Source organism: Diabrotica undecimpunctata, chromosome 11, assembly GCF_040954645.1.
Source record: "Diabrotica undecimpunctata isolate CICGRU chromosome 11, icDiaUnde3, whole genome shotgun sequence".
NCBI classification, from domain to species: domain Eukaryota; kingdom Metazoa; phylum Arthropoda; class Insecta; order Coleoptera; family Chrysomelidae; genus Diabrotica; species Diabrotica undecimpunctata.
In genome coordinates this window covers 2,826,177-2,898,265 of record NC_092813.1, presented here as the reverse complement: position 1 = coordinate 2,898,265, position 72,089 = coordinate 2,826,177, and the positions used below count along the sequence as shown (strand labels likewise).

General features: G+C 31.9%; 2 protein-coding genes across 2 annotated transcripts; one reads left to right on the top strand and one right to left on the bottom strand.

The window, feature by feature from the left end:
* The first annotated feature begins 55,507 nt into the window (after positions 1-55,507).
* On the top strand, positions 55,508-57,498 carry LOC140452899 (uncharacterized). The gene is made up of 3 exons (XM_072547233.1): positions 55,508-55,747; positions 55,914-56,110; positions 56,516-57,498. The coding sequence occupies exons 1-3, from the start codon at positions 55,617-55,619 to the stop codon at positions 57,496-57,498; spliced, it is 1,311 nt and encodes a 436-aa protein (XP_072403334.1). The 5' UTR covers positions 55,508-55,616.
* Positions 57,499-59,373: 1,875 nt separating this feature from the next.
* LOC140452961 (uncharacterized) lies at positions 59,374-60,606 on the bottom strand. The gene has a single exon (XM_072547281.1). The coding sequence runs from the start codon at positions 60,604-60,606 to the stop codon at positions 59,374-59,376; it is 1,233 nt and encodes a 410-aa protein (XP_072403382.1).
* Between the last annotated feature and the right edge of the window lie 11,483 nt (positions 60,607-72,089).

The following is a 72,089-nucleotide window of genomic DNA, read 5'->3' as shown; positions in this document are numbered from 1 at the left end:
ATGTACCTGAGAAGTGCTATACTGCGTTGAAGTTTTCAAAAAGGATGTTATACCTATAGGTATCCCGACTGACAATAACTTTTGTTCAAGGAAATCCAAATTTATATTATCAAAAGCAGATGATACGTCCAGAAATGCAGCTGCAGTAGATGAGTTTTCCGTGAAATTGACTTAAACTGTTGTTACGAGAGCAGTTATGGCATCTTGCGTGGATTTAAACTTGCGAAAACCAAATTGTGAGTGTGGGAGAATGTCATTAACTTCTAACCAATGCTCTAATCTATTTTTAATTAGTCTTTCCAGGGTTTTAAGAAGACAAGAAGCTAGAGATATTGGGCAATATGAATTGTAATCGTCATCACGTTTGCCAGGTTTTCTTATAGGTATTATAATATACTCCTTCCAGCTTTCTGGAATTGGTGCTTGTTTCTGCCAAATATTATTTAGGATATGAAGTAAATGGATTTTATGTTCATTTGTCAGGTTAGAAATCATAGAATAAGATATATTGTCTTTACTAGGAGCAGTATTGTTATTTTGTTTGAGGACCCTTCTTAGTTCCCATAGATAGAACGGACGATCTAAGCAAAGGTTATCTCTAGAAACAGTGGCTATGGAGTTGGTAATATCATTCGGAACCCAATCTGGTGAAATTTTTTTGGTAAAACTCTGTTTGTTATCCATGGTTCGTCCGGGTCAATAGGTAAATTATTGGATTGTTTGCGATTTTTGAAGCAATTTAATTTCTTCCATACCTTCTTAATAAAAGTATTTTGATTCAAACTTTCACAATACTCCTTCCAGTTTTTCCTTTTCTTCTCCTTAAAGGTTTTCTTCGCTAATGCGTCCATCTTTTTGTATTCTATTAGGTTCCTTATTGTGGGATTTTGCTTATATTTAATATAAGTTAATTTTCTGCGTCGGGCTGTTTCCTGGCACGTTTTGTCCCATCAAGGTTTTGGAATGTGATGTTTGTTGGTAATATTCGTGTATTGTTTTGACAGATTCTTAATTTTAATTCTTTGTCAGCAAAAATATAAGAAAATATCTCTAGGATAGGTAGTTCGATACTATTTTCGACACAATATATTTTTGATTTATCGAACTGATCTTTATTTGCAAAAATTACAAGAAACAGATGTGATATTACCCGTTCGGAATCAATCGGTAATGGTATAATAATATATTTTCGATCTTTTACAGTTTTGGCGTGTACAATATTAATTCTTCGGTTACTATATTCCATGTTTTCTTTAAATATGTCATTCATTATTTTCTCGTGGAGTTCTTTAATTTTATTTTGTTAAAAAAATTTTTGACAAACGTTGAAGTTGTGGAGTAAAAATTATGGTTTTATTGACAGCTACCAATAATTACACTAAAGATGATGGTTAGGTAATTTTCTACGATAGACTGCTCTCGAATAAGCTCAAATCCCCAATTTATTATCTCACAAATAATGTATAACTCAGCACAGAGGTTATTGCTTCTATCATACCAACAAACTTTGAACTATGAGCTTACAATACAATTTATTCTAGGTCGTAATTGCAACACTTGGAAGTTTAAGTGGAAAATATATTATTATAGTCTTCCTTATGTATTTGGGGATATCTATAGGATTTAGTGAAGATAGGATTAGCGTTGTTTGTTTCAATTTTGTGCTTGATTTCGTTTGTGAAGGTCAGTTTGTCGCCTTCGACATAAAATATATCTACATATTCAGTATATAATCTAGAATTAGTTCTTGTTCTTCGTAATTTAGATGATCAATTCTTAGTTGTTCTTTAATTATCCGTGTTCTATCTACTACGGGTTCTTTAGAATCGTTTTTGTTGTAGAATAAGATTGTTTCCGAATTTTTGAAAGGTGCGATTGAAATGTCTGAAAATTCGATTGTCTTCGGAATAGCATTAGCATTTAGGACGGAAGTTAGGAATTCTCCATTTTCGTCTACGGACTAATGCATGAGGTAATCTAACTTTTTCTATTTCTTGAGCTGATAATATGGCACCTGTATTTGATAAGTTGCATTTTAGTCTGCATATTTTTTCGGTCCTGCTGTGAATGGCAATTCTGTTTGGCAAAAATGTATCAATATAAAAATATATAATATATCAATAAAAATGTATCAAATATATCAAATAAAAATATATCAAGAGAAAATATACCAAAAATATAGGAAAATAAAAAAATATGTCAATATAATATCAGTATAAAATAGTATGAAAGAAATATGTTAATATCAATAATTTTAAATATTAGATAATCAACTTGTAATTTTTTTATGTATCTTGATTAATTGACTTGCAGTATAGTCAATTTTGTAAATTATTATAACAAAATTATTAACGAGATGATTCAAAATCTACTTACATAAAGAAGAACATCGGGACGCCTTGTTCTCTTTCCTCAGCTACCAGGGGCTTTACTACGTGTTCTTTCCGTAGATTGCAGGAGTGAGGTTGTTCGGAGATGCTTTCTTATTTAAGGGTCGACTTGTTCTTTCTGCTCAGCCACCAGGGTCTTCACTAGGCGTTCCTTCCGTAGATCATAGGAGTAAGGACTTCCGTAGATTCTTTGTTCTGTTAAGGGATGAGAATCTGCCGCTGTCAGTCAGTATACACGTGTTCTAGCAACGTTAACCGGATCCTACTGACTGCGCCAATTGTTAGATCACTAATCAGATATTTGACTTTAAAAAAAAATATTTATTTGTTACACATTAAATAATAAATAATAGTAGAAAATTAAATTAATTTAAAATGACTACAATAACTGGACTAGTCGAAGTTGCAGCTAAGTGTGTTTCCGGCATCTGAAAATGGTAATTTATAGGTTTGGTATCAAGTACTGAATCGCTGTTCCCATAAATATTGACCAATAATTCGTACAAAGTTCTTCTACTGCGTGCTCAGCGGTTTCTATTGGAATGGAATGATGAAATCTGAAGTCGGCGAACTTAAGCTAGTTCAAGGTTAATATTTTTTCATATAACAGCTCCCCTTATTATTGAAAAGTCAATGTAATTACTTTGACTTTTACAGAGTAATTGGTGTTCTCTCAGAGTATATATATATATATATATATATATATATATATATATATATATATATATATATATATATATATGTACTTGTGACTCGTTTGGAAAAAATATATAAATGTTTTGGATGGGTTGAAGTCAATAAAAGAAGCTATTGGTTAACTATTTATTATCTCGAGCTTTCAATTGTGTGAAAAAATTTTTGGTTAACCCACCAAATAAAATTAGTTTGGTTAATAAAATTGCTGCTAATATATTTCAAAAGGAATTAATAGAAAAATGTCCTTAACTAATAAATGCTCCTCTAAAATTTTAATATAATTTTGAAAACATTTTCTTAACACAATAACAATTGAATTAATAAATAAGTTAAAATAGCGACCAATTATAAATAAGCCTCAATGTCATAAATGACAAATTAAAATTTTTATTTTTGACAATTATATTGCCAAAAATAAAATTTTGTATGAAAATTGAAAAAGGTATGTGAAAAGGTATCTTTTCTTTACACGTTATTATAAGTTCATCCAAACCAAAGTTACATAGTATGAAGGATATTTTGCTGCCCATTGGAGTGCCAAAGATTTGTTTAAAGAAATTACCATTGAACAAAACGATGTTAGAGTCAAATATAAATGTTAAAATTCTTATGAAATCATCTAATTTTAACATTTATATTTGAGCCGAGTCGTGAATAAGGTTTCTTTATTTGAGGAACTGGGAAACTAACTACACCAAAAATAAATAAAAAAATACTTATGAGATTTTCTGGGCAACAAACACAAGATGATTTCGAAACTATTTTATTTGGACGCCGTTTAAGAAAATCCTCTTGCTGGGTAGAAACAAGGCTTATTTCACATAACCAGTTATTACAAATAAAATTATCCAAATTTATCAATCAAAATATTCTAATTTTGATCAACATTCCTTACATTGAGTTTAACCTTTAAACAAAACAGAATTCAAAATTGTAGTTGTGTACCAAATGACAGAAAGGAATAATACTGACTCTCATATAATATGTGGGAATGAAATATCAAACTTTTTTGAAATACACAATAATTATTAAAGTTAACTTTATTTAAAAGGAGACTTTATTTATCATTTTTCAGTTTATCATGAAAGCAAATCTTTGTATATTAATGAAAAATGCTTATTTTACTTAAAAAAATTTCAACAAAAAGTACCTTGTTTCACGGGCTGTGTATTTCCTTTAAGAAAGTTTATTACCTTGGAATTGAATACAAATCAAACACCCTATCCCACACAAACTGCAAATGATCTAGATGGACCCATGAAAACACAAAATGGACTTGCGGAGGTCAAACATTTAATTGGGCTTCAGATTATCCTGGATGATAACAAAATGTATTCTTCAAAACTAGGCTGCTTAATTCTTACTTAAAACCATGTGGACCTCTTAAGACGTTGGACACGCTGTTTTTCACGTTTCTTACATAGTATACAGTACAACAAATCGGTGATGAACTAATTCACTGAAAAAATACTGTCAAATAGCATTTTGAGTTTAAATTCATCTCTTAACTCATGAAATTAAGCAAAAAATTGCCGGTTTTGAAAACTACATACCGAGATCTTATCTCTTCTGAACCGAATCTGCTTCTCCTAACTATTATTACACTTTACTTTACTTTATTGAATTCTCGAAGACAAATAACGAATAACAATAACGAATTTTAAGAAGAAAATCCGGACTCAAACAATAAAACCAACTGCTTTGGATGTCCATCGTATACTGATATTATTTTCTCAAAAGAATATCTTGCCCGCATTAGCGAAAAGATTCCTGTTTATTTGACGCGCAATATCTAATAGACGGAATCAATATCAAACAAAATATTAATTAGTGTTATTACACACAGACTAAAAATTTCTATATTATGAATCTCAGCGACGCAAAAAGATTGAGAAGATTTTTCTGTGTTTTAACATATACCAGGGGAAATAGAAATGCTACAATTTTGCCTTGTTTTGTCTTGTTGTCTTCCGTCATTTTTATTTTCTCTTTTGTCTTCTTTTTCGTTACTTTAGCATCATCCAGACTGCTCTCTGCATTGCGTACTGAATGAGATCTTCTGTGTGTAGAAATCTTTAATCCCGTTTTGCTATCACTGCTATGGGAAATACCGTTGGTATGTATGGTATCACTTTCGGTCGCGATGTTGTCGAAATTTTCATTACTCACTACCTCACTAGACACTACCACACTAGATAACTGTTAGATTTATATGAAAATTTTCAGAATTAACTAATTTGTTAACATTTTCAATATTACTATGCGACTCTGAACTATCTCCAGAGTTTAATATTGTATTCTCGCTAGGGAAATTTTAATTTGAATCATTGTCTGAATATGAATCCTTATTTTCAATATCATATTTATTTTCAAGTATATTTTCAATATTATATAATATTGAATAATTATATTTAATTATATTTATTTTCAATGTCAATGTGCATTCACTAATATTAAATCGAATAGTCCTATTCTGTATAGAATGTGCATTATACAATTAATTTGATGAACATTTTATAAATTTTTCTACATTTTTCGATTTATATCAGATAATTCACTACCTGCTTCTAGTACTTGATCATAAGACCTTTATACTAAATAATCTTTGATTAAACTCCAGCAAAAAGTTTTGTGCTCTTAATAAAAACAAGCAACTTTATGAAGAGTATAAAGATTTCTTCTGGCTCAATATTTGTTTTGTCCTTGTATATCAGATATGTAAAAAACACATTCGTTGCAATTAAGTGGAACCTTGCCAGATAAGCATAATAATATTAACAATAATTGCCGCAGTAACGAGGCGATTCGTCACAGATTGATATAATACAAAAGTAGCTAGAAGAGTAGTCAAGGTCAATAACAATAGATCACTATTCAATCGTTAATTGTAATTAAACATATGTAATCTCAATTACTCGTAGTGAATAGTCACAACAGACGAATTTAAAGTTAACCTCCTATCATCGTCAACTAAGTCTGTTGTTAGTCAATAACCGTTAATCTGTAAATAGTGAGATGTAGCAATAGATGTAAGAATGTAAGAACAGATTTATACATATATTTACAACGCTCCGTATTACGAAGACTAGAACCCCCAGAGATGCACGACCGGCTTATAGAGACAAGACAAGAATACCTGCCTTATCTTATGGCGTTCCATGTACAGTTGTCACTTTATCATACGTTTTTCTCTCTATTTTTCATTTTCTGAAACATGATTCACTCTACCTATGTTGCAAAGATGTTTCCTCAAATGAAAGTGCCCATTTCTCATCTCTCTTATGCTATGATCAACTAGATTAGCCAAAAGTCTTTTGTCAATGTTGTTAATGATTTTCTTTAAATGGGTGTTCTTCTTTTTTGCACTCCATTTATTTTTATACTTTTTCAACCACCTTTTTGTTTTATTTCTAACAAATTGTGACACCGTAGAATCATTCTGAATTTTGAATTAGTTATTAGTAATTAAGTTAATATAGTATTAGTTGTTTGTTCTATATTTAATACCCGTTACTATAGGAGATTAGTTAGATGATGGTATTCATTTCTCCCATGCTCTGATATTAGTTCAACTGAAAGAGGGGTTCCTCTAATAATGTGCCAGGGATATCTGTATGACTTCTACATGGGTCCCTTGTTGGGTCTTCACATATTATAACCTCAGGATAGTTAAAAAAGCTAAAGTTTATTTCCTTGTATCCTTATTTATAGTATTTTTGTTAGATTCTTTCATCATCAATATTATAATACAGTTTTATGCCTACAATTTTATCATTAAATAATAATATTTTTTAGCTCTTCTGAAAACGACAAGAAGACAAGAACAGAAAAATCAAAAAACAAACCCGAAAAAATGTCTAATTTGAAAACAAACACATCTATTAATCCAATATTCTCTAAGCAGCCCTCGAAATCTCAGAAAAATGTTAAAGACAATAAATACGAAAAATTTAATAAATATGAACAAAAGAGATTGCTAGAAAGTAAGACATCTAGAAGTAGATCCAATTCAAGAGAAAGAGTTGGAAAAAGACCGAGGTCCGAATCGGAGGACGAGGAACTAGCTGAAATTAGAAAAAGAAGGCAAATATATGAAGCGGAGTTTGCTGAAATATCTAGAAAATTAAAATTAGGTAAGGTTGATTCTTAAAAATAAACTGTAAACTTAAAGAAATAGAGAAAGAAAGAAAATTGTGTAAAGTTGGACAAAATAAATTTTACGCTACATGTATGTTCTCTTGTATAACACATTAGGTTTTATAAATAAAAAATTCATGCGTTAATGTAAAATTATACTCCACATTTCTCTTCTACTTTTAATTCTAATTTTCTTCCGAATCGATAAAAATGTCGATTTACTTAGTGGCACATACTTTTAAAGAGCATTTTTATACGATTCGATCGTATATCGCACTCGAAAATTTTACCGCGTCCTTCGAAATTTACATTCAAATTTTATTGAAGTAGTCGACTACCTATAAGCCATCCTGCAACTAAAAATATTTGGAAAGCGAGATGCAGTAAGAAGAAGAACATCCTGGTTGAAAATCTTCAGAACCTGGTTCAACACAACATATGTGCAGCTTTTTACCGCTGCTCAAGATAACACAAAGGTTGCCAGGATGATCGCCAACATTCATCACAGATAGGACACCAAGAAATACCTTCTGTTTCGAAGTTTTTGAAATATTAGCTACTAATACATCGTAACAAACCTACCGACATTGACATCTGTTATTTACCGTTATCAAAAACTAACTAGAGCTATAGGTGTGTCGGGAGTTCCCGGTCATCTAAGATTCGACTCACCGGCTCCAGCTCACTTTAGAGAACCGCATCACTTTGTGAGGTGACGGGAGTTATAGTCGTTGACCCCATAAGCCAATACCCTAAATCCGATGCGTCACCACCTGAACTATGATCGACCTGAATATAAAAGTGCAACTTGCGAATTATTGTTTTATTTTCCAATGTGTAATGTATTTCATTTTAATTAATTATTATTCAGTCTGATTTGAAACTTTGTACAGTGAAGTCTGATTTTAATATTGTAACTTTTAAGAACGCAATAAAGTTCTCTCGCATTTGTAAATTAAATAATTATTTTTTAAAAATTGTCCCTGAAGGGCAGAAACTATCAGTGGCGCAGTCTTAGTGGATTTTTCGTAGAATTCCATTGCGGATATTCGTGAGTTTTAACTCTTTGACGAAAAAAGAACCGGTTTCCGTTTTTCGTAAACTTTTCGAACTGTCAGTGATTTTGGGCTCCATCAGGACATCCAGAATTTCCAGGGATATCAGAATAAACAAGCAGAAGTACATAAATGTGGTAAGCTAATAATTTTTATTCATATTCAGACTCCTATTTGCCTATTAAATCCTTTTGTGAAAATAATAGTCAAGAGTACGTATTATTTACTTATTATTTTTGATAGATAAGAATATAATTAAGAAAGAAAAGTATTAAATAAAAATAAAATGACTTCAACAAGTACTTCAAATGCTACTATTATTGTACCTAAGTTAGATATCGCAAATTTAGCCATTATTCCTCGTTTTGATGGCAATATCAATAAACTTTATAGATTTATAAATGCTACCGAATCAATCTTACAACATTATTTTGATACAACTAATCCTAATAGCTTTCAAAATTGTTTATTATTGAACGGTATATTAAATAAATTAGAAGGAAGAGCTGAAGAAATAATTGCGATTAGCGGCAATACTGATTGGGATGGTATAAAAAATACATTAATTTTAAATTTTGCTGATCAAAGAGACGAAAATTGTCTAAATCAGGATCTAGTTAATCTTAAACAAAAGCCAAACGAAACACCTTATCAATTTCATGAAAAGGTGCTAGATTTATTAAATTCTATTTGTAGCTATATAGATTTACACCATCTTGGTCAGGAACGTACATATAAACGAGATTTCTTTAACAAACAAGCATTGAAAACATTTTTAGCAGGTTTAAGAGAACCTTTAGGACCCATAATTCGTGCAATGAGACCACAATCTATCGAGCAAGCTATACAATTCATTAAAGAAGAAGATAATATTAAATACTATCAAAAAAGTCAAAATTTTAATACTAATAATAATAATAATAATAGTAACAAATATTCTAGAAAACCAAACTATAACTTTCATTTAAATTCCCAAATAAATTCTCGCAATGATAGACATTTTCAACCTTCACAATCACATCAGTATCAAAGAAACACTCCCCAAAACTATCAGTATAATGTCCAAAATTCTAATAGGCCAACCCAAAATGTTTGGCGACCAAATCCAAATTTTGTTCCCAACAGACCCACTAACATGAGTACATCTACTAGAAATAGTATTCCCCAGTTCAGAAATAGCTTTCAAAACTCTAACAAGCCAGCTCAGAACGCTTGGCGATCAAATCCCAATTTTACTCCAAACACATCTACTCCTATGAGTACAACTACTGGAAATAGTACTCCCCAATTCAGGAATAATTTCCACAACCCTAGAAATCCAAATCAAAATTTTACATTCGAAGAACTATATAATACTGAATACGAATCGATCAATAATAGTGATTACCAAAATACTCCTCAGACTTCTCATCAACAAACTTATGATATTGTTAACGAACAGCATCATCAAAATTTTCAAGACGGCATCTTTCAAAACCAACCGACTTAATAGAATTAAATTTTTCCACAAATAAAAAAAAACTGCCATATATTCAGATTCATGATCCTCCATTAAAGTTACTGGTAGATACAGGTTCCTCTAAATCTTTTTTAAACCCCGAAAAAGCTAACCTTTTCTACAAAAATTATATCTTATTAACCCTTTGTTGTTTCCGCAGTATTTCAAAGTACAAAGAAAGACTTCTGTGCAGAAATCCCCATTTTTTCAGAATTTAATCAGGAAGGTAAGATTAAGTTCCATCTTTTTGATTTTCATAGAAGTTTCGATGGTCTTTTAGGACTAGATAACATAAAATATCTTAATGCTAAGTTAGATTTCGTAAATTCCCAATTAACTACTCCATATTCTAGTATACCTATAACATACTATAAATCTGACCTAAAAATAATCTTTAAACAAAAATTGGACCCCTTATCTTGTAGTGTAGCTAAAATTCCAGTTTCTCAAAAATCAGGATGTATATTTATCCCTGACCAAACTATTCAAAAATGTGAAATCCCTGCATGTCTCTCGCACGCAATAGACGGTTTTGCTCTAGTCGAAATCTATAACCGAACCCAAGATGAAATTTTTATCACCTTAGATGCTCCAATTGATACTGTTCCTTTTGACGAAAATTGTCATGAATTATTCCATGCAGACATAGTGCCTGCAGACGAAATCGAAAAATTTAATATTGAAAATTTAATCCGTACATCTCATATGAACTCTGAAGAAAAACAAAATATTCTAAAAACTTGTAATAAATATTCTAATCTTTTTCATAGCAAGGATAAACCTCGCTATGAAAAAGATTAATTTACAAATAGAGTTAAGCATTTTATAAAAACTAAGGATGAACTACCTATTTATAGTAAATCGTATAGATACCCTTTTGTTCATAAACCAGAAGTAAATAGTCAAATAAACAAAATGTTGGAACAAGGAATTATTAGACCAAGCAACTCACCTTGGCCCTCGCCTATCTGGGTAGTACCCAAAAAAGCAGATGCATCAGGAAAAAAGAAATGGAGAATTGTCGTAGATTATAGGAAACTGAACGAGAAAACAATTCCAGACAAATACCCATTACCAAATATTATCGATACACTTGATAAATTAGGCAGATGCAACTATTTTAGTACACTTGATCTAGCTAGTGGTTTTCATCAGATTGAGATGCACCCAGACGATATTCCTAAGACAGCTTTCAATATTGAGAATGGACATTATGAATATGTTCGTATGCCATTTGGACTCAAGAATGCTCCTGAAACTTTTCAGAGACTTATGAACGATATTCTGCGAGGTCTTCAAGATGACATCTGTCTTGTTTACTTAGACGATATAATTATTTTTTCTACCTCACTACAAGAGCGTATTGTAAATTTAGAAAAAGTTTTTAAACGTTTACAAGCTGATAATTTTAAAATACAACTAGATAAGTGTGAATTTCTAAGAAAAGAAGTAGCGTATCTTGGTCATATTGTAACTACAGAAGGTGTAAAACCAAACAAAGATAAGATTAATGCAATTGTCAAATATCCAATTCCTAAAACAGCACGCGAAATAAAAGGATTTTTAGGATTGTTAGGATATTACAGGAGATTTATAAAAGATTTTGCCAGATTAACTAAACCATTAACGAAATGTTTAAAAAAGGATGCTAAGATAGAACACACTCCAGAATTTGTAAAATGTTTCGAAGATTGCAAAAATTTATTAATTAATGAACCTATACTTCAGTATCCAGATTTTGATAAAGATTTTATATTAACTACTGATGCAAGTAATGTAGCAGTAGGAGCCGTATTATCTCAACTGGTAAATGGTCAAGACAAACCAGTAGCTTATGCCTCGAGAACATTAAACTAGTCCGAACAAAACTACAGTGTTATAGAAAAAGAACTTCTTGCGATAGTATGGGCAACTAAATATTTTAGGCCTTATCTATTTGGAAGACAGTTTAAAATTATGACAGACCATAAACCTTTACAGTGGCTTATGTCTCTAAAAGAACCAAATTCACGATTAGTAAGATGGCGTTTAAAATTAGAGGAATTTGATTACATAATCGAATACAAGAAAGGAAGTTGCAATGCAAATGCAGACTCCCTATCTAGAATAGAGATTCATTATAATGAATTTTTAAAATACATGGAAGAACAAAATAAGACTCCGACAAGGAACGATGATGATAGCGTTTCGATGGCTGTAAATATCGACGATGACATTAACGAAGAAAACATAGAACAAGGAAATGACCAAGATAATGACATTGAAGATAACAATGATGATGGAAAAACTGTACATACTAGTATAGAAGATCCAATACTAGGAATGCTCATTTCTGATAAACATCTCAATGTTTTTGATCACCAAATTGTAATTGATTTTGTTTTACACTCAGCTGCCAAACCAAAAATTGAAAAAATATTTCCCAACAGAAAAAGATTTTATATCCAAATTTCAAAAAATAATATTGTACAAGAAACTATTAATATATTTAAAAATTACATTGACCCAATGAAACGTTAAAAAACACATTTAAAAATTCTGCCTACAAGTTAATAAAATGTAACAGCATCTTAAAAGATTTAGTAGACAAAGATGAACAGCATGAAAAAATAAGGTTATTTCATGAAGGAAAAACCAATCACCGAGGCATTCTAGAAACAGAAACTAGAATTAAACATACCTACTATTGGCCAGGAATAAAACAAGATGTAACAGATTTTATAAATAATTGTAATATTTGCTAAGTAAATAAATATGATCGTAATCCGCCAAATCAAAAATTAATGATTACACCCACAGCTACGAAACCGTTTGAAATAATATTTGCAGACACTTTTCAAAGTCAAGGCCAAAAATTTCTTACTATAATAGACACATTTTCTAAATACGGTCAAGCATACCCACTTTCAGCTTTGACAAGTACTGAAATTGTAAGAGCTTTTCTAACCTTCATGGCACATCATGGAATTCCTGATCTCGTAACTATGGACCGAGGCACAGAATTAAAAAACTCTGTTGTACAAGAATTCTTCGACATACATAAAGTAAAAACTCATTATGTTACTACAAATAGTACCCAATCTAAAAGATCTATAGAGAGATTTCATTCTACTCTAATAGAACACCTACGAATAATTAGAAGTAAATCAGATGGAAAAATTCATATCTTAAATCAAATGCCTTATGCTATTTTAGGATATAATAACTCAATACATTCCGTAACTCAACAAAAGCCTATAGATATTATAAATGGACACATTAACACTAAAGAAATATTTGATATGAACATAGACCAAAAACTGATTAATAATTATATGCAGAAACATAGAGATATGACCAAAGAGATCTATAAAGAACTTAATAAAAAATTGACCGAACAAAAAGAAAAATGTATTGAATATCACAATAAGGATCGACACGAACCACTTACATACGAAGAAGACAGGATGATGTGATGTGTTTCAGTGATGTTTACAGGAAAAACACTACACTTGTACGAAATAAACTTAACCCTAAATTTATGAAAGATAAAGTTGTTAAAGAAACAAAAATTAAAGTTGCTACTCAAAAAAGACTTTTACATAAACAAAACTTAAGACGACCAAAAACTAACCGGAAAAAACTTTTGCAGGTTCCTAATGACAACGATGATAGTCCTGGGCCTTCAACAAGCCGAGACTAAAGACTTAATAAACAAATTTTATTATCGACAGATATTGTAGAGAATTTTAATAATACTATTTCTTTCATAAAGAGTAACCAAAAAGTAATTTTCTCTGGTTTAGAATCTATTCGTTCAAACCTTAATAAATTTATTTTTAATTTTGAAGATTTCCTTATAACTTGAAATATTTTAGATCAATTAAGTATAAGTATAAATATTATAGGAAGAAGACGAAACTCCTGGCTAAAGAATCTACGGGAATGGTATAGCTGTAGCAGCAACGAATTGTTTCGGTCAGCAGTTTCGAAAATACGTATAGCCCTGATGATCGTCAACCTTCGGAACGAAGATGGCACTTGAAGAAGAAGATAAATATTATATTACAGTTGCTAATAGAAATAGAAAACTCTATAACATTTGCGAGACTAGGTATTTTAAATAGTAGTATAGTAAAGATTAATGAACTAAAGTCAATATTAACTCAAATTATGAAATATCATTGAAGAAACGAACTAATTTATCCGAATATCACATCAGACATAAATAAATATTATAATATCTTAGAAACAGAAGCGTACTACTCCAACTTGACAATTGTTTTCATTGTCCATGTTCCAATAGCTTATCCCGACGAATACTTCTACTATCATTTATACTCGATTCCTACTGTAAATCGAACTACCACCCCCTAACACCTATCTGATAATGAATGAAAATTTTTACCAGTACACATCTGTACCATGCTCCAATCTGAAGCCAAAATTCTTCTGTCCCGAGAATCATCTGAAAAGTAAAAATGAAGAAGACTGTCTATTCCAACTCCTTAAACTGAAATCTAATCCTACGAGATGCCAAAGAATAGAAGTTCAGATTTCAAAAAATATGATCCAACAAGTAGATGAGTCCCACTACATCGCTGTTTTGGTAACCAAAACCAAAATCCAAATGAACTGTACCAACACAGATCTTCAATTAATTTCTGGAAATTGTCTCATCACAGTTCCCTTCCAATGCCAGTTTAGCACAGAAGACCAAACATTTAGCAATAATCGCCTCATTTCTGAAAGTCAGCCACTATTACTTCCGAATATAGTTATTCCTCATCCTCATCAAGAAGAGATTCCCAAAGTTCATATCGAAGATGTCCAACTGGACCAGATTCATTTAGTTAAGAAGAAACAAGAAGAAATTAAAACATTGATACTTAAAAACTCAGAAGCTACTAGTCCTTTTAACTTTTGGAACCTATCAATAATATTTTTGATTATAATAATTTTTGCATATTTTGGTATTAAATGTATAAGAAGAACGAATTCGCAAAGAAAAGATGATAGTCCCATGGAGAGTGTTCACATCCAAGATGATCCTAAAGAAAACCTACCACAAGCCCAACCTAGGTCATTTTTCAATTCCATGAAAAATTCCAGAAACTAAGGGTGGAGGAGTTATAGTCGTTGACCCCATAAGCCAATACCCTAAATTCGATGCGTCAGCACCTGAACTATGATCGACCTGAAAATAAAAGTGCAACTTGCGAATTATTATTTTATTTTCCAATGTGTAATGTATTTCATTTTAATTAATTATTATTCAGTCTGATTTGAAACTTTGTACAGTGAAGTCTGATTTTAATATTGTAACTTTTAAGAACGCAATAAAGTTCTCTCGCATTTGTAAATTAAATAATTATTTTTTAAAAATCGTCCCTGAATGGCAGAAACTATCAGTCGGGTCAGTCTGGTCAGCAGAGATCATATACAAACCAAATACATAATTTTCTCAAGTGGTCAACTTTAAACCTTACAAGACATATGTGTTTAAAGCATCCAGATAGTCATGCTATAATTTAGTTCAGTACATTTTTTTCAGCCCATTTGCTTCCTACCAGCAATAAGCAAAATTACAGAGCGAGTTATCTTAGTTAGGTTAAAAGAGGAGTTCGAGATGATAGGGACAATAGCAGAAGCGCAGTTCGGATTCAAAAGTGCATGCATACAAACTACAGTTATTGAGACTAGGTGAATACATCTTAAAAGAGTTAAGGGAGAGGAAATATATAGCAGCCATTTTCTTGATGACAGCAAAGCCTTTGACAGAGTCTGGTACGAAGGCTTGCTGTATGAAATACATGAAATACAAACTAATTTGGATATAGCGAAGCGATGACATATTTTCTCTCGTCTTAACTGGCCAACAAAAGGTTCTAAGTTTGCATAGAACCAACACTATTTAAGGTCGGAAACATAGAGGCCGGAGTGCCACAGGGAGCGTTGTTGTCGCCCTACCTATACACAATTTTCACGACCGATACCGAGCCTGTACTTTAACGACACTGCAATAGTAGCTAGTAGTAGCGATCTTGACCTGACAGCGAGATACTTACAAGCGACACTTAACCGTATGCAATTCTAGTGTATTAAGTAGAAAATCGCGATCAACCCGGACAACCCGGACTCAGGTTGTCATGTACAAAAAAGGTGCAACCTAACAATACTCCAATTGAATGGGCAAATAATTCCAAATACCTTGGTAATACGTTAGATAAAAAACTAACATTCACCGAGCATATCAACCAAACGGTACATAAGGCCAAGCTTCTTAGTAGTCTACTCCTACTCTCGTCACTAATAGGGTAAAAAAGTAGACTAAAGTTCAAAACAAAGATCAAAATTGCAAATGCTATAATTCTGCCAACCCTACATATGCCTCAGCGGCATGGGGTCACACGTGCAAGCCAAATCAGATGAAAATTCAAATCGTGCAAAACTTTATAATTAGGGAGGCTCTCAATCTTCGTAGATACGTACCTTTAAAGTTCTTATTTAGGGATTCTCAACAAAAGAGAGTCCTGAAAATGAGTGAAGAACGTGCACATGAAATCATTAACAACCTTAGTCACAATCCGATCCAAACACTAAGAGCGTTGACAGACTACGATCCAAACGTGAGGACAGTATACAGACGGCCAAACGATCGCTTGATAACCTGAGGTAACCACAAGCCACCCTAACAACGCAATAACAGAAGGACTAAAAAACACAAAAAAAAATTACAAAAAATACAAAAGACCACTGCTCATTAAAAAAATAACCTTTACCACTCAATACTCTTTTCTTTCTATTAATATTTTAACTTCACCTTAACTAATAACCTTCTGTTCTTCAACTTCAACAGACAAGTCGTTGATGGCTCTCTATCCGGAACACACATGTATTTAGGGACCAGAGTCAAGATATAAAATTAAATTCAGTCAATCATAGAGAGAAAAGCTCTCTTTGAGCTACTAAAATTAGGTGGTCTAAACACTACCAAGGAAAACAGAGGATGTTCGCTTACCCAGGGCATCCAAAGTAATATCCAGTAGATAAGCCCCCCCCCCCATTCGTAAGTCACATGATGGGGAGGGGTGGTGAAATAGCTTGAGGGTCAGATAGGTATCCGGTGACCGATTTTTTCTTCGGACATGTCGGTCCCACTGTTCAATGGAACACATATTTCCCTCGAGGCTGGGTTGTGCGAGTATGTGTGTTTGTGTGTGTGTGTGTGTGTGTGTGTGTGTTTACACCATGAGTCGATGGTTAAGTAAAAATTAAAAATATTTATAACAAAACTATGACGATGATACAATTTGTAACTATTATTTATTCTTTTAATTTAAACATAAGTGTATGTAACATTTAGCGCATTTTATTTGCAAAACCATCGTCTACAACCTGCTAATTTACATTTAGAAGCGAAGTCTTTTTCATGTTCCGGTAAATTATTCATTCCATCCAATCGTAGTTAAGTAATTGGTCTAAATATGATATTTTGTGGGTTCAAGAACGCAATGAGTTTGGAGAATTATCCAGTGTAACGGAAAAATGCAGTAAATCCATCCCAATTGAGTAGCTCTATTTTTGTATTCTAATCAGACGTTTACTTAGGTTAAGTCTATAGCGTGTGTAAATATCCTGAGAGTCCTTTTCTTTAAGCGAATGAAAATAATATATATATATATATATATATATATATATATATATATATATATATATATATATATATATATATATTGAAATGATTTCAATATCTTAAAAAGGATACAACTTAAATGGATTTTTATATGAGTTTGTTGTTCATGAATTTCATGAAGCCATCACAATGTGGGTTCGACTCTGAAATAAAAGAGAGAAGAAGATTAGTAAATTGTTAAATAAATTAATTTTGACTTACCTGGTATAGTGTTAATAATTTCTGAATAGTATAGTTGCCTAGTGTATAGGTGAATCGTCTAAACCTTAAAAAGAACAAAAAAGGAAGAATTCTTAAACAGTATTTAAACATAGAAATTTTAAAAAAACGTCAGAAAATAAACTGTCAAGCAAGTCTGTGGGAGCTAAATTAATAGGGGTTTTGTTAAATAAGAAATTACAATGATGTGGAGATGAAAAGAATAAATTGTATTAGCATTGTAATAGAATAAGTTTTATATCTGAACATTTTTTTTTATAAATTCCCAAATTAGATGTGATTAAAGTGATTATGAGAAATTAATGTGGATTGACAAATGTGTCAGAACAGGACAGTTTTATGGTTTAAAAAAAAATAGAAGACGAAAAGAAAAAGAACGTTGGTTGCTGTTAGCAACGGATAATAGGTTTTTTGGAGAGGCCGACGAGGATTTTTCGACGAAGGGGAGCCCTGAAACTGTGGAATAGGTCGGGAGTTTTTTTTTTAACTCGTCTAATTAGAATTTTAGTTTTTCCACAGTTTCCACAGCAGAGATATCCAGAATTTGTTCCAGAGAGTAAGAGAAACAATTTGACTTATAAATTATTATTGGAGTACAGAAATGTCATTTAAATTGAGAAAATTAAAATTCATGAATTAACATAATTGCGATAGGCCTTAAAAAAATAGAAAATATTAATGATCATTAAATTAAAAATAGAATAGTACGTACCTTAACTTCCGAAGAGAGGATTGATATTCCAGTTTCACCGATTATTTTGCGAGTAGTTAGTTTTCTTTAAATAAATCAGAACTGTTTTAAAGTGAGGTTGGATAATAATTTTGGGGATCATTTGAAATTTTGATTATATTTGAATGCAAGTTAAAAGTCAGCGGAATAAAGTGTTCATTTTCTCTTTCTTTATAGTTCATTAAAACACTTTATAAAGTTGCAATATTTATTTAGTTTTTAGGTACTTGTAAAGAGTCTCCACATTTTGTAATAAATTTTTATTGTCACGACACTAAACCACATTAAGATTTATATGATTCCTATTTTTGTAAATTTTTTAAAGGCAACCCAAGTTGCAGACGAATTTTATTGTTTATATTAAATTTGTTCAATATTAATAAATAACGTGCTTCATTTGGGTTAATTTATCAAAAGTCTAAAGTAAATTTTGGTTTAATTTCTTTTTGAACTCTACCAGGAGACTACAGAGTCGACGTCACACAGTGACAGATTGCTTAGAACACATAATTGAGCTAGCGGAGGTATATATTAAATTAAACAACGAACCACATATTTTAAAAATTACAACATTTATTTTAAATAAAAATAAAATTAATAAAATACAACTTTTTCAATATATATATATATATATATATATATATATATATATATATATATATATATGTATATACATATATATATATATATATATATATATTTATATATATATATATATATATTTATATATATATATATTTATATATATATATATATATATATATATATATATATATATATATATATAAGAAATACAGGATATTAGTGACTGTCGATATAAACAAAAACACAAGTTTATTAGGGCTGCAGTCAGAAGGTTGGGGCTGAGATGTTAGCGAAACACTCTTTTGACTTTTTGTCTACCTTTTTTTTGTCGGAATGGTTTTATTTATTTTTCAAGACACTGTAATGTATATAAAAAAAATGTGTAAATATTTACAAAATATCACAATTTGTCAGTGCAACTTACTAGTCGTTGAGATTATTTAAAATAAACTTTGACACTCAACATTAAAAAAACAAATTTAAAATATAATATTGGAAAATACATTCTAAAAATTTTGGTAAAATTATGGTAAAGGATAGTAAAACATAGTTTATTTCATGACGTATTTTGATGGTATGTTTTAACTTTATTGCATAGAGAACAGAAAGAAAAAACAATGTGATTAAAGTGTAATTAGTTGTTCTTAATATTATATTTAGTTATTTTTTTTTCAAAAAGCAAGAAGCCCATATTTTGGGTAGTTTAGATTTTTAATTAATAACCTGTCTTCATACATAAAAACATTATACAATACATAAAAAACCAACAAAATAAATGCATGTGCACTCGCAGAACATGCAATAACTCGGAAACATGAGTTTAATTTCGAGGATTCTTGTATTTTGGCAAAAGAAAAAAAACCAAACAAAACGTGTTTTCTTGGAAATGTTTTGCATAATATCCAGTATATCTTGCATTAATAAAAAGTCTGACATAGATAAATTGAGCAACATTTATTTTTATTTAATGGAACAATCATCAAAAATAAAATAATTATAAATGTTCAAATATTCTTGTATGCATAACTGATTGCATACCATTAAGACAGGTTAATAATTAAAAATCTAAACTACCCAAATATGGGCCTCTTGCTTTTCGAAAAAAAAAAAATAATACAATATTAAGAACAAATAATTACACTTTAATCACATTGTTTTTTCTTTCTGTTCTCTATGTATTAGAGTTAAAACATACCATTAATATATGTCATGAAATAAACTAAGTTTTACTATCCTGACCAAAATTTTTAGAATGTATGTGTGTGTCCAATATTATATTTTAAATTTGTGTTTTTAATGTTGAGTGTCAAAGTTTATTTTAAATAATCTCAACGACCAGTAAGTTGCACTGACGTATTGTGATATTTTGTAAATATTTACACATTTTTTTTATATACATTACAGTGTCTTGAAAAAGCAATAAAACCATTCCGAAAGCTCAACAAAAAGTCAAAAGAGTGTTTTTCTAACATCTCAAGCAACCTTCTGGCTGCAGCCCTAATAAACTTGTGGTTTTGTGGTTTTGTATATATATATATATATATATATATATATATATATATATATATATATATATATATATATATGGGGAAAGACAACGTACATTATAAATCCAAATACATTCCAATGTAAACTTAATAGTCTACGAACCCATGTGATATTGTTAAGGGGTCACTGCATGAAGATCTCAGCACGAATCACATATAAATCCATACTACAATATGTAATAAAAACTTCGGAAACTATGCCGTCAATTTTTATTGCTATTTTTGTACGGCATTTATAACTTACGTAGGTAATACAAAAATAATGACCTGCGACCTAATGCCGTACAAAAATATTGGTACAATTACATTAGCAGGGACATTCTATGATTTTCGGAAAACCTTGACCCCATTTTAAGTACTTTCATTCAGAAAGTCAGTCATACACATTGTTTTCTATCGTTATTTAGATTACTTTTTTTGCAGTACCGTACATATCGGGTGGTACAGGGGTGAGAAATCTAAGGTGCAAGTCTTGATTTTAATCCCCATTACTTGAGGTTATTGGAAACACTCTTTTGACAAAATACAACTAAAAACTATGAAACTAATTCATAGCCGATTATAATAGTTGTTGGACATGAAAAACGGACAAGTCAATTTTCATTGAAAACATACAAATTAATAATTAAAAAAAAAAGCAAAAACCAAAAATTTGAAAATTGAACAGATTTTTAAAGTACCCTGTGGTGTATGTTATGTTATATTTTAAATACGTGGCTGTTATTAGTTATTTAAAAGGAGATAAATAAAAAACTGCTGTACATTTTTAATTGATGGATTTTGCACAGCTGATAATAGTTTATTGAAATGTTACATTTTTTAGGATTCAGCATGTATTTTTTACTGGACGCAATTTTATTATTTTTAGGTATTGGAAAAGTAAATATAAGCTTAAGTTCGTTCAAGTTTGTGGTGTTACCACCCTTGTCCCGCGGCCGCTATCTTGGAAAAAGTGGTGCAAAGGGTTTTCGCGCCGTATCTCATAAACTAGCAATCATACAGACAATTATATTAGATATTATTTATAGCAAATTTATTGGTCTATAACTTTAATTTTATGACTTTTTATCATAAAATGAAAAATAAATAAGTTATAAACAAAAAAACTAAAATGTTTGAAACAAATTTTTTTTGTGGTAATTTTACAAAAAAATTACATCGAAGTAATGTTATAGAGGGTTTTTTAAAGAATAATTTTCACTACAAATTTGTTAAATTTCATCAATTTCTCTGGATTTTACAGTGAAAAATTATAAATCCAGAAATCTGTCCGACATTGACAGGATTCTTGAATACTCACCAACTTGGAATAAGTAGTACAAATGATTTTTCCGCTGTATCTCGTAAACTAGCAACCCTATAGAAAATTTTATTTCACATTATTTGTAGCAAATTAAATTGTCTGCAACTTTATTCTGAATAATTTTTAGTGTAAAATGAAAAATAAAAAAATTAATTTTTTTCTGGGCTTTATAGCGCTCCGAAGTTGAATGAGTTCTTGATTACCGTTCAATCACAAATTAGTCCAATAACTTGTAATGTCAAATTAATCTTAATTTTCTGAATATTTATAGTTTCACCGTGTATAATTGTGAAACATTACAGTTTGTTCAACTTCCTGCAAACTATAAATTGCCTAATAGGTAATAAGGAAATTATTGCAATCATTTCATCGGTTCAAATTATATTTGTTAGCATTTAAAAGTCAAAGGTTTTTATTCTATGTATGCAGAGGGCAATACACTTATTTGATGAATCGTAGCATTTTAGATTATAAGTTTAGTTTTGGGACTAGTTTAGGACCTCAACAACAACTATAGTGCAATAATTGAGTAGCTGTCAATAAAACTATATTTTAGTCAACGACTTCAACATTTTATTTTATCATCGTCAATCGAGAAGAATCGGACACAGGGCATTAGAAACAATTCGAAATTATAATTACATTCGAGTTTTCCATTGGTCCCTTAGCAAAACAACAACAGAAGGGTGTTATTAAGGATTAGAGCTTCAAAGGAAACGACCCTTAGCGACCTGAATAATTGTTAGCCAGTTCCGTACCAGATCGACGATCGCATTCGAAGTGTGGAGGAAAGACAATACAAAAAGAAGATCAGAGAGCAACAGAGTACCTGAATAGCAGTCCTTGGGTCTACTGTTCCAGCTGTTGGAAGATGAAGAAGCTTGCCACATCCAGGGATCCAGCTTACGTTCTAGTTACAGTTCTAACGGGGAGGCAGTGTTTTCCATTTCCACCCGGTGCCACATAAGTGAACGCAGGGATCAAACTGTAAGTTTTTGCAAACTTTTTTTTTGATAATTTAAAAAAGATTATTAAAGAAACATAAACTTTTATCCTTTTTTGCCTACTTAAAATGACAATATTTAATTAAATACTATGCTACCTCCTATGCTACATGAAAGTGTACATGGAAGATAAATTTAAAAATAATATGGAGAGCATGCAATGTTACAATTGTCAGGGCTTCTTCCATGGCTCAAAAGCGTGCCACTGTGGCTCTAGATGCGTGAAATGTGGAGCAAATCACAAGTCAGGAGACTGTGAAAAAGATAGAAGTACTCCTTCTAAATGCACAAACTGCGGTGAAGCACGCACTACAAATTACAAAAGATGCAAGAAAGCTCCAAAACGTAAGCCTCCACAAACACAACAGGCAAAAAAACAGAAATGTACAGAGTACACCGACCAACAAAAATGTGAGTTACGCTCAAATGGTCAAACAAACATCGAACAACGAGACACCAAAACAAACGTCAAATAACATTGTGCTAAATGAAAGGTTAATAGCTACTTTCCAAGAGCAAGTAAACAATTTCTCAACAATTTTTGAGAAAATTACAGGAGTCATGAGCGCTCTGAGCAGTTTCGGTGCAAATCAATAATGCCAGTACAATTAGACGATCTACAAATGGGGTCATGGAATTCTGGCGGACTGAGACAAAAATCAACGATATGAATGAGTTCTCTAATAGACTTAACTTAGACGTTATAGCCTTCCAAGAGACTCGTCTCACAAAAAAGGTGAAAACCAAATTTCCGGACTATAGCGTCTATAGGAACGACCATAGATCACGTTCAGGAGGTCCGGCCATCATGGTGAAAACAAGAATAGAACACCAATCAATTCCTATACCAGATGGTCTGGTCACTATTGAAGCCACCATAGTTCGGATCATTACGATTAACGACACGCTGAAAATTGTCTCAGCCTATGTCAGACCGAATGAGCCGATCCTGGGCGAGGATCTGGACGTCATTCTTGATACAGACGAACTAACCGTCATAATTGGTGACTTGAATGCAAGATCACCTAATTGGTTAGACAGAGTAAATAACAGAAACGGGAGATTGTTATGTGCATATCTCGAAAACAAAATTTATATAGTCATCACGGGACTTATGGAGTCCACATGTTTCATTGGAGGAGACAGACTTCCTACCTATTTAGACATAGCAATTCTTCACAACGTGGGACAACAATACGAAATACAGTCACTCAATGAAGGAGACTCTACCCACAACCTAATCGTACTAACTTTAGGCGCCTTAGAAACAAACTACGTGCAGCCATACAAGAAAAAGAAAACAAGCTAACCTAACTTCAAACGAATTGTCAGTGAAACAATAGGAATAGTTACTTACATCAATAACAACCAAAAACTGGAAGAGTAGGTGTTGAAGTTTGAAAGAACCATACAAAATGCACTGGAAACCGGTACCATCAACAACAATCAGAGAAATCAGCAATGAACTGAAAACTCTAATACAATGCTAATGAACTGAATAGGGAGGTCAAAATCAGCTGTAAATTCGCAGGAATAACAACTGGGACGACTATATCCAACAGCTGGATCCTAACAAATCAGCTTTCTAAAGTCTTGAGAAAGGTTAAAAAGCCAATACCCACATTACATGGGGCTAACGGCTTAGTTTATTCTGAACAGGACAAAGCTGAGGTCATGAGACATACACTGGAGAGAGGATGCAGAAACAACCACCACCCAAATGAAGATCCAGACTTTGAAGAAGAAGGGGAAAGAAGGAGCAGATTCCTAAAGAGTAGAGACGGCATAGCACTCAGACACACCACCCCTGAGAAAATCCAGTTGTTTATCAAAATGACCAATGCTAAGAAAGATCAAGGCCCAGACAACATCACAAACAGAGCCTTAAAAAACCTGCCAGTGAAAGCTATCTTTCGCTTAACGAACCTAATAAATCACATAATAACATTAAGATACGCTCCTGACAGGTGGAAGGAGGTTCAAGTTATAATGATAGGGAAACCAGGTAAAAACGGAACGTTTCCACAAAGCTACCTATCATCAGCTTATAACCATCAATAAGCAAAATTGCAGAATAAGAACTTGGCCACATTAAGAGATGAATCTGAAATAATAGGAACGAGTCCAGAAGCGCAGTTTGGATCCAGGAGCAATCACTCCTGTGAACTGCAAGTACTGAGACTGACAGAGTTCATCACAATAGGGTATAATGAAAGAAAATATACAGCAGCCGCCTTTTTAGATGTCAGTAAAGGCTTTGACAGAGTATGGCATGACGGTCTGATGTATAAAATGAACGAAATTGGATATAGTGAAGCGATGACATGCTTTGTCTCCTCCTACCTAGCCAACCGAAGGTTCAGAGTTTAAATAGGGTCCACCCTATCCGAAGTCGGAACTATGGAGGCAGGAGTCCCACAGGGAGCCGTGCTATCTCCTTATCTGTATACCATATACAGTTCAGACACCCCCAGTGATCATCGGACTATGCTCAGTCTGTACGCTGACAACACTGCTATAGCTACTAGCAGTAGCAACCCTGATCTGGCCACTAGATGCTTGCAAGCGGCCCTAAACTGTCTGCAATCTTGGTGTGGTACGTGGAAAATTGCCGTCAACCCGGACAAAATACAGGCTTTCATGTACAAAAGACGTGAAGGACTCCCAAACAGGGAGCTAACTATCTTCAGTACTCCGGTCGAATGGACAAACCATGCTAAATATCTCGGAGTAACGCTAGATAGGCATATTACCTTTACAGACCACATAAATCAAGCGGTACACAAGGCAAAAATCCTTAACAGTCAACTCTCCTCGGTAATAGGGAGAAAAAGTACACTAAGATTCAAAACTAAGATTAGAATGGCCAACACCATCATACTGCCATCCCTCACATATGCCTGAGCGGCATGGGGACATGCATGTAAAACAAACAGAAAGAAAATTTAAACAGTCGAGATCTTCATGATTAGGGAGGCTCTTGAAATCCCTAGGTATTTACCTTTAAGGTACGTATATAGGAATTTGCAGCAAAAGAGAGTCCTGAACATGATAGACGAATATGCATATGTGTTCTTTAATAATCTCAGAAACCATCCCAACCGTTTCCTAAGAGAGTTGACAAACTACGATCCAAATCTAAGGACAGTACTAAGACGGACTAAACAACAGCTGGCTGGTTACAGGGGTAACCCTGATTGAACGCAAAGTAAGGATATCCACATAAAAAGCTGCAAATGACAGCTTAACAGATTTGGCCCCAAAAAACACAAAAATACAAAAAAAAAATTAGCAAAAAAAAACAACAAAGACCCTAGCTCACCATAAAAATAACCCCTAACCCCTAACCCATTTCTCATTTTTATTTTTATTTTTAATATTTTAGTTATTTTCATTTTCACTAACCAGTTAAAACTACAAAAAAAAAACCCAAAAACATATACACGGAATGTGTGAGAGCATTATACACTTGAGAATGCACATTCCACCCATTAACTCCTTCTTTCTATTATTATTTCACCTAAAACCTCTACTAACAATCAAACTAGTAAAGCCATTAAAATCAGTTGGACACAGATCCACATTCCTTAAAGCCCGTCATGCCAAGGCCCCTCAGGCATGCTCTCAGGCAAAAAAACACGGGCTTGATGGCCAGACCCATCGGTTACTCGGCCGGCAAGGAGACCAAAACTTGTTTTTGCCAAATTGGCGACTGTTTGACCAAGCACACAACTTCCGAACAGGGGGCCGTCAGCTTCGCTGCCGACTCCCTGATTGGACACACATATTTCTGGGACACAGAGCCAAAAGTCAACTCACATATAAATTCAGTAAAGTAAATAGGAAGAAAAGCTGCATTAAGCTACCCCTAGAGTCAGGTGGCCTAACCACAAGTCATGAAAAACGGAGGGTATTTTGTTTTCCCAAATCGTCCGACGTAATCGTTCATAAGCCCTCTCTGCGTATGTCAGACATAGGGAAGAGTGGAGGACAAACCTGGCGGTCAGATAAGTACCGAGCCAAGGGATACACTCCCTTGGACCGAGACCGGTTTAATCTTCGGACATGGGGGTACCACTGAATAGCAGTGGTACACGTATGTTCCTAGGGGTTGGGATGAACTCATGTGTGTGTGTGTGAATTTAAAAGAAGCCTGAAAAGGAACTTCTAAGAACAGTCCCCACATAATTATGTGGAGTAAATAATGAAGTATACAGGGATATCGATTTCTTGAGAAAATCCAAAGGAAATAATAAAAAATTTAAAACATCAGACGAAGATGATGTTACCAACAATAGCCCCTAGATTAATTCTTCATGAGAAAGAATAAATGGACATTTAAATAGGTTTCGAGAAGCACTGACAAAAGAAACAAAGGAAATGTGTAAAGGCCTAAGTGATGTCTCATATAGAGCAGACACATTAGAAAAAGGGTACATACGACTGAAAATGGAAGCGGCCTATGACCGTGCAATGGAACATGCAAGAGAATGTACGAACACATACGAAAAAATATTAAACCTTAATAATAATAATAGATACGGTTGTACAAAATAAAGAAGGAGACATCGTCATTATTGGCTATTTTCCTAATAATTGCCAACACTAGATGCAACCTACTGAGAGTCACAGCTCTTCCATCGTTGGTGACAAGTGGCGTTGTTCGCTCGTTATTGGTCCCAAGGAATCTACTTGCAGTAGAATATAATAATTTACACTATTTTGAAGTAACATATGAAGATAAAGAAAGGTGTATAGAATTAAACAAAGGAGAGTTAAATGTTCAGATATAACAATCATTAATATGGATACCCAGCCAAACTGCATATTAAATGAATTATATGATAGAACGTCTAACACCGCCTGCAATATAGTAAAGTACATGATAAAGGAAACCAGTTAGTTGAAAATGAGCACACCAGACCTCTGGCTAGTTATTCCACCATACGCTATAAATTTAGCTATATTGTGCGATAGTTCTCGATCTAAACATATAATAGTAAGCCCGGAATATAACATTTCTCACATCCAGTGATGGATTGGAAACAGCAACTGGAAGTTACTTAAAGACTCCTGTCAGGCCCATTAAAGAGTTCATGCAGAGACCAAGAATAAAACAGATCATTATTCCCAGACATAGTATAGACATTCGGGGAGGTAAGTTGCCAAATATAGTACTTGAGGCAGAGCAGTTGGAATAAGACATATCCTAACACACGTGGAAAGCCATTGCCAACCATCAGTGGATTCCTCATTTAACCACAGAACATGATAGACTATATTCTTTGTTATGTGATTGTCATTATGTGGAAGGTAGTCAGATATCTTCGAAACTTCAAGAGAGCCAAAAAACAAAGTCATCAAGGTTCCTGCATCGAACTTCATCCAGCCTCTCAAGGACATATGATATCACAACCAAATTTTCGTAGTACTTTCAGGACGGCCCCACCTAGATCAGTTTCACTTAATGAACTTAGATTTGAATTGGATAGTATAACTGAATTATAAATTCTAAATATTCAGGTTATAGGTATCACTGCTCGGGTGAGATAATAATTTAAAAACCGAGTAAATTAAAAAAAAAATTATTAAAAATCCTTTATAAAAGGTATATAATTTAAAAAACCCAATCGGGCTATATCACAAAACGTTTTCGAATTCCATATTCCATCATCAGTGCATTAGGTGGGTATACATGTATTGAGCTACTAAATATATGGGTAAAAACCCGTTAAAAATTGTTTTTTTAAATTTAGTTTACATTATATGGTGGTAAATATTATGACGTTATAAATATTTACCACCATATAATGTAAACCAATACATGTATACCCACCTAGTGCACTGATGATGGAATATGGATTGCGAAAACGTTTTATGATATAGCCCGATTGGGTTTTTTTAATTAATTTTTAAATCCTTTTATAAAGGATTTTTGATAAAATTTTTGTTATATATGGTATACAGCCAACTACAGGAACTTAGATTCCTTGTCGAGTAAATTAGTTTTATAATATGATGAAGTGTTGTAAATATTTTAAACTATTAATATTATTTTATATTTTATGTATCTAGACATTTTTTATTGTCATCTGGTTCTTAAGGATTGGCCACTATGTTTAATCACAAATTAGTCCATTAACTTGTAATCTTACAATTATCTTGCCTGAATTTTTATAGTTTCAACGTGTAGGTATAATTGTAAAAGATATCGATTAGTAGCTTAATTACAATTTGTTTAACTTCCTGCAAACTATATAGAGTGCGTAATAGGTATTAAGCTCGGTTCAAATTATATTTGCTAGCTTTCAAAAGTTAAAGATTTTTGTTCTATGAAGAGGGCAATACACTAATTTGATGAATCGTAGCATCTTAGTGAGATTATAAATATAGCTTCGGGACTAGTTTGGGACGCAGTCTATTACAAATTTTTACCTTAACAACAACTATAGTGAAATCATTCAGTAGCTTTTAATAAAACTATATTTTACTCCACGACTTTAACATTTTATTTTATCATCGTTGATTGAGAAGGATCGGACGCAGGGCCCTATAAACAATTCGAAATTATAATTAAATTTTTAAGAATACTATAAAAATGAATTGTTAGACTTAGTTTCTTATTATTATTCTTTAATTAATATCATTTTAAATTAATTTATTGTTTTCTTAACATTATTTCTATTTTATTCTTAATTTATTATCGACCATTTCCGTCACCACAAAACTTATTATTATTAATTATCTAAGGATAAATTTCTTGTTAATTTAAAGAACAAAACATATTTAATAAACTATCTCAAAACTTTTCTTTAATCTAGTCACTTCCTAACCTAAAAAATAATAATTTTCATATGAGTTTTTCAACCTCGAAAGTGTGTAATTTTGCTTTTTTGAGATTTTAAATTGTTTATACGATATATGTAATAAAATTGAGCTTCCGGTCAAGTTCGCACTCTACGCAGATGATTTAATAATTTTCTGCCGAGGCAAAGACACTGTTGCCACTTGCAAACTACTTCAGAATGCTACTGACCAATTGCTTGAATGGACTTCAGTAAGTGGATTTAACTTTTCTGTTGAAAAGACAAAAACCATTAAGTTTTCTCGCAAGACAGCCAGTACTATAGATCCTAAAATTACCATAAATGTTACTTGTCTACCTACAGTAAAGAGTATGCGGATTTTAGGACTCACATTCGACAGTAAACTTACTTGGAAATGCCATTTAAAAGAACTGAAAACTAAGTGCATGACAAATCTTAACTTATTAAAAACTCTGTCCAATCATCATTGGGGTGCAGACGAAGACTCATTGCTTCAGATTTATAGATGTCTTATTCGTTCTAAAATAGACTACTGCAGTTTCATTTATATGTCAGCTAGCCCATCAGATTTAAAACTTCTTAATTCTGTACACAACACTGCATTCCGAATATGCCTTGGAGCCTTTAGGTCGAGCCCTGCAGAGAGTTTATACAGAGAGGCTAATGAACTTCCCCTCTGGCTACATCGCCGGCAACTCCTTTTAAAATATTCGTCTCGAATCTTAGCTAATACCGAAAACCCAGCTTATAAATTATTAAGTAATGAACTTTTAAACTCTCCTTCTCCTATTAAACTTCAGTCTATGTCACAGTATCTCTCACCACATCTGAATAATATCGATCTTTCAGTCACAACTCCAATATTAACCTCCCTGGAATAAATCGATAGCCGATTTTAATCTCTCGTTAACTAATTATGATAAGCATCAGACAAATCCACAATTTCTAAGGCAAACCTTTAAAGAATTAATTGCTAACAACAGATTTGACCAAATTTTATACACAGATGCTTCTAAGAGTTCTACAGCTGTTGGATGTGCTGTAACTTTAAACACCGATTTAATCACATCTTGTAATCTTCCGCTCTTCTGCTGCATACATATTGCTGAATTATTCTCTATTCTCCAAGCTACAAACTTATTATCTCCAAAATATAAAAAAGTAGCAATATGTCCAGACTCTTTAGCGTCTATCTATTCTCTCAAAAGTATGTACACGGTACATCCTTTGGTTCAAGCTATTCAAAACTCTTTCGACAGTTTAATCTCAACGGGAGTATCCATAACCATGATCTGGATTCCTTCTCATGTAGGAATCCCAGGTAACGAACTAGCCGACCTCTTTGCAAAACAAGCGTCGTCTTCTATTATGGAGACTGAAAACATACAACTTCATACAGATTTACAGTCGCATTTTAAAAATATTATCCAAATGTCTTGGCAAGATCACTGGAATAAAATCCCTTCCAAGCTTCGTGACATCCATCCCAGCGTTAAAAAGCTTGAGTTTCCTTACATGACACGAAAAAACAAAATCTTAATTCGCCGACTTAGAATCGGCCATACAAGACTAACTCATAAACATTTAATGACTTCCCAAGGTCCACCTTCATGCACACAGTATGGTAATATTCTATCTGTTAAACATATTCTCGTAGACTGTCCTCACTTTAACAACGAAAGAAAAAATAATCTCTTGAGTCAAAACCTACAAAATATTCTCAGTTCGCCAGATCAATTCCAAAACCTTACTAATTTCCTCTATGAAACCAAGCTTTACCAGGATATTTAGAAGAAGAAACGTAGTTTAGAATTTGATAATTAATAATAGTACCAATATTTAATGTATTTCTTTATTAATTGTAATGTTACTGTATATTCTTGTAATGTAATGTAATAAAATTGTACCTGTGTCAGTGACCTACGCTGTCGAGACACGTAAAGCTAAATAAAAAAAAACTTGAAAACTATTAACTTTAGAGAAAAATGAAAATACTTTTTTTATTTAAGATAAGAAATCTAAAAAATGTTTTTTGTTGCAAAAACCGGTTATTTTTGGAATTTGTTAAAAAAAATTATTTAAAATATTTATGCCTAAAAATTTTGCCTGGCACCCTACTGATTTGTTCAAAGGCGGCACTTTTAAACAGAAATCAGTAAATAAACCGAATCAGAAATATTTTTCCTGCGGAAGCGGCCTCGCAACCTGGACTATAACACTTTTAAAGCAATTTAGAACCTTTTTTTTGTACGGTATTTGTTTTTTGTTCATAATTAATATTAATATTAACAAAATATATCAATGCCGTACATAAATTTTTGATCGTAATTGCCCACTTATCAGGAGAAAATTAATTTTCCTCTCATAAGCACATGTACTGTGAAAAATGTACAGCATATCCAAAAATTTTATTATTTTATGCAACTAAATTTAAATCGGTAAGTTTCATATTGGTTCAAATGACTTTATTTGTACTACTTAAAAAACAAGGCTTGTGCCCCAGATTTCTCACCCCCGTACTACCCGATATGTAGGGCACTGCAAAAAAAGTAATATAAATACCGATACGAAACTATGTGTACGAATGCCGTACTGTATGAAATTACAGAAAATGAGGTCAAAATTTTCCGCAAATCAAAGATTGTCCCTGCTACTGGTACCAATATTTTTGTACGGCATTAGGTCACCGGTCATTATTTGTGTATTACCTACATAAGTTATAAATGCCGTACAAAATACCAATAAAAGTTGACGGCATAATTTCCAAAGTTGTTATTACCTATTGTAATATGGATTTATATGTGATTCGTGCTACGACCTTCATGCAATGACCGACCCATTAAAAATATCCCATGAGCTTGTAGACTATTTAGTTTACAAATAAGATTAAGTTTAATTTTAAGATTTTAATAAAATGTTTAACCAAATTACCCCCCCCCTAGTGTAGCCATCTGTAGCAATACAAATTGAAGGCATAATTTCTGAAGTATTATTACATATTGTAGTATTGATTTATACAATGATGAGTGTCTTAGCACCGGGCTTTTTAACATAAGAGATAGAAAACACAGTTATTTTGTGAAATAAAAAGAGGTGAAACTCGTAGAGGTGAGAAATAATCGATAGAAACCTATAATTTACATTACATTACATTACCACTACCTATCGATAGTCTCACACCTTTAGACGTTAGCTTCGAGTTAAATTACCTCGGTCATAATTATTATGTGTAACGTCGTATTTATGACGTATTTCCATTTTTTTAATTTCGCATAAAGTAAAAACTGATTGACCACAATTGTAACGATGAGTCCAAGCCATCACCGTTAAACCAGCGTGCGCGCGAACCGACCCATGAAGTAGGAATGTATCGACAGTAGAAAGGGCAAAACTAATTACCAAGCTCCGCTATATAAACCGCAACATTTCCTCATAGAGAGAGAATCGACAGGTGTTGACTGAAGGTTCTCTTCTTCCCTGCCCCGGCTTGTGGACGTGTTGAGTTCACAAGTTGTTCCGTCCCATACCGCCATTACCCGAAGAGCGTGTTGAGCTCTTCACTACCCGTACTCTGAAGCAGTCATGTTGAGACTGTAGAGGAGTGTCCTATTAACCCGAATCACTTAAGGGACGTGTTGAGTTCCTTTCCTTTCTTTGTACCTATCGTCCGCTGTTATTAAATCGATACAACGTTCCCGTAAAATTTCAAATATACACTCGCTTGCCGATAAGACTAATTTCATATGATAAGGTCAAACTTAATTTGGATAAATAGGCCAGGTACTGAGAAGACTAAACCAAATTGTAAATATGTACATCAGATTTTTGTCAATTTAATTAAAGGAAGACAATAAAGTTTTATTTTTATTTTGAACTCTGTCTCTGACTGTCTAAAAACTACCCGGATAGTGACTCCCACGAGAGGACATCACAAATGGCGCCCGAGCAGAAAAATACGTTTTAAACAATAATACCGACCGAATTCCGAATTTTATTTTCATGAGACAGTACTACATTTCAAATTTTAATCAACTACAGGGTGATTCACAGTTCAAAAATGACAGACGCTCCGGAAACGTCGAAGGTTAGTTGGGTGTACCTATTAAAGAAAGACGAACTTATAGCCGAATTAACCAACAGAGAAAAGCCGGCGGAAGGGAATTTCAGCGAGCTAAGAGCGAGATTAGTTGCGATCATCAAGGCACTAACTCAAAAAGGCCAAAACCCAGAGGAAATAGAAGAAAACCAGATGGAAGACAGACAAAGAAAGATGGAAATAGTACGCAAATGGGGGTTACACTTTGACGGTTCAAGAGACCCAATAGAATTCATAAAACGGTTGAAAGAACTCCAGACAGCTTACCAGAAGATCCAGAAGATGATTTACAACTTAAGCTGCACCAATTTAATATAATCGCCAGAAAAATGTTAATTTACCCAAAAAAGACAAAATGCATGCTTACAACAGCAAATTTACTAAGATGTAAATTGGAGCTGGAAGGTAAGATAATAGGAGAAGTGATGGAGTTTAAATATCTAGGCATCACATTATCTAGCTACGGAAAGCTCGAAACTGAAAAGGAAGTTCAAGTGAATAGAGCAAACAGTGCCGCATGCTGCCTGAATGAAACAATATGAAGAAATAAAAATATCGGAAAAGAAATGAACGACAAAATTTACAAAACAGTCATCAGACCAATAATGGCATACGCAGCAGAAACAAGACATGACACAGAGAGGACAAAGAGGATGTTAGAAACAGAAGAGATGAAAACACTTAGAAACATTAATGGCAAAACACTATGTGATAGAGCTAAGATAAGATATAGAGTACAGAGATACAATGTATATGCAAGGTGAGGTACATCAGACAAAGTAAGAACTGTGTAAGAAATAGAAGAGTAGAATGGAACGATCATACAAGCCGAATGACAACAAATAGAGTAGTAAATACGGCAAGAGACGGTTCCCCAATAAGAAGACAATCAGTTGGAAGACCACGAAATCGATGAGATCAGTAGGAAGACCACGAAAACAATGAAACGGCAACTTACTGGAGGTACATTGAAAAACAGACAAGTTAGGACAAACCATTTAGGTATATAATAAGGCACTTAAGACGCTTATAGGACAATTTCATTTTGTACATACATAGATAATATGTTTACGAATGCCGTGAGCCAATAAAGTCATTTTACCAAATTTTGCAGATAGGACTTTTCATGTTAGGACCGCAGAATAACATACTAAAAAACATTAAAATAAAGATTTTTTGGTACATTTGTCTTGTATAATTAACTTCAAGTTACATCTCTTCTTAGTTTCAATAGTTTTACTTTACCACACTACCGTGGTAAGTATGGAATAGTGATAAAGTATGATAATGCCTAAGAATACATACTAAATTAACATTTAATAATTGATTCTAAGTAAATTAGTAAATTTTTATTTTGAAAACATACAACTGCTGTTAAATGATAAACAAATTAGTATAACACAATAGTAAGGCCTAGAGTATGGTAATAATTAGAAATTTTAAATACTACACAATAAGTTTTTTCACATGCTTCTAAATTTATTTATTATCTTCATTCAATGAATGTACAATGGGAAATGATACCCACTGATTATCATCTAACTGAAGGACAATACATTTTACAATTACGTTTTCATTTAGTGGCCAAATAGTTAAATTTTCAGATAAATCAGAAACTAGGTATATATTTAAACGCTCTGAAGAAAAAGGGTAATTATACCAGGCAGACTTTGATTTAAATACTCTTGTTATAATCTGTACCAATTTCTGGTTATCACAAACTATGTTTTGAATCTGCATTATATCTGAATTATACATAATGTAACAATCTGCATTGGAATGAGAAATTATTGACAATGTTATCTCACTGAAAATTACCTGTTTATATTGTACAGAAAAAAGGTGTTTAGAAAGTAAAGGGCCACTACAATGTTTCATTTTAAGTTGTGTTTTTTTTATTTCATTCGGCTCTAAGCACACTGTATGCATATAGTCAATAGGAAACTTGGATACCAATCCAATTGAAAGTTTCACCAAAGGTGAAATACCTGTATGATGATCATCATCTGTCTGTCGCAAAAAACTATCATCAGTACGTTTTTGACTTGTAACAGACTTGAGAACTATTCGACCGTCAATATAGTCTCCTACTTCGATGCATTTTTCACAAGAAGAATATCCATTATGGGACTTAATACATTTTAGAAATGAACGTGCTGGTGCATCGCAAATAAATGCAAACACTTTAATTTCATACAATTTGCCTTTAAAGCAAAATGTATTATCAATTAAATGTTTTAATTCAGATATAAAATCATCAAGAAAAAGATTCAAAGGCTGCGGTTTAGAAGATCCATAAAATATTCCAATAGAAAAAGGTTTACTATTAAAATTTTTTATTTGGCCTAAAATTGGCCATAGCTGACTATTGCAACTTTTATATAGAGGTAATCCATCGATATTAAAAGCTATTTCAATTACAGATTCAGTAAATTTTGGATTGCGTAACAAAAAATTTTCTAATGCTGTAGAAATTCCTAGGTGACAATAGTTTCCTTTATTCAAAGGGCGCATTAAAGTTTTGGTTGGAGTTTTGAGTAAGGTTCGACAATCTAGAGGTAGTTCAGGATGATACTTTAACAAAACATGCAGTAAGTATGTAACACTATTATGTGGTAGACTGCCTGACCTTATTACCCAATTTCTTAATTCCTGGCATATTCCTAATTTATTAGAATATTGGGAATTTTCTGGTACAAATTCAAATACAGTCGTGTCATGTTTACATGGAACTAGAGTATTTAATTGAAGAGTTTCATTTAGCAAACAATCATTTGAATTTAAAATATTAGGAGTGCCTAAAGAATTATGACTGGTTTCACAGCCAACACTTACATCTGTATTTAAATTATCAGTATCATTTTTTACATTAGCATTTTCATACTTTACCTTAGTTAGCAGTTTTTCACTATTTAAGTCCTTACAAATTATTTCCCTACGTTTCTTTAGCCTCCTATAAAATTGTCTTTTGCCTACAACAGCTTTATATGGCATCATCAGTTCTATTCAATTTGATCTGTTCCAACTTGTAGTGCTTAGGAGCCCGTTTTAACCAAGTTTTCATACAGTCTTCTATACTTCTGGTAGTTGAACCTGGTATGGCTAGTTTTACAGAATCTGTAAAAATTATTACATGAAATATATGTAATCACATACATTTATTTAGTCACCCTTACCAACGATCACTTTTTTAAGTATATTGTTGTTAAAGGCCTTTTTATTATTCCTTGATCCCAAAAAGCTCATATTTTTAGCTACTTTATAAGCCAAATAACATCTTAATGCTGACTTGGTAGCAGATACTACACTATTTTTATCTAATGTGCCCAGATACTTGCTCTAAAAATAAAATAGTTTAATAAATATAACAGTTGACATTATAAAAGTTTTACCAAGGATATACAATTGGCTTCATTTTCAGATAGAAAATTTTCCAAAATTTGTAAGTCTTCAAAAGTGTAAATTGGTAAAATTACAGGAACATTGGGCTTTAAAACGGAAGACTGTTCAATCAGTGGTCTATTTTTCAAAAGAGACAAGATTTCCTTATTTTGTTCAATTATCAGCGCTAAATGTGACACCAGCTTAGTCTGAAAACCTGTAAAAAGATAGATATATTGAGCAATCAATAAATGGCCATCTTCAACAATTAACCCTGAACTACCGAAGTGGACTAAAGTTTCATAATTACTTCAGCAAATACAAGGTTATATACTGCAAATAGTACCTAATTAACATCTACTTACTACTTTGAGACTCTGCATTGCTTTCAAGGTTTCTTTCAACATTTACTGAAGTGACTGGGGTATCACAAGACGTTCCTGTATTACACAATGTACCATAACTAATACACGAACTTGTGGAGCTTCTTGGGGTGTGTGAAGAGGTATCCTGAACAGCTGAAAACATAAAGCCTTTATAACTTATAACCATAAACAATATGTAACTATTTACCTTTACAAATTTTCGGTGGTCGTGGTAATGAATCCTCTTCAGATTCAGTGTCACTATAAATGAACCGGCGTGGTTTGATTCTCTGTCTTTTCTTCTCTGAATTTACCTCATCGACTTCTGACTGTAGATCTGATGTAACTTCAGCTACTTTTGCCTTGACCTGAGCTTCTTCAAAGCTATCTTCAGAATATTTTATAAAAATTAGCAGATCCCAACAGATAAATTAATTTGAAACAAGGTTTTTATTTTTTTTTTTTTCAAAATAATTATACTTGTATACATACCATAGTATCTAAAAATACGTTTCACCGTAAATAACTGCCAATCTTCTGTGCAACTATCCCCTTTCTTTACTGCTTTATCGTAAAGCGCTTGAGTTTTATAAGGAGGCCAATATACTTCCTTTTTTCTTGGAGTGAGCCAGTTCTGGTGCACCACAGCAACAGAACCTCCCTCTTTCTCATCAAACTCTATTAATACGAAAGACATATAACTATGTACATATATAAGCCTAAAATAAAACGAGGGAAAATTTCGTTTCACGTTTTGAGAAAAGCTGATTTTAGAGGTTATAATCAGAGACAAGTCATCTGTTGTCTCTGTTATAATCATTCTTCTTCGTTAGGACTAGGAGGGAAGGCTTGGAAGTACGTCATCACCGCGCGCGATTTGAAAATTAGACTCAACAAAGGCTCAACATAAATTATATTAGGTCCTATCATATTTTTAAATAAAAAAAATAGCTTCTAAGTAGTAGTAGGATTGAAATAGGTAGGCTAAATGTTTTTAAAAGCGAGATCAAAAACTTTTTGTTAATATTGGTATTATTTACGTTACTTTTACGTGAAATACACCTAATTTTTCGACGTCCATAGAACACAGTGAGGAAAATTCAAGCAATACGTATCTAACCAACACGGTTCTAAAGTTTTGTTTTCCAAAATATTCCTCAAAATTTAACTGAAGGAAGTTATTTCGCTTTCGTGATTTTTACGTGAAATAAACGTAGCTTTGCAATGTAACCGACATTTACAACTATTATAAAAAACATGTACTATATTTTGCATTAAGATTTTATATTTATTCTAAAGTCAAACATGTATAAAAGAAGCAGTAATATATAGGTGAATGATTTGGCACTGAAATACGTTTTTTTTTCGTCTTAAATCACCGAGTTATGTATTCGTTGAAATTCGCCGTAAATTTAACGTAATCATCACGTAACTGGGCTCAAGTCTGTTTGCTGGGTACATCGAAGGATACCCATTTTCAATTATCACAGATCATCAAAGTCTACGATACTTACAAACAATGGAAAACCCTACAGGTAGAATAGCTAGATGGGCAATGCTGCTGCAACAATTTGACTTCGATGTCATTTACAGAAAGGGCTCCCAGAACGTCCTGGCCGACGCGCTCTCTAAAGAACCAGTAGATCTGGTTTGCATAATAAACGTAGAAGATGTAGAACCCGACGAATGGTACAATAAAGCTTTAAATAAAATCCAGACAAATCCGCAACTATTTCCAGACTACTCTATCAAAGATGGACTTCTCTATCGACACTTCTGGGACAAATACGATTTAAAAGAGACAGTGGTATCCAACCCCTGGAAACTATGCATCCCAAACCACAAGAGACAACAACTCCTGGCAGAAAACCACGAGCAACCGACCGCAGGACATCTAGGAATAGCCAAAACAATAACCCGCCTAGCTAGAAAATACTACTGGCCAGGGATGTTTAAAGACGCCGCAAAGTTCGCCAGGAACTGCAAGAACTGTCAGAAATTTAAGCCGCAACAAAGCTTAACTCCAGGCCGCATGCAATCTACACAAATTCCGCCACATCCATGGCACACCGTTTCAACCGACATCATAGGACCCCTTTCAACATCCAGCAAAGGAAACAAATATATAATGACATTCCAGGACACCTTTTCAAAATGGGTCGAAGCCATACCGATCAGAACAGCAACGGCAAAATCAGTCTGTCAGAACTTAAAAGATAAAATCATTATGAGATTCGGATCACCCAAAGAGCTAATATCAGACAACGCAAGAACATACGATAACAGGGAAGTACGAAAGTTGCTAGACGAATTCCAGATTTCTAAAAGAAACATTCCGCCATATTCACCCCAGAATAATCCAGTAGAAAGAACAAACAGAGTAATCAAAACAATGATAGCTCAGTTTTGCGATAATAACCATAAGAAATGGGACACGAGCCTTCCAGAACTACTATTCGCATATAATACAGCTAAACACGATTCAACGGGTTTCTCCCCAGCCTTCCTGAACTTTGGACATGAACTAGAAATTCCAAGTAAAGTCGTAAAAACCCCAAACGACACACAACATACCGATCAAAACATAAAATGGCATAAACTACGAGAAACATTTGAACTAGTACGTACAAACCTGGCAAAAGCTTTTACAACTCAAAGCCATTACTACAACTTACGACGAAGAGAGTGGAAACCCACAACAAACGACAAAGTCATGAAAAGGGAATACCAACTCTCAAATGCCGCCAAAAATTTTAACGCCAAATTAGCACCGAAATTTTCAGGCCCATATACTATAACAAAAGTGTGTTCTAATGTAATATTCAAATTAAAACACGACGATAAAAACCGTACAATAACAGCTCATATCAAAGACCTAAAACCCGCATTTACCGATTTCCCTACTCCTTAATCAGTCCAAGCACTTACAGTCAACACCAAGTAGTGACAGTATATTTTAATACAGTTTACCAGTAACCTTCAAATATAATGTCAGACACGTTAGAAATATATTACAGTGACATAAAAATGGACGGCACAGTTACGCCGCCACCATACACCGTTCCAGAATTAATATCACCATTGGGGAACACACCAAAACCTAACACCCCGGGCAAAGGCTGCGAGCCCCTGATAAAGGCTATTTCCAAATTTAAAAACCTTTTCGATGAACCAACCATGGGCATCACAAAAATTCAGAAAGTCCAGTCAATTCCAGTGTCAATCCCGCTGCTTTCACTAATTCCGCCGCAGCATAAAGGAAAAAAATACAGACTGAGACTCCCGAACCGGGTGCTGAGGATAAAAACCAATAATTGAAGCCCCACGAAGGAAGACGTTTTTTTTTTTTAAGAGAGAGGAAGACGATTTTTTTTTAAGAAGACGATATTTATTTTTTTTTAGGGCGGACATTTTTTATTTCGATGTATTGTAAATTTTTTTAGGGTAACCAAGTACCTTGGCAAGGAATAAAAATAAAAAATTTTGTTCCAAAATTTTTTTTTCCAGGAAGAGGGGGTGTAACGATGAGTCCAAGCCATCACCGTTAAACCAGCGTGCGCGCAAACCAACCCATGAAGTAGGAATGTATCGACAGTAGAAAGGGCAAAACTAATTACCAAGCTCCGCTATATAAACCGCAACATTTCCTCATAGAGAGAGAATCAACAGGTGTTAACTGAAGGTTCTCTTCTTCCCTACCCTGGCTTGTGGACGTGTTGAGTTCACAAGTTGTTCCGTCCCATACCGCCGTTACCCGAAGAGCGTGTTGAGCTCTTCACTACCCGTACTCTGAAGCAGTCGTGTTGAGACTGTCGAGGAGTGTCCTATTAACCCGAATCACTTAAGGGACGTGTTGAGTTCCTTTCCTTTCTTTGTACCTATCGTCCGCTGTTATTAAATCGATACAACGTTCCCGTAAAATTTCAAATACACACTCGCTTGCCGATAAGACTAATTTCATATGACAAGGTCAAACTTAATTTGGATAAATAGGCCAGGTACTGAGAAGACTAAACCAAATTGTAAATATGTACATAAGATTTTTGTCAATTTAATTTAAGGAAGACAATAAAGTTTTATTTTTATTTTGAACTCTGTCTCTGACTGTCTAAAAACTACCCGGATAGTGACTCCCACGAGAGGACATCACACAATAAAGCAAAAATGTGAATAAAATAATTTAATTAATAGTGATTATTTAATCTAAAGTTTTAAATTATTAACCAAGAATAATTTCTACTATGATTTGAGGAGTTTCATACACTCTTGTCACGGAATAATTATCAATCCTTCGTGGATTAGAGGTAAGAATTCGACACTGCGACACAGACGTCGCAGACGATTAGAGTTCAAAACCCACATGTGGTTTTCTTTATTTTTTTTTTGATAATTTGAAATTATGCAGAGATCGTTTTGCTTTGAATCACTAAACATTTATGTCAGTCGTTACTAGTATTAGAAGTGTTTAAAGTTAAACATAAATATCTTATTGAAAAAACAGTATCGTCTACTTTCGAAAATAAAGTAAAAATTCTTCAAAATTAAAAGAACGTTTAAAGAATGTTTAAATAAGTAGAAATTCTACAAAAATAAAAAAAATATTGTAAATAAATGTATTTACAATATGTTCAAATAAGCCCTCATTAGCAGCAGAACAATAACTCAATCTATTATAAAAGTTTCGTGTAACATTAGTTAATGTTTCTGGACTAATACCTCTCATTGAATCAGAGATCTTTTCTCTTAATTCTTGGAGAGAATTAGGCCTATCGTCTTCAATTCCATATAGTTTGGATTTGATATAACCCCACATAAAAAAATCACAAGGTGCAAGATCAGGTGATCTTGCAGGCCAAAAAATATCTCCCTGGCCACTAATCAATCGATTAGAAAAAGTCGCACTGACATATTCACTGACGATGCGAGAATTATGTGCAGGACAACCATCGTGTTGAAACCATATGGAATCGAAAGTTATTGGTAAATTACGAAGGGCTGGGACAATTTGATTTTGCAGAAGTTCCAGTCAACATACCGTCTATAAAAAATGGACCAATGACATGATTCCCTATTATGCCTCCACAAACATTTACTTTTCGAGGACGCGGGGTACGAGCGACATAAAATTTGACGAGGATTTCCTCGAGACCAATACCGAGCATTCATTGAATTGTGACGGCCATGCAATGAAAACGTACCTTCATCGGTGAACAAAACGTTCTCTAAAAAATGTTCATCTTCATGTGGCATTTCCATTGCAGTTTGACAAAATTCTAAACGTCTATATTGATCCCCAGGGAATTGTTCGTTGGATTTATGAAGTTTATGGAGACAATATCCATGTCTTTTCAAAATTTTACCTACTCTAAATCTTGAAATTCCATATTGTTCTCCGAGACGAGATGTTGATTGGGTAGGGTTTTGCTCAATACTTGCACAAACCAAAGTGTCCCTTAGTTCAAAATCTGGATTTACCTCCCTTCAATGTTGTCAATTGTTTTGAAAATCATTACCTATATAGAGGAATTGATAGTAACACTGAGAATTTAGTGATGGATTTGACATTAAACAGTCTTCACCGGATTATTTTGCTTTCACAACTGAAGACTGTAAAACTGGAATTGAATTTGAATTATTTTGTATTTCTATTTCATAACATTGGAATAAGAATAAATTGTAAATAATAAGTTTTTCGAAAACTTGTTACCTAATATGTATCATATTTTCTATTATTTTTTCATTGAGTAAAACAAAAATTTTATCCTTGGTGTGAATTGAACCCCAATCATCTTGACAATAGATCACGTCTCTAACTATTACACCAATTCCACATACAATAATTGTTTTCGGACAGAACATACCTACCTTTAGTTAAGTCAAATATTTCAGTTAAGTTATTTTTATTATTAAATAAACTTAAGGATTTATAATTTAAAATCGCTACTAATTAATGTTTTTTACTATAATATATCTTAATTTATTCAATCATTTATTCTAACATCAGAAATTATTAAAATAAAGTATTTTCGAGGTCATCCGTATAATTATGACCGAAGTCAAATAGCCACGTCAAGAACTAGCTTTATCTCGTACTATCTCACAACTTAATCTGTCTTCTATCCTTTCCGCTATTTTGCCGGGTGGTAAGAAACTCCTCACTGTATATGCTTCATGCTTGGTCAAATGACCCCATGAAAATGTCCCATGGCCTTGTAGTCTATAACTATATTTTACTGTATATTTTCATTATGTACAAATTTGACCCATTGCCTCTTATTTCTAGGCAATGCCTAGTCCTTGCATCTGTCCATGTTGTTTCCCTTTTTTCGATAATATTTTCTTGGGTTCTATTTTATGTTTGTCGTGGTCTACCTTTCTTCCTTGCTCTTTGTGTTTTTGTCTGCCAAATTTCTTTCACCGGTTTTGTATTCTCCATTCTCTGAAGATGATCCCACCAACTGAGTTGCCTTCTTTTTATATATTCTTGTAATTTAAGACCTATTTATGAATTTATTTCTCATGTCATAGTATAGGTTCATCGTTTTCTAAATTCTATTATTAATATCTGTTTCCTGTTTTCCATTGTCTTTTAATTCTACTCCTTAGTATTAAAAGTTTCGTGCTTGTTCTCTATTTACTTCTTCTATTTTGATATTTATCCTTTCTTCTTCTTCATTTTCTCCTCTCAATATAACTCTTGTTTTATTTTTATTAATTGGCATTCTATATTTTTTTAGTACTTCATTCCATATTTCTATATTTCTTTGTAGTTGTTTATCATTTTCGGCTAATATGACAACTTCGTCAGCGAATGTTCCCTTTGGTATATTCTACTCTTCTTAAATTTTTATAACTCACTTGAATTTTTTTCACTTTTACGTTACATGCCATAATTATCTCATCAATGTATATTATAAATAGCGTTGGACTTCATCCTTGTTCTTGTGTCAGACTCTGGTTTGTAGTAAATGGTTTTGATGTTCTGTTTTGACTTATGAGATAGTTGATATTGCTATCGTAGTTATTCTTAATTACCCTTATCATTTTGTTATTAATACCTCTCTCTTCTAACATGTCCCATAATTGTTGTCTTGGTATCATGTCAAAAGCCTTTTTAAGGTCTATATACGATACATTCATCTTTTTTATGTTGCTGATATTTTTATAATATTTGCTTGATGGTAAATATATGATCATGGGTGCTTCTGCCTTTTCTGACTCCGCTTTGTGATTCATCAAGTGTGCTGTCAAGTTTTTCGGTTATTCTTGTGTTAAATATTTTTTCCTATATTTTTATTGGCAGTACTTAAGAGTTTTTTTTTCTCTGTAATGTTACAATACGTTCTATCCCCTTTTTTGATAAATCGGTAATCTCTGAACCTTCTGCCAGTTAATTTGTATCTGTTCTTCTCTCCATTATGGTATTAAATATCTTTTGGATTCATCTTTAGTGTCTTTAGTGTCTTTAGTATCTTCAGTATCTTCAGTATCTTTAGTAACTCATCAAAATCATTTCACTAGTTAGTCTATGATACCCCGGTGCCTTCTCATTTTTCATTTCTGAGATAGCGTTTCGCAGCTCCTTTATGGTTATTGGATCTACAGTATTATCTGCTATTCTTTAATTCAACAGAATATTTAATTTTTGATAGAAGTGTGTTTGTAGCATCTATTAGAAATATTCTCTATATCTGTTTATTATTATATTTTGGTTTGTGAGAAGTTCGCCAGTTTTGTACTTTATTTTTTTCTGTCTTGAATTTGTCCTTTTGTCATTGATTTAAATACTCTATAGAACAATTTCTGTTTATTTTTACTGTTTATTTCCATCTTTTGTCCAAATATCTCCACTTGTGGTTTCTTGTTTTTGTAACAAATTCGTATACTAATCTTCTATATTTTTTTAATAGCTTTCTCTGCCAATTCGTCCGAGAGTTGACCCCTAAAAATAATAGAAACAAGCTGAATTTTGCACAGAATATTAAATTTGGGACCCCAAAGAATATGCAAAAACGTTTACCACTTTGACCTCCGGGCTTCCCCCTAAAACTCCCTTCGCAGGGGGGTAAAAACAAAAAAAAAAGAATCGATTTACCAAGAATCTGTACACCGTAGAAAAAAATGTTTCGAATAAAATATGTAGCTGGGATAATTTTAAACAAAAATATTGATAAGCATTTTTTGTAGAATGAACCGTTCTCTAAGAAACAACACTTGAAGCGACCGTCGATTTTGCATGTCAGTTACGCGCCAGAAATCAATGTTCAATAAAATTTGTATCAGCTCAACGGTAAACATTCGATATCTGTTGTTCCAAATGTCCTATCAACAAAACTCAAGACGCATTTTAAAGACTAGGATTTTTGGCATTTTTTACGATTCTCGTAAGATCAATAAAATTGATCACTTTCATTGACCAGTTGTAGTAAAATTTCCATTTTTAGAGATTAATCTTTAGAACTTATGACATAAAATTTCAATTTTGAGTTGTGGTAATTGAAATGAAATATGAATAAAAACCGCAGAATTTAATGTTTTACATTACAAACAATCATACGTCACGGGAAATGCAATTAAGAAGACGGTTTTGGGTGTAGTTGATTACAGAAGTTTTGTTCTTTTGAATAACGTACTATAATTATAGTACGTATTATAGTGTAATTTGAAAAAAAAGTTTTAAATGTTTTAGATCGCTTGTTGTGTAAAAGTTCCAGCGTTTTTTAAGCTTATTTCGAATGCTTCACATTTGTTGCCTAAACTTAAAACTAAAATTTCATGCTATAGGTTTTAAAGGCTGTAGTAATCGAAAATTTATAGTGACCAGTCAATAAAAGGAATCGATTGTATTGATCTCGTGAGAATCAGAAAAAATGGAAAAATCGCGCCACGTTTATTTATTTAACACCTGTATAAAATCGAGTTTATTTGCGTCAAACTACAAAAACTTCAAACACAAGCTGAACTCTTTACCTTTAAAGTAATATAGGTCGCTTGAATCAAAATATATCGAATTTTTACCGTCGAGCTGAAATAAATTTTAATGAACATTGATTAATCAAGTAATCGAGCGCGTAACTGACATGCAAAATCGATGGTCGTTTCAAGCATTGTTTCTAAAAGAACGGTTCATTCTACACAAAAAATGCTTATAAAAATTTTTATTGGAAATTATCTCAGCTACCCTTTTTATTTGAAACATATTTTTCTACAGTGTACAGATTCTTGATAAATTGATTTTTTTGCGTTTTTACTCCCCTGCGAGGGCGGTTTTAGGGGAAGTTTGAGCGTGAAAGTGGTAACTGTTTTTGCATCTTTTTTAATGTCCCAAAATTAATATACTCGGCAAAATTTGGCTTGTCAGTATGATTTTTAGAGGTTCAGTGGCATTTTGTCTTTGACGACTGGAGTAATCTGAGCATGTTTCATTTTGTAAATTTATTTCCAAGCATTTTTCTTTCTGTCAATTTGTTGTTTCACGTCTTCATTTCACTACGCAGCTTGCTTTCTTTTATTGCTCTTCTTACTTGTTGCACGTACTTATGTCGCTGTATTTATTAAAACCTCTTTGAAGTAGTTCCATAGTTGTTCTACGTTTCGACACTTTTCTTTAGTAAGTACTCCTAGCTTTTGATTTATGGCCATCTGGTACTTCTCAGTATTTTTTTTTTTCATATTTTCATAGTTTCATATTCTTGTTTCTTTTCTTGCACTGTATTATTGTTATTATTATCTGACTCATTTTGTTTTATTTTCAATAACACTAAATACAATAGTGGTGACTTTCTATTTCTAGACCCCTTCTAACTTGTGTGTCTATTACTTTTCTTATGTTATTTTTTTTTACTAGCATGTATTCCATTTTTAATTTCTCTTATCTACGTTTAACTTCTCTTGTGTACTTGTGGATATTTTTGTCTTCAAAAAATATATTAGTTATTACTAAATTGTGAATCATACAGAAGTTTAGCATTATTATGCCACTTTCATTTCGTGCTGTTTCTTCATATTTTCCTAATGCCTCTTTATATTCCTGGTTATTTACGTCTATTTTGCTATTTAAGTCGCCTACTAAATATATATATTCTCTTTTTCTTGTTATGTTACCAACGCTAATTCTTCCCTGAATTTATCCTTATTATAACTTGAGTCGTCATCGTTTGGGCTAAATACATTTATTATCGTTTTTAAATTTTGGCTTTTTTCTTTCATCTCAACTAATAGTGTTCTTTATGATCAGGTTTCCCTGGTCTAGGTGTGCACTATTCATCCCACCCCTGCCGCTGCTCTCTTGTTTTTTTTATTTCACTATATATAAATACATGATCATTTTCATGTGTCACCACTATCTGATACATCTTATGATACAGATCAACTATCTCGAATCTAAGTTGCCAGAGAAGTGACAATTAAGTAAGATAGTATCACTCAGTGGATGTTAATATATTTAACTAGTAACAAAATTATTAAAGCACCCTTTTAATTCAACGAAATCCTTAAATCTCATTTTAGGCGAGACTGATTTCTTTATTATTGAAATATATATCGCCATTATTTAATAGTCTAATTGCATTGTTTAAATAGGACTAGTTAGACAATCCTTATGGAACAAACGTTTGACTTTTAGTCTGCCGTTATGTGGCGGCCTCTAGTCATAAATTTAAAAAACTATTAACAGAAACTTAATTCTTTGCAGGATTCTATTCGAGTATATTTTTACCTGTCTCATAATTAATGCAAACCTGTACACGGATGCCAGATTCTGAAGAAAATATAAGACTTTAATAAAATGCTTATTGTTATTATCGTTGTATGCGTCTAGTGAAAGATAACTTGACTATTTCGAGCAAATATTTCAAATTGTTTTTATACTTTGAGACTTGCTAAATCTAAATCGGTTAGTAATCTATTTAAATGAAGGAGGTAAATGCTGCCTTTTTTTAAATTTTTATTAGTTTACCAGATATTTAATTTGGTTATATGATTTGCTAGAAAAGGATAAAATATTTAATTGAAATAGACTCGATTGCTATCGTCTTAGAACACTAATGCGGAGATTTATTTTTTAGTAAAAAAAGTAGTTAAAAAAAAGTTAGTAAAAAAAAAATCTTTTTAAACAATGGTTTTATGTATGTCGTGAGAAAATTAAATTTTCAATCTTTTAATCTTTAAAATGACGTTTGAAAATATAGTAAATTTATGGGTATGGTTTTTTGATAATGCTTTTGAAACAAATAAACACATCGATATGCCACAACAAGAGGCAACACATATTTAGGGAAAAATTAATCTATGTGTTGGAATGAAAGGAATAATAATTAACAACACTTTAATAAATAGTATCCTTTATTTTATTTATTTATGTATTTTATAATATAAACACCATTTTTGTATTTCTGTTTACATAAATGAGAATGTTTTTTTCAATCAACTCGCTCGATTTGAGCTGTTTATTAATGAAACAATTTTAAATGACAAAGTGATAGATATTGCAAAAATTAAATTCGCATTATTTTAATAGTTATATACCACTTATCAAAATTCTAATATCTACACATAGACAATATTAACGAAATAATAATTCAAGGTAAAAAATCAAAACAAAATTGTTTACATTAATAATTATTGAAATTGATTGTAACATTGTTTTCATGAACTAAAATAAGCAATGTATGTAGTGCGAAAAACTATTGGCACTGGTTGAGGTTATTTTGCTATCGAATACGTATGAAAAACGCGTGGTGTCGTTAACAAACCTTCCTCTTCTACCTCACTATATTTTTTTGGTTTGCATTTAGATATTTTTGGACAAAATGCTTACTGCATAGAAATTTTTTTTTTAAATCGGGTAGCTCCAGACTTTCCAATGAAGCATTACCTACAACAATATTATTATTAACACAACTGAAAAAAAAGCAACTTTCTGCACAATAAAGTAAAAAAACAATTTAAGTTCTGTATTCAAAATATAAATAACTTGGCAGTTATGCCAATATATGTTTATATATATATATATATATATATATATATATATATATATATATATATATATATATATATTATATATATATTATATATATATATATATATATATATATATATATATATTATATATATATATATAATATATATATATATATATATATATATATATATATATATATATATATATATATATATATATATGTATGTATAAGAGTAAGAAAAAAGATATTTTTTAGATAGGAAAGTAGCTATGTCATGGATGATGTTATCAGTGATTGTATCAACAATTGCACTTTTTTCATTCCTTTTTTTAAAGATATGTAGATGATTTAGTTTTGGCACTTTCTAAACACAAAATTATTGAAATAGTCAACATTTTCAAGTATCATAATCAACATATACAATTTACAGTTGAAAAAGAGGTAGACAATTCTTTAGTTCCTTAGAGTAGGTTTCAAGTCCAGTGCTTTATACAGGTTGGTGAATTGTTTGCGGTTGGTAAGTTTGGTATGGTTGATTTGTAGTCTTGTAATAGTCGATGCTTCTCTTCTAGTTATGAAGTCTAGGGAGAGATGACCAATAAAAGATTGAAGTTTATGAAAAGTTGTTTTGCTCTTTTGTTCTAAGTTTTGTCAAGTATGCTCTACTGACTTTTTAAAATCGAATTTCGAGATTCGTTAGCTAGTTGAATTGGAGTGACTTCAGTCACCCCATGGTTGGTAGCTTCTTTGGCAAAATGATCTGCTGTTTTATTACCAGTTTTTCCGGTGTGAGAAGGCAGCCATATGAGAGAGACTGTTGCATCGTAAGCAGAGAGATTTTGGTATTATGTCATGAATGTTTTGAACTAATAGGTGCTCAGTGAAAATTGTATTGACTAAATGGATATATGAGCGTTAATCTGAATAATTGACAATATGTCCGTCTTGATGTGAGATGCATTTAAAAGCCAACACAATACTATATAGTTCACCTGTGCAAACGTTGCATATTAAGGGTAACTAAGATGATCTTACAAGTTCATGTTTAGTGGCTCCTGCACATCCAATACCAGTGGTAGTTTTAGAAGCATCTGTATAGAGAATTAAATTCTAAAAATGCTTTCTTTATAAAGGAGATCACTAAAATGGAGATGGGCAGGACACATAGCCAGAATGACAGATGGGCGATGGACAAAGAGGTTATTGGAATGGAGGCCAAGGGAAGACAAGAGAAGCGTCGGTCGACCACCTACAAGATGGACTGACGATTTAAGAAGACTCAATAAAAACTGGATGAGAGCGGCGCAAGATAGACGGGGTTGGAAACATGAGGAAGAGGCCTATGTTCAGCAGTGGACTCTTGAGGCTGGATGATGATGATTTCTTTATAAGAAGGTTAGAAGATTCAAGTTTGTTAAAAATTGTGAGTCAGGTATATATTGAAGGGAGATCTTTAGCCCAGAGGGGAAGTAAAGGTAGAGGAAATGAACTAGTCAGAAAAAGGTCAATATTTTTAAGTAGTGGACAAATTAATTGAGGTAGAGGTTTTATGATAAGGTGTTGGTTATTGTTAGTGGAAGAAGACGGCATTGTGGCAATTAGGGAATGAACGGGATTAAATGGATTTGCGGATGTTGATGCAGCATACGAAAGTAGAAGTGATTATCGTCTTGGGTAGGAGAAAGTTCATTAGATTCACGGTATACACTCTCAATAGGACTGAAGCGAAAAGCGCTCAGACCTAGAAGTAGTTTTATTGACACTCCATTGAAGATGACTGAGGGTTTTAAAAATGTTCAACCTTTTAAAACAATTGATTTTAAGTTCAGAGATTTGATTTTTTCAATTTAATCTGGAGTCAAACATAAAACCGAGAATTTTACAATAATTAACAACAGAAAGTAGAGAATTGTTAAATAAAATTTGGGGTAAGGGAGTGGAAATCCCTATGGAAAATTTTATTAACTTGGCTTTGTATAAGTTTATATGAGGTTGGGACAGATTTAACATGGCAGTAAATGATTAGGTCATCAGCGTATTGAACATATTTGATGGGGGGCAAATTTCGTTAATGGCAAGAATGAATAAAGTTAAACTTAATGCAGATTCTAAAGGGACACCCTAATTTTGAGGAAGAGATTAAAAAGTTTACCCTTGGCAAGGACTTTAAAGATTCTTTCAATTTTTTTACAAATGAGAAAATATTACCATTTAAATTATAGTGGGAGATTTTGTCAATGATTGCTTTTCTGGAGATTGAATAAAATGCCCCTTCAACGTTAAGTACAGTTGCTACGACAACTTGTTAATAATTATAGATTGCTTAAGAAATGTGTGTTTGAAAAATAAAAAAGTTATCAATAGTAGACCGATTACGTCGGAAGCCGGATTGAGCGTCGGGAATAATATTATACTGTTTAACGAACCAAGTGAGTATTTCATTGATTATTGTTTCAAGAAGTTTGCAGGTAATACAAGTAAGAGAAATCAGACGAAAGATATTGGAGTTATAGATGGTTGGTCAGGTTTTTTAATTGGAATGATTATAGAATTGCGCCAAACATCTGGGAATTTTTGTGTGTTCTAGATAAGGTTATAAAAATTTCGAGAAGTTTGGAGAGAGATGTATTAGAGATATTTTTTAAAAATAAATAAAAGAAATCATCGGGATCATCAGCAGATTTTGTACATGAAAACAAGGTAAATTTTAGTTTATTTACGGTAAACAAGGCGTTCATAAACGTGACATCGTGTGGAGATGACGAGATGGTGGAGAAAGATTGAGCGCTTAAAGAACTGGGAGTAAAAGCCATTATTACTTTTATTGAATCTGTCTTCAACCCCATTAGCGAGTGTGTCGGAAATGAATTGACTGTCAGAGATAACTGTGTTGTTGAAGATGATAGGAGAAATAGTTAGGATATAGGAATGAAGGATGACTAAATTCATAGGATGAAGGTTAGTTTTATTGCCTTGGATTTGTGAAACAGTTTTTTTTTATAAATGAAAGTGGAGTTATCATATCCACAGGTAACTTTAACATCCTAATATATAAGACTAAATAATCTAAACTAAATTGTAACATATAACTTTTAACGGGTTTTTACCCAGATATTTAGTGGCTCAAATAATGTACACCTGATGATGGAATATGGATTCCGAAAACGATTTGTCTTCATGACATAACCCGTTTGTGTTCGTTTGTTTTTTGTAATGATCTTTCTTTTATCTTAGTATAGATTAGGGAAAGATCTTTCATTAACGATTGTCAGCGGTATGTCAGTGGTAAATTTACTGGCTTCATTTAGAGGGTCGTTGGTGCCTAAAGAATTTTCGATAAATTTTTCAAGATCATTCTAGAAAACCCTAATTTTTGTGTTTTTATAGGATTTGAGTGCAGCTTTTAGTTCGAAATAGTTTATACGAGAGTTCGGATAATTGGTATCTTGTGAAACTGAGGATGAATAATGAAAGGGCGAAGGAAGAAAAGAGTATATATGGTTAGGTCCAGATTTGTTGCAAAACTTTTATTTTAAATTTTCTGCCAGAATCTTGGCTGTCTCTTAATTGGTAAGGATAACCTTTCGATTAAAATAGAGATTGGATATTTTAAGGTTATTTTTTATTAACAATTTTTTTTCCACACTAGACTTTTGCTAGTATTTGAAGTACATAAAGTTTTCTTACTTAATTAAATATCGTGTCTAAATTTGGCAAAAGATGAAGTAAAAATATACAAAGAGCAGAAAAAATGAATAAATACGAGAGAAAGAGAGAAATTCTATTTATCATGTATGCTGTGATTAGATTTGACGTCAGAAGATTTATCAGAGGATGCACTTATATATACTCTTGTAAGTCGGAGGTAGGCTGTTCTTTTAACTTTTTTAAGATTCTAATGATACGATTTTTTAGTGATCTTTTCCTTGTACCTATGTAGAGCTGCAATAAGTCCTTTTGAATACCATCTATGTTGGAGGATTTTTAAGCTTCTTGTAGTGGGGTGATACATACAAAAGAGATCTCAAGAAGTGTAATAAGTTGCGTGGAATTGAGTGTAAAATTAGTCGGATTATCTTTGTAAATCATTTCTATAGCGGAAATATAATAAGGTTTCATCGAGTAATCCAATCAAAGATTAGATTTGGACATTTTTTGGCTGGTTTGGGTGGCATCGAAAATGCCGAAGGAGGAAAAGAACTTAATAGAGCAAGAATACCGGATGAAGATAGAATGGTAGGAGTATCAGGAGGACTGTCATTGAAGTGTCCCCTTTTTTGTCCTACTGCCAACATGGGCATTGAATTAGTACGACGAGGGATGGATAAATCCATAATGGCAGCCAGGATGGGTATATAGTTAACGGAGATGGACTCAATTTCCTAAGATAGAAATTCTTTTGATAAAGTTAAGGATTTAGGATTAAGGACTCCTTAGAGTCAGCTAAAATTGAAGAAGAGGGAGGAGCATTAGCTGCAATGAGTGTGTGATCTGGTCAACTGGAGACTTTGCAATCAGACCCCACGGTACGACCCGTAAGCTTACAAAGAAAACACTATAGTCTTTCAGAGAATAAAAATATTTTAAAGGATGTATTTTCATGGTTAATTAACAGAGAAGATTGCACTTCGAAGTTCACCTTGTCAGGAATTACAAATGTTACCCTAGAAAAACTCCTGATATATGCCTATTGATCATCTGATGTTCCGTATTTTTTAGGGACAGCTCGATTAGTGAATGCGGGATGGAAGGAGATACATTTGAAATAAGGATTCTTTTGGTCGCAGAAAGAAGCCTGCAGATAAAGATGACGGTGGAATTAATTATGACGTTCGGTGTATTAGTTGATCAACGATGTCGGTAGAAGTGAGGAAAACGCAGATTCGATTATTCAAAATGCGAGATGTAAAAGTAATATTTTTTGGATAAACTATTTCACCAATTTCTTTAATATATTTAAATAAAACAGTATTTAAAATGGAGTGCATGACAATAACTTGTTCCCTTTTAGAAAACGAACGGGGAAGGTCTAGAGACTGCGGCAACGACATATGATTTTGGGTTGGAATTGAAGTTGTTTTGTGTAAATGTAAATATTTAATTGCTGTTCATGATTTGTAGTCCTGGTTACCCAGACCGTAACACAATACCTAAATGTGAGTACCTAATAGACCCTCTCCCAAACTGGAAAGAAAGAAAAAAGGATCTCACCTATTTCTTGGGATTTTCACTGGTTTTCTTTAATTACACCAATATAGCCGCAATTACATTCGACTATTGAAATATAAAACCAAATTTGATACTCATTTTCTTATCACATTGTGATTAAAGAACTTCGCTTCGTATTGTTAACTCGTCGATGAATTACTTTATCTGTTTAACCCTGTTTAAATCTTTAAAATCCGTGAGGAACTTTAAAAAGGGTGTTTAACCTTTGACAGTTATTTGACGTTTTTTGAATCGATTATTTGAAGCTTTATTTGTAAACTTCAACATTTTATTAAAAAAACAGTTTGAAAAAGTGCTTTTTAGCTTCTACTACTTTTGATATTTTTCGTATCATACGGCTGTACGTAGGCTCAATTAAAAGCTGGTGTAAAAGCACAATTTAAAAAAAACAGAAATTTCCATAACCAATAACAAGAAACAAGCTGAGATATTGCAGCGGATAGATCTCCCTTGCATTTTTCTGTGGCGATATTTTACGAGTACCATTATTTTAATGTTTCAAAACTAATTTACTTCTTCACTGTGTATGCCATTTATAAATCGAATTATACAATAGGGAACTTGCATAAAATTTTAAATTCGAAAAAAATGCCTTAAATCATAACAAAACATAATTTAAAATATATATCAAACAAAAAAAAGTTGTTTTTGTCTTTAGTTTGGCCCCTAAAAACGATTAAAATCGAGAGAAAATTCAAATTATAACAGCCAGTCCAAAACGCGTCCTCATTGGTGGTGACGTCATATAGTCAGAATGTTCAAAAATTGGCACTATTAATAATTCATTACGTTTGACATTCGTTTACTTGTTATAGTAATTTTATGGTGTATTTCAGTTTTATAAATCCTTAGATAGTTGCTGTGAACTATATATTTAATAATATTTGAGTGTTTTTGTTCAGATATTATTTTTAAAATGACCGAAGAGGGTTTTTCCAAAGGCCAGTCTGATAACTTGCCCATTGTAAATATGTTTATGGTAGCCACATATTTTCAAAACGGTGAAAATTTTTCCCTGGGAGAAGTTCGGGGAGTTAAAGCAGATAAGTAAGTACATATACTCCTATAACATTAATTTTATTGTGATTATTATTCTCATAATAAGTATTTAATGATAAAACTTAGTACTTTATATTAAGTAGTGTCAATATTATATGTTTACGCTATTGTACTGAAATTTAATCAAATTAACTTATTCATCGTTTGCATTTAGATCTGGCAGAGAATCATATGGAGATGCAGCTGTAGGATGGGTTCAAGTAAAAAGAAATAACATGATCTGTACTGTAAGGGCAAAAATAACACCTGAACATAATGTTAAGAAAAAACAGTATGCTGTAAGTTGTGAAATTAATGAAGAAACCGAGGAAGTACTTGATCTAAAGTGTTATGATTGTGCTGCTTCATTAGGTAAGTAGTTATTTTTATAAACAGATACGTATTTTTAATATTTTGAATTAAGAGCATTCTTGAAACATAAAAAATTCTGATCTAAGACAAACATCAGCTGAGCTAAATTTTATACTACATTTTGCAGTAAATATGAAGGAATAAACACTTTCATGGAAATTTATTTTAGCCCATTTTAATTCTGATAGGTAGTATCTAAATATACAGCCTTTATAATAATTTTGTTCTTGGTTTTTAAAATACAATAATCTTGAAATAACATTTTAGTTAAAATATATATATATATATATATATATATATATATATATATATATATATATATATATATTTTACTTACATTCGATAGTAGTTTTGCTTCTCTAAAAATATATGGACAATTTCTAAATTTCAAAACGTATGTTATAGGTGGGTGCAAGCATCAAATAGCTTTTCTGATGTGGTTGCACAGAAGAAGTGAAGAACCGTCAAAAACAGAAGTGACTTGCTATTGGGCCAAAAGTAAACTATCAAAAGTTGGTACAAGTATAAAATATTTAACACTTAAAGACTTTGGGGCCCCAGAGGAGTTAAGCTCAGATGAAGATAGTAACCAATTCCTTCAAGAAGTAATAGACATGGGCATTAAAAACCAGTCTGAGAGCCAGTTATTGCAACATTTTAAAGATGATAATATAAAAGAAATAGGGATATTCCAGCTGCGGTTAAAATTTATTTCTACAGAACAGACCACATATAGTGAGTTTGTTGAATTTTGTTCAAATAATATGAGTGAGCACATATGCTCAGAAGCTGCCATCAAAACTAGCACACAGTCCGATAGCAGTTTATGGTTCGAGTTACGATATGGCAGAATAACGGCATCAAAACTTTATGATGCAGCTCACTGTAAAAAATGCGATGGGGCATTTGTTGAACAAATACTTGGGGTCTCAAAATTTAAAGCAACTTCTGCAATGAATAGGGGTAAACAGTTGGAAGAAAGTATGATAAAATGTGTGCAAAAAGTATTTCAAATAAAATTAAACCGTATTGGCTTACAGTTAAACCCCAAATTTCCAATTTTTGGCGCTTCACCTGATGTCATATGTGAGGAATATATTGTGGAAATAAAATGTCCTCAGACTAATAAAACTGTAGCTAATTATTTAACAAAGGACAATAAAATAACTGCTAAATATAATGCACAAGTTCAACTTCAAATGTTTATGTTTGCTAAAAAAAAGTGTTTATTTTGTGTTGCTGATCCAGAATTTGAAAATAATTCTAATTTCAATTATACATGGGTGGACTATGATGAAAATCATTTGGAGAGTTTGATGACAGCTGCTGAAAGTTTTTGGACGCATAATATTTTTCCCCGTTTATTAAAATCTGTAGATAAAAAATAAGAAGCAGAGGCTGACCGCAAATTAGGTGGTTAGATGGAGTTGAGACCGATTTAGGGATATTAGAGATCAGAAGATGGCAACACGTCACCAGAAACCGAACATAACGGCAATGACTCTTAGAGCAAGCAATCCACAGAGGATCGTCGAGCCAAAGATGATGGGGAGATAGAAAATAAAATTATTATTTCTATCCTTGGGTAACAGTTTGTCCATCAGGCAGTTATAGCTGTAATATTTGAATTTAATTAACAACCATATCAGCAATTCAGAGAAAAATCACAAATTAACAGTTGGTCGTTGTGTCACTTCTTTACTTTTTCCATCAGTATTTCTTTGTACACTTTTTTCTGAATAATCTTATTCGCTACATTTACCAACATCTGTAAGGTAACTTTGCCGTACTGACTAGGAGACAGAAACACATGTCTACAGCTGCATTTGTTTTATAGGCTGAATCCAATATTTGTTCAATGTATTTATTGTTATATACTATTTTTTGTTGATTATACTGTACACTTTATATAATAAAAATAATTATAAGGCTTGATGATGTATTGTAATCTTTAATGTATGAGTATTAGGGAAAACATATTACAGGTTCAGTTTGAAAAATCTTTATTAAAGGTTTTGTTGAATTATCTACATTATTTCTAAAACATAAGTTAACATCACTGTAAATTATAACAAAACAGCAATAAAAGAGTGTGACACTTGACTGAAGTGAATACTTCTTATAGCGTGTTATTACTATAATGTAGGTTAATGAAATTTTATATCCGCTTATTATTGATTTTTTAATGTGTTATAATAACAATACACATTTAAGTTCTTTATAATTTAAAAAATCTTAAGTTCTTTAAAATCTAAAAAAGTTTATATAATTTTATTATATAAGTATATCTTGTACAAATACTTTAAAATCAAAATTAGCCAAATCTTTCAAGTCGTTCAAGAGTTGTTAGAAAATATATATGTATTATGTAAAATTATAAGTATACATGTATGTATATTATGTATATTACAGTATACTGCAAGATTAACAAGTCTTGATTTTTCGAGTCACGCTAAATAGAATTTTAGACCCATGCAAAACATCATACAGAGCGATAAAAAATATTCACTTCAAAATGTTTAAACTGTAAACGGTTTTGATTTCTATATTAATATTTATTACAAAATACAATATTAGTTTTTTCGAAAATATACAGTACCTAATACATGTAACTACAAAGCTTAATATAGGATATACTAATAAAATATGACATGTTGCATACAAAGAAATAAAGTCAAAAATACATGAAGTTTAAGTTTAATAAACTGTTTTTAAATTTTTTTTTAAATATTTCTTGCTATTTTTAAAGACATGTTATCCTGAAATTAGACTGACCTACAAATTAACTAAGCAGTTAATATGAAGTCACAATATTTGTCCTCATATAGGTACTTATGAGGACTTATATTGAACTCAAGTAGAAAATAAATTGTTTGTTATTTATTATGTAACTTTTGTACACATTTTAAATAGTAATGCATTGTATATAAAGGACTGTATAAAGTATAAACTGCATTGTATATAAAGGAAAAAATATAGGTTTATTATATGTATAGGTTTATCTACATTATAACATAAATCAAAATCAGTGTAAATCATTACAAACAATAAAAAATGTAAGTCAAATATTTAAACTCTAAGCTATTTTAATTTCTATACCCATTTTTATTGGAAAATATAATTTAAGTAGTTAGTTTTCTAAAATTTACAGTGACTAAGTACAAAACTGAATATATAAACTAATAAAATATGACATACTGGGAACAAACAGTACCTAGTTTCCTAGATGAAAGTAAAACATACACAATGAAGTTTTTAAAGCATTACTTTCCTAAAATTAGACCAGACTGCAAATTTACTAGCCCACAAGCTATTTTTATTAGATGATCCATATAAGGTATCAACTTATTGTCAACACATGCATGGGGAGCCAAGAATGCAAATTCTCTTAATCTGCGTATGACTCTTTCAACATGAATCCTTAAACTGGCAATGCGCTTGGTTTCTATCACTTCAATTGGACTTAATTTTGTGTTTGAAGAGACACTTGGTGGTCTAATTAATTTGCACCCTTTAGCAACCAATAAATGTTCTATATGTTTAAAACCCCTATCTGCCATGATCGACACCTTGGGAGGAAGCATACACAAAAACCCACTGTTCTCTATAATAACTGCATCAGATGTTCGACCACCAAAAGCATTAGAAATGAAATTAATAATGCCATCAGGAGTACAAGATATTAAATATTTTAGTGTATTACACTTCTTATACTCTGACCAAGTTAAAGATTGTTTAATAGAATCTGAAGGTTTTTCTATTTCAATCTCTAAACAATCAATAATACATAATACATCACTGTATCGAGCTCGAAAAGCTATTGGTAAATTTGATTTTATGCTGTTAATGTTGGGTGTCAGTATAAGCTTTCTTACATATTTACTAATGATTGGTAATGATTTTGAAAAAATTCTTGATGCATAACTCTCACTTATACCAAAATCATCCCCTAGTAGTGTAAATGAATGCCCTGTTCTAATTTTTTTTAAAGTTAAAAAAATATTCCAATTTGGTAACTTACAATAGTTTTGTAATAACTGAAAAGTATAATATGCATATTCAGGTAATCCTAGATATATCCTGGGTCTCTTTTCCATCTTCATTAGGGTACACTTTAATGTCAAGTTTTTAAATTGATTTTCAATATCCTGCACTTCCTCATCATATGATTGATGATCACTTACACAACCAGCACTATAACTACTATAAACAGATTCTTCACTTTCAGACTCAGTTTTAGAGGTATAACATCCAGATTCGTTTTGTGGACAAAAGGTTGGTACATTGAGTTTCAGTGGTGATGTCCCAATATCTCTACTAAAAACTGTGTTTAATGATAAAGTACTAACATAATCACCACAATCTAACTTGCAGTGTACACTTTTACTCCTGAATTTTATGTGAGTCTGAGTTGAAATATCACTTTTTTGATTGGTTTCAATGACACTATTAATTTTTAGAGTGTCTATATCATTTTGCAGAATACTCCCAAACATTCTGAAGACTGTGAAGAAGTTGAAGCAACTGCATCCTCAATTAATTGATGTTTAACCCCCTTAAGTGCTGTTATTCTAGGATAATGAGAATGTGTCCTTTTCCTATCTGGTTGACAATTAAATATGTGAGGGACAACATTTAATTTCATCCTCTTTTGGCCACCCATAAGTTTGAATTTAATATAGTTTTCCATATCATTTTCCAACTGAAACAGAATATTATATATTAAATTATTATTTTTATCTTTTATATATATATATATATATATATATATATATATATATATATATATATATATATATATATATATATATATATATATATATATATATATATATATATATATATTGTAGGTAGATAACATGAAAGAGTTCCAATAGTTCATGTGATTTTCGAATACCTATTTTTATACATTAGGTATTTATTTTAGGTTATGAACATAAAACTTTATTATTATGATTACCTTATTTTAATTTTACAGTAAAAACAGTTCTAGAAAAGAACTGTCTAGGTAAATATCATTCAATATGTAATGTACATCTACCAAATATAGGTAGGTACCAAGAGTTCGGACGATTTATCAAAAAAACACATGATTATTTGTTTAAAAAAAACTATTAAGCAGACAACAGATATTAAATACTTACATTAAAATGATCTTCACATACATGAAGAGCTTGAGCAGTAACTGAAATATCCCTTCGACAGGCACGTAACCAGTTTAAACGCCGTTTTTTATCGACTGGTAATCTAATAAATATTTTGTTGGGGGTTTTAATGGTTGTACTTTTACACAACGGTACTAAACAACACTTGTAGTATTTACTTTTACTTTCCATAGTAAAAACACACACAATTCAACACTCTCTGTTCAAAAACTGTATCAAACACCAATATAAACAAAATAGTTTATACTTTTATACAAGACAGGATACCTGACATACAGATAATACCACTAAGTGACGTCACAAGGGTTCGCGCGCTTTTTCGATCGTTTGAAATGATTTTTATACACGGAAGATTTTAAATTTGTATTGCTAAGTCATTATGAGTTTTTGAGGCGTGAAATTTTGGAAATCTTATTTTTAAATGAAACTGAACGTTTTTAAATAATAAAAAAAAATGTGCAAGTTCCCTTTCTTTTACAATGTGTTCAATTTTCAGCTCTTAATGTTAATAAACAATGAAAATATTTGCAATTTCTTAAACAAGAAAAAAAAATGCTATTTGATTTCCTCTGGGCAGTAGGTTTTGGTTTTTTTTAAATGTTTTTTTTATTAACTTTATATTGAGCCTAGATACAAGTGTATCACATAAAAAAGTCAAAGTTATTAGAAATTTTTATATGCTAAAAATTTGTTATTCTTCAAACTGATTTTTAAAAACAAATTTAATATAATCTTGATATTTGTTTTTAATAATTTAAAACAAAGCCATAAAAATCGATTTCTATTTACAAAATAACCCTAGAGTGACTGTTTGGACAAGTACAGTTGTTTAAATAATCGGTCTCCTGGATAAACAAATTGAATAACTCAGAAACTGTATGGTCGTTCTGTATGATATTTAGCACACTTTAAAAACTCATTAACTGCCATAATTTTAAATAGTTGTATTACATATCGTTATGCAAAAAAGAAAGTTATTTATATTTATATTATTTATATTTATATTAACATTTATAAATTTTACTTTAATAATAAGGGTTTTTAAATTATCTCGGTCAATTCTTTATGTATTTTAATTATAAAAATCTCAATATTAGAGAACATGTTATGATCTATAACTTTTATTTTAATCATATTTCTCTAACATGAATAAGTAACGTTTTATGCGCATAAACTTTTTTCACTTTTTACGATTGTTTAATAAAAAAGCAAAGCAAAATTAGCTGTAGTCTTCACATAATTGTCATCAGCTACCCCTCATATACCTTTTAGAGACTTTAAATATCTGTTTAAGATTTTTTCAGCTTTTTTGAGTTGTAGATCATAAAAAGTTACGTAATTTTTGAGAGTATCCAAATTAAAATACATGAAACTATTAACCGAAATAGTTGCAAAAAAAACCTTATTTTTGCAGTTATTTATAAATAATTATAATAACTCTTTTTTGCGCAAAGACATGTAACATAGCTCCTTGAAATTATGTAAATGAATAAGTTATTAAAGTGCGCTAAATATCAATCAGAGCAAATAGCTTATAGGTTATTTAATCTGTTTATAAACATTTATAATAACTTAAATGGCCAAATATATGTCCTAGGAGGACAAATTCGTTAAACTTCCCGTGCTCGAATCGGTATCAATAAAGTGTTATGATCATTTCGGCCTAGCCCAGCCTCATCAGTCCATCATTCGTCCAACGAATGTCTCCCAAAACTTCACTACAACAGTAGTTAGCTACCAAGGCGCCACCTGCTTTGGCGGCCGTGAACGAAAACGATAGGATAATATCGTTTTCTGTATCCTCTGCTCTATGCGAAATGTGTAAAAGATATAATCTTTTATCGAAAGCCGCTATCGCTTTATTAAATTAAATGGCCAAATATATGGCCTAGGAGGACAAATTCGTTAAACTTCCCGTGCTCGAATCGGTATCAATAAAGTGTTATAGAGTGTTACAGAGGATACAGAAAACGATATTATCATATCGTTTTCGTTCACGGCCGCCAAAGCAGGTGGCACCTTTGTAGCTAACTACTGTTGTAGTGAAGTTTTGGGAGACATTCGTTGGACTTTCCGAGTTTGAATTTGTATCAGCCCAAAGTGTCTGATGAGGCTGGGCTAGGCCGAAATGATCATAACACTTTATTGACACCGATTCGAGTACGGGAAGTTTAACGAATTTGTCCTCCTAGGCCATATATTTGGCCATTTAATTTAATAAAGCGATAGCGGCTTTCGCTAAAAGATTATATCTTTTACATTTGTAATAACGTTGATATCGTTTATGCCACAAACTTATTTAGAGGCTTATGAAAAACTGGTGAAAAACATACTTTCTAAAAAAAAAACAGAATCTTTTATGACCCTTACTAGGCAAGAGAGCATTTTATATTTAAAACCAAAGTATTTTATTCCTAAAATCATACTTCCATTGTCTATCAACAGTAAGAGCTGAAAATTGAAGGGACACTAAATGAAGATCTGAATTGTGCGTTCCAACTTACATATGGCATATGCGGTAAAGAAGTAAAAATTTATAACCCGTTAAAATGATGGTATTTGTAAAATACCGCTTCGGAAAACTAGAATGGAGAACCATTTGAGCTCGGTTTTGTTTTAGATTTTAACTTTTTCACAATGAAGCGCGGTTGCAAAATTGGCAATATCTTGGCTTCTGTGGCACGTAAAACATAAATTTTTTTTAAACTGGGATAGCTCAACAAAAAGTTGTTTACATAATCGCTTTCTACGATAAACAAATCGTCACTATTTTTATTGGTTACATTACATACCATTATGAAAAAACAAAGTTATTAAAATTTATAAATTTCTGCAAAATCAAGGGTTTTTTGCAACTATTTTCATGAATTCTTTATATATTTTAATTGAGAAACTCACAAATGGAAGAAATTTTTGAATCTACAATTTTTAATTTAACTATTTTTCTCTAAACTGGATAAAAAACGTTTATAGCCAAAATCACCTGTATATCTTCACAGATTTATTATTAACTAACCCTCATATATCTTTTAGAACCTTCAAATATCTGTATAAAATTTTTACGTGAAACCAATAATTTTTTCCCAGATGGACCTTTGTATAAATTAGTTCTCCGATAAAGATGAACTTTTCTACTTTTCAATACAATAAATAAAAATAGCTAAAGAAATACATATTTAAATATCTAATACTTTGTTTATGTTTATTAACTTGATATTTATTCACTAATTTGTTTTTCCGAAGTTTATTATATCATAATTATAATACCAACGAAAACGTAAAATTCAAATTAATGCATCTCGAATATGACGCGTGCACCCTGGCGATAATAAAAAATGATGAATGAATAAAAAAATAAACATTTTTTCAAATTAATTGCGTAACGGAAACGGTGTAAAATAAAATATAAAAAAAGTTTCTATTTACTTACCAGAGTGTAATATCCATCTTTGGCAAGCCGAAGGATTTTTATCGGAAATCTGAACATTCTTAATCCATGAATTTTGTATGGTGATAAACCACATTTGTAATAACAACAAATATTTCCGGCCATCTGTAAAAACCATTTATTTATTATGGAAGTAACATTATTTTAGTTTAAAATTACTTTTTTCAAATATTATCGAATGTATGTATTATCCGGTAAAATTTATTTCTGAATAACTAATTTGTTCATTTCTCATACAATGTTTTTTTATGTTTTAAACACATATAATTAAAATTTTTTACTTACCTCGGACCAAATTTTTGTAATACACTTCCAAATAAAATAAAATATTTAAATTCTTTAAACTAATTTAGATATAGGAAGATTTAGAAGCCACAGTACGTTTATGTACAATTTTAGTTGACACGATATTTACTAGTTGATAGTAATAACTCTATTTTAAACGAATACGTTGTGATTCATGGTCTGTTTTTTGTAACATTTTTATTTGTAAGTAAACATGTTGCTACTATGTCAGTGAAATATTGCAACGCTGGTGAATTTAATTCAGTGGATCAAAAATGGACGTTTAGTTTAGTCCTTAACTTTTTCACATAGCACCATCTAGTATAATGTATATCAAACAAACAATGGTATATTAAAATCTATTGAGACAGAAAGAGTGGTGACATCTAGTGACTGTCTCAATTAGAATCAAACAAATTTATACATTGCGTTGGCTAACTATTCCTATTTAAACAATGCTAATTGTAAGTACGATACTTTTGTAAGTATATAAAAGTTACCAGTTTTTTTTTAGTTATAAAGGAAGAAGCAGAAAAAATAAGGAAAGATCTAATTCTCACGAAAAGAGAGAAATCAAAAAAGACTAGGTATGTTGTTTTTTGAAATTTATTATAAATATATCCATAGATAAAACTATTTTTTTATTTTTTGTAAATTATTGAAAATAATTTTCTCACTTTTAATTTGTAGTCAAATCATGACATGTCAACATCTGATATGTCATTTCCTGTACGATACCCAAAGAGAGCAAAAACTGAATTTTGTAGTCTCTAACTCATAAAAATAGGAATGAAAATCGGTTTTCCCAGTTTCTTGTCTGTGGGCCACTATGTGCATAATGTGCAATGATATAACGAATGTAAAAGTTTATTCCAATATCATTTACATATTTTCGTCAATGATTTCAAAAAGTGGGAGTTTTCTGACTTAATATTTGATGCGATCTTTTTTACTTGTATTTACAGTTTTACAGTAAATATGCGTAATTATCATTGAGAATGTGCAGAGCACATGCTAAGTATAGGTTTTATTAAAGTACTTAAACTTTCTATTTATATACTAATAAGGTACTACCTCACATTTTTTTAGTAGTTGTTCTCTGGACTCAAGACACTCTCCCAAAGAAAAATCTAAAGGCTTACTCAAGAAAATTTCGAGTAAGCAACGAGTTTCATCATCATTTGTAGATAAATCTGAGGTTAAAGCATCACAGAAATACCCAAATGACAGTTCTACAACAGAAATGATAAAAAAGGACTCAGAGAGTAGCAGCAGTGACAGGAAAGACAGCACTGCCAGAAAAGAGAGTAAAACCAAGAAATGTTATTCCACCAAAAGTCCAATTAAGAAATCATTCGCACCCGATATGGCAGAAGAAAAGGTTAGAAACAATTAAGTTATTTATTATTTAAATTAAATTGCTTTAACACTAGAAGGGCCGGCGCTTGACGCATACCTAGAAGTGCTGCAGCCATCATTTTGACGTAGGACTTAAAAAGCACTTGTTCCTTACTTTAATTCAAGTTAACTGCAAATTATAAAAGAAAACTATATTTACTAAAAGTATAACAATAATAGTACCTATAATTAAATATCTAAATTAAACAATAGTACATTTGCCACATAAGTATTTTCTACAAGTATTACATGATTAACATGTTCGATCTTTTTTGCAATTAATGTTTATTTGACACTGCTTTCTCTTTATTTACTTTTTTACTTTACTTTAGTTTTTCTCTATTTACAGCACTTTCATCTACTGTCTAATGTTCAGGTGCTTAAGAAATTTAAATACTACTGGAGTCCGCTTTCCGTTTCACATATTTTGCTCGAAGCTCGCCAATCGTTTGTAGAATAAAATCGGGGAGCTATTTGTTTTTTTTTGTTATTTCTTTAAATGTAATCCACGAATTCTTCTTCTTCTTCTTGTGCGTCTCCTATCGGAGATTGCATATCATCAAGGCTATCCTGACCTTGTTTACAGCTGACCTAAAGAGTCCATTATTGGAACAGCCAAACCACTCTCTCAAATTACGCAACCATGACATTCTTCTACGGCCTGGATTCCGTTTTCCTTCTATTTTTCCTTGCATTATATTTTGAAGTAATGCATATTTAGTTCTCTCATCAGGTGACCCAAATATTTGAGTTTTCTTCTTTTGATCGTTGACAAAATTTCTGGGTCTTTTCCTATCCTTCGCATATCCTATCCAGGAATTAATTGCTGCCAAATCTAACACGTTATAGAACACATGCACAGGTCACCTTCGGCTACCAGCTCTCATTGTATATTTGGGTGCTATTTGATCGACTATAATAACACCAAATTTTGTTGCGTTATAATATATAATATATAAGCAATCGTTTCAGGGAGCTTTTAGCATCTTTGTCAATTTCAACTTGTGGATGCATTGTACTAAAGATTAGTATATTTTTTTTTCGGTTTTTCTTAGTAGACAGTAAGGTTTGTGTGGTTGCTCGACTTTAAAATAAATGGCTCATAAAGATGAGTTCGACTCGTTTTGTATAAATAAGGTCTATGTTTTCTTGAACGACGTATCGTACCGACGATACTAGTATTTTGGCCCTTTACCTTTTTTGCCAATGACAAAGATGTAAAAAAGTTGTCGGTAGTTATATTTCTCCCTTTTTTATACAAATGGCCGAAGCAGTTTTAGAACCAGAACGTGTTCTGGTATTGACTGAGTTTTGCGTTCGTAATCTTTTCCCAAATACGGAAATCTATTACAAAGGTATTTGCTGTCAACGTCCACTAAGAGCCAAAATTTATGAGGTTTATTTGCAATGTATTGAAAAAATGGACAGTGAGTTATAGAAAGAAATAGCTGCTCGTTACCGGTCAAGTTTGCATTTGGAATATAGCAAGCACATTTAGCAATTTTCAAAAAATTCGTTTCAAACTTCTGATGCCATGACGCAAACTTATCTGTGGTAATTATCAAGGATCAAGTGTTTTTCAAGTCAAATCGTAGGTACTTCATTATGTCCTAGAGCCTATTCTTGCTCATAGTTTGTTTGAAAATTGGTGGTCTCCAAACATTGAACCACAAGAGATCAATATCCAAGTTAGAGGCAACACGAGCATAATGCAAAGCAATAAAAGCTTCTAGTTCTGGAAGAAAAATGCTCCATGTTTCATTAGACGATTCTTGGTGGGTTTCAGTCTCTGTGTGGATCTATATGTGAAGTAGCATTGAATCTTTGATAAATAATCGCCAAGATGTTAGCACATTATTCTCTTGAACATATCGTTTAACAAAAGCTGTTGAACCCGAAGATTCTCTTAAAAGACTTTGTTGATTGCGACGTCTTAGTCCATTGGAATCAATAAAGTCCACTCTGTTCCTTCACTAGAAATAAGGAGATCACCGAAAGCAGGAACTAAATTGTATGGAGTAAATCGTTGTCCGCTACGTGTAGATCGGCCAACTCGTCTAGACATTCTACCACGTTTGTCAGAACCTCGCATAATAACTTGTTGATTCAGATTATGTTCAGTGGATGAGTCAGTGGATGTGCTGGAGACGGGTAATTCAAGCAAAGATTTATCTGACTCTGATTCACTCAACGAAGAGCGCAACTTCTCCGATACAAAATCAATATCTCGTCATCATGGGACAAGGGAGTCATCATGGAAAACCGTGTTATTTTTATTATCACTCTCGTCACCTAATATATTTTTAAAAAAATTTACGCGAACTCGTATTAAAATAGAAAATAAATTCAAACAAAACAAAACTATTTAAGTCCGAATTTGGAATGAAACAAATGTGCAAAATAAAGCTACTTTACTGTAATGATAAACAACTATTCGAGTTACCAGGAATTTATTTGAGTAATGCCGTCAAAATGACGCTGCCGCTTATTCTAGGTATAAGTTATTATATCCTAAAATGTCAAAGTAAAATTAGCATAATTTTTTAGTGGTGTAAAAAAAATAAAAATTAATTTAAGAGTTAATAACTATCAAGATCTTTATCATCATTGAAAAAAATATAATATTAATTGATGATATTATTAATAAATAACGAAAGTAAAAATCCAAAGATTTCTATTGACGAAAATAAAATTTAGATTTTTGCTTTAATCTGTGCCTTCTATTACAAGCCAAAACAGACGTTGCTAAAGATGTAAAGAGAGAAATGGAAATCTAAAATTGCATTCCACAGCATATCTCGTCATATTCAGAGCTTCGGTAAATAGGCGCTCTGATGACTCCATTTAGGATAAAATACGTATAAGCGAATATACATAGGCACTATACCAAAATCAAATTCAATTAAAATTGAAATCAAATCTTAACTGTATTTCTTTGATTATTAATATTTTGTACAAACAATTAAGATTAATGCTTTTATTTAAATTGTTAATGCAGTTTCATAAAAAATGAAATGCTAAGACATTTTGATAACTTTTTTGTTTATCGCCCAAGTTTGTTTAGTAAATATTTTTTTGCTATTTTGCATAGTGGGATATAATCCTTTATAATCCTGAAAAAGGGGCAGAAAATCCCAGAAAATAAAGTTAATTTTGTTTATATTTCTAAAATTATATACTAATATAGGGTTTTTGGAGTTTCAGATTCCAAATTTGATACTAAAATATACACATCCAAAATGGAGGATCCAATAGGTATGGAACATAAAATAATAATTATTATAACTGAATAAACTCTACGAAATTATTGAAAATAGTTTTTTTTTTTTCATTAGAAAAAATCGCATGCACCAAAAGGTTATTAGCGACGAAACAAAATATAAATGACAAAATAGAAGAACTACAAATCATGGAAAACGTTTATAGATATTAGATATTTAATTATATTATCATGGGAATACTCTTGACCTAGAGCTTCTGCTAGAGAGTTCGAGATATTGTAAGGATGTCTTTCTTTATTATATTTCAACAATTTATTAAAAAGTGTTCAAATGTTAATCGAACGTAACACTGATGACATATATGGGTGGATTATTCTTTGTGAAAAGGTAAGAGTGTGTTAACTTGGTACCTATATCCTAGACGTAGACGCGCAAGCACAATTTGTTCACGCCTGTTTAGCGATGATGGAATCCATTGAGAAACATTATTTTTGATCTTATTCAGCTTAGAATTAGTTAGTAAAAACGCAACGGAGACAATTTTGGACAAATTCAAAGTATTTAAATTTTTTTGGTTTTAGCCCTATTTTGATGATTTTTTTAGCATACTGTATATAAATTTATAAATTTTAATTTGGTATAGTTGGTGTTGGGATTCTGTGCTCAAACGTTGTTGTGATAACATCTATTGCAGCAAAACTCAAGGTATTTATAGATAATAAGGCTATTACTAATAATCCTTTGTTTGTAACCCGATCCCATCGCATACATACCTAATAGTAACAAGTAATAAAGTACACGACACAGTTCCTCCAACCAAAAATGGAAACCATTAACCTTGATCCTGATAAACCTCCTGACCCCTGCCAGATTTAAGTGGGAAAAAATTAATAACCAAAATAATATATATGATTCCGGTCCGTTCGAAGTATATGTACAGGGAAAAGACAAAAATATAGGAAATTTTCTCATATTAAGTATTGCTAAAACAATATTTAATCTAAACCTACAGCAAATTATTTAATTTAACCGTAAAGGGAAAAACCGGTTAGGTGTTGTTTTTAAAGATTTTAAATCAGCAAATCTATTTGTGAATGATAAGAGATGGGAAAGTTTACAATATGGTGTATTTATCCCAAATCACAATGTCACATGTAAGGGTATAATAAGGAATTTATGTAAAGAAATATCTGAAGTGCAAATTAAAAATGCAATTGAAACAAAATTGGTCTCCTGTAAAGTAATTGACATAAATAGACTAAATAGAAATATTTTTGAAGGGGGAAAAGAACAAAACTATGTACCAACAACCACCAAGTGCGTAACATTTACAGAAAAAGCACTGCCCAGGTAGCTGCTTGTGTATGGATTACCCATGGGGGTTATTCTATAATGTCAGACCAGTCCTAATGTGTGGAAACTGCCTGTTATATGGTCACAGCAATAATCAATGCAGAGGGAACCCAAAGTGCCAGAACTGTGGGAAAAACCAACACAGAGAGGCCTTGAATTGTGAAACATACTGCATACATTGCAAAAATCATGATCATATCTCTAAAGATAAAAAATGTAAAGAACACCAACGACAAAAAGAAATAAAAGCCCTAATGTCTTTCTCTAATATCTCATATTACGAAGCAAACATGCAAATACCAAAAAATGAAAACAGGGAATACTCTTTGAATGAAGAGAATTTTCCTGTCTTGCATACAGAATCCAAGCCTAATAATATGATAGATATCAGATATCAGAGAAAGAAGAATAGAAGCCATAAAGAATGACACAAATATACTAAAATATAACCAAATCGTCAAATCTCAACCCACCAAAAGAAGGAAACCAAACATGACAGCATATGACAAAAAACAATGCCATTACTACTATTACACCACAACATAAAGAGATGGTACTATCTTTTATAAACAACTTGCTAAGAAACTTATCCCCTAACTCATCTAATGTATCACAATATAAAACAATTGCAAGCAGCTCAACAAATAACATAACCTATGATTTAATGGAAGATGGGACAGTATCTGATGCTTCAGAATATTAAGCCCAAACTAAAAAAAAAACAAAAATAAAGCTTTCACTCCTTTGATGATAATACAATGGAATATGAAATCATTTAATGCTAACGTGGATAACTTAAAAATAATGATCAAAGAATACAATCCTGACATATTATTGCTAAATGAAACATGGTTAAATAATAACCATATAATCAGATGCAAGGACTATCAAGTAATTAGAAATGATAGAGATGATTCGTATAGTGGTATAGCCATCCTTATTAGGAATGAAATAGAATTTTATGAAATATGTTATACAAATTGTTTCAACCTTCCTACCTAAATTCCAAATTAATCTACTTAATGCATATGTCCCTAATGCAAATACCATATCTAAACAAAAATGGATAGAACTGATCCAGGAAATCAACAAACCAGTAATAATAATGG

What these genes read in the sequence shown, in the direction of transcription:
- LOC140452899 (XM_072547233.1), top strand. Translation starts at nt 55,617, where the DNA reads ATGACCGAAGAGGGTTTTTCCAAAGGCCAGTCTGATAACTTGCCCATT. An exon ending in CGGGGAGTTAAAGCAGATAA is followed by an intron (nt 55,748 to 55,913) that starts GTAAGTACATAT and finishes GTTTGCATTTAG; the next exon opens with ATCTGGCAGAGAATCATATG. An exon ending in TGATTGTGCTGCTTCATTAG is followed by an intron (nt 56,111 to 56,515) that starts GTAAGTAGTTAT and finishes CGTATGTTATAG; the next exon opens with GTGGGTGCAAGCATCAAATA.
- LOC140452961 (XM_072547281.1), bottom strand. Translation starts at nt 60,606, where the DNA reads ATGTTTGGGAGTATTCTGCAAAATGATATAGACACTCTAAAAATTAAT.